The 72,089-nt window shown below is 41.0% G+C and overlaps 7 protein-coding genes across 8 annotated transcripts in view; 3 read left to right on the forward strand and 4 right to left on the reverse strand.

Moving 5' to 3' along the window:
- The first annotated feature begins 26,254 nt into the window (after positions 1-26,254).
- Positions 26,255-29,824, forward strand: msx3 (muscle segment homeobox 3). Its single transcript, XM_084076357.1, has 2 exons — positions 26,255-26,818; positions 27,757-29,824. The coding sequence occupies exons 1-2, from the start codon at positions 26,368-26,370 to the stop codon at positions 28,155-28,157; spliced, it is 852 nt and encodes a 283-aa protein (XP_083932483.1). The 5' UTR covers positions 26,255-26,367; the 3' UTR covers positions 28,158-29,824.
- Positions 29,825-29,880: 56 nt separating this feature from the next.
- Positions 29,881-36,339, reverse strand: znf511 (zinc finger protein 511). 2 transcript variants are annotated; one of them, XM_084076356.1, is made up of 6 exons: positions 36,113-36,339; positions 34,760-34,833; positions 33,638-33,839; positions 32,536-32,660; positions 31,809-32,054; positions 29,881-30,538 (listed from the first exon to the last, which is right to left on the reverse strand). In XM_084076356.1, exons 1-6 carry the CDS (start codon positions 36,314-36,316, stop codon positions 30,469-30,471), a joined length of 921 nt encoding a protein of 306 aa, XP_083932482.1. In that variant the 5' UTR covers positions 36,317-36,339; the 3' UTR covers positions 29,881-30,468. The 2 variants fall into 2 exon arrangements, with proteins under 2 accessions (XP_083932482.1, XP_083932481.1); XM_084076355.1 differs by having other exon boundaries at positions 31,809-32,057.
- Positions 36,340-39,657: 3,318 nt separating this feature from the next.
- LOC311058819 (eukaryotic initiation factor 4A-I-like) lies at positions 39,658-40,878 on the reverse strand (the record flags this gene model as incomplete). Its single annotated transcript, XM_084076330.1, has 1 exon — positions 39,658-40,878. One exon carries the CDS (start codon positions 40,876-40,878, stop codon positions 39,658-39,660), a length of 1,221 nt encoding a protein of 406 aa, XP_083932456.1.
- Positions 40,879-42,467: 1,589 nt separating this feature from the next.
- Positions 42,468-43,100, reverse strand: LOC311058645 (ras-related protein Rab-10-like; the record flags this gene model as incomplete). Its single annotated transcript, XM_084076108.1, has 1 exon — positions 42,468-43,100. One exon carries the CDS (start codon positions 43,098-43,100, stop codon positions 42,468-42,470), a length of 633 nt encoding a protein of 210 aa, XP_083932234.1.
- Positions 43,101-43,859: 759 nt separating this feature from the next.
- dnai2b (dynein, axonemal, intermediate chain 2b) lies at positions 43,860-52,063 on the reverse strand (the record flags this gene model as incomplete). The annotated part of the gene is made up of 11 exons (XM_084075610.1): positions 43,860-44,098; positions 44,652-44,798; positions 45,780-45,915; positions 46,182-46,405; positions 46,485-46,607; positions 47,538-47,677; positions 48,327-48,440; positions 49,085-49,227; positions 49,781-49,902; positions 50,863-51,024; positions 51,881-52,063. 11 exons carry the CDS (start codon positions 52,061-52,063, stop codon positions 43,868-43,870), a joined length of 1,725 nt encoding a protein of 574 aa, XP_083931736.1. The 3' UTR covers positions 43,860-43,867.
- A 1,695-nt stretch (positions 52,064-53,758) lies between these two features.
- LOC311058259 (transmembrane protein 41B-like) lies at positions 53,759-54,511 on the forward strand (the record flags this gene model as incomplete). Its single annotated transcript, XM_084075639.1, has 1 exon — positions 53,759-54,511. The coding sequence occupies exon 1, from the start codon at positions 53,789-53,791 to the stop codon at positions 54,509-54,511; it is 723 nt and encodes a 240-aa protein (XP_083931765.1). The 5' UTR covers positions 53,759-53,788.
- A 16,084-nt stretch (positions 54,512-70,595) lies between these two features.
- adam8a (ADAM metallopeptidase domain 8a) overlaps positions 70,596-72,089 on the forward strand; it is a gene marked incomplete at both ends in the record, with an annotated part of 10,980 nt that continues 9,486 nt past the window's right edge. Inside the window, 4 exons of the mRNA XM_084076109.1 lie at positions 70,596-70,655; positions 70,700-70,773; positions 70,892-70,970; positions 71,726-71,802. Of these exons, the coding sequence (XP_083932235.1) occupies positions 70,596-70,655; positions 70,700-70,773; positions 70,892-70,970; positions 71,726-71,802 (290 nt within the window). The remainder of the gene's footprint in view (positions 70,656-70,699; positions 70,774-70,891; positions 70,971-71,725; positions 71,803-72,089) is intronic.

Consider the following 72,089-nt stretch of genomic DNA (forward strand, 5'->3'; position numbering starts at 1 on the left):
AATATGCTTGTGGGATTGCTACTCAACTTGCACCCCAGGACTCGCCTAACCCCAGCTCACTTCATTGGTCTAGGATGGCTCAGGGTGGAAGAAAGAGTTTCCCACATTTTATTGTGTTTGATTTTCAAGATACTCAAAAGAATAATTCCCAAGTACTTGTCGAACTACTTCTCCAGAATAAAGGATGCTCATTGGTACTCCACCGGAGGAAGTTCCTCTGACCTTGTCCCCCCCTAAAGTCACTCAAGGGTAAGAAATTGAATGCATTGCATTCTACTATGGCTACGCAGCCTCTACACATGCAGTGGAATGCTATGCCAGCAGCCCTGAAATCTTTAAATTCCCCAGTAAAGTTTAAAGCTGAACTAAAATCATGGCTCCACTTAAATTCTAATTGGTCTTAACTAGATTTGTTCCCCAGCTGGCCTGCCCCCAGGGTTACAAACAGATCACTCCCTCGGTGAGTGTGTTATGTCTCTTGTGAGTGGCATCCTCCACGTATATTGGCCCCCCTCTCCCTTTGTTATGATTTGTGTAGTCTGTATATTTTAGTATTTATTCTTTGTTGTGTATTGATTGCACTGTTTGTTTATTTATTTGAGTGTTGAATGTTTTAAATGAACCACAATGGAAACAAGCTTCTGGCTTGTTTGTGTTTTTATCCATTTTGTCATTTTTAAATGGTTGCACTGTGTATTTTAAAATGTTAAGATATTCAATTCAAAGCCTCTCCTACATGTGATCAGTGTTAACAGTATCTCATTATAGCCTGTCTGCATCTATATACTCTCTTTAGAATGAACTTGGTGCAGTGACTGATGTCTCTATGTACAGTAGAATATTCATTTCCAGACTGATCTGAGCAATAACATGTCAGGGTGTGTGTGTGTGTGTGTGTGTGTGTGTGTGTGTGTGTGTGTGTGTGTGTGTGTGTGTGTGTGTGTGTGTGTGTGTGTGTGTGTGTGTGTGTGTGTGTGTGTGTGTGTGTGTGTGTGTGTATGTGTGCGCGCCGTGGTTCGGTGGCAAGGGAATTGCCCTTCTGAAGCAATCCAGGCTTTTTGCTGTCACTTGGTTTATCAAGTGAACACATTTAGATTGCATTGTGTATCTTCACTAGATAAATCAAGCTGGCGTTGAACTACTGTTCATGAGCATTCTGCATTCCGTTTTGCTGTGTATTGTGTATTCTGATTTGTTTTGTGAAAGACTGTTTTGTTTTGCACTTCCAGGCTCCGTACAACTGTAGTGGAAACATCCTGTTGAATGTCACTTTTGTCTCAAAGTTAAAATACACAGCTATAATCTATTCTAAACAAACACAATCTAATGTGGCATCAACTATGTTCCGACGTTCCAGCATCCAATGGTTGTTTTAGATCCAAGTCTTGGAAAAGCCAAAAGAAAACCATTGAGTCTTTGTTACTTTATGATGTTCCCTGGTCTTTCTGGTATTATAAAAGCCATCAGGTCTGACATTGGACCTTTTTCAATGTTTCAACTATGGTAGGCCAGTCATTATGTTGACATACTGTATGGATTATGAATGTATAGGATGCAACACACAGAGTCACACACACACACACACACACACACACACACACACACACACACACACACACACACACACACACACAATCACACTGTGTCAAAGCAGAACAGGGGCAGACAGACACACCACACACTTCCTGCTCTGTTCAGCGGATGGCTCCACTGCGTCTGCTGCTATCTGCGCTCTATATCAGATCCATATGTGTCAGTACACACACTGACCCTCATCTACCTCTGTTCACAAGTCAGTGAACAGTCTCCTGCCACTCTGCCCCACTATAGCTGCATGAGAAAAGCCCTGACATCTATGGGCCAGTCTATGTAATCACAAGAAACTGAGAGAGAACAGATTAACCCAGGAAAACCTGAAGCCGATTCTAAAAATGTCTTCTAAATCCTAACAGTTTTCTGAAAAACGTATGTTGCTATATCAGTGCAGTTCTCAAACCTTTTCATGTCGAGGACTCCCAAATGTATATGTATTTGCCCACCGACCCCCATCTCAAAATATTTGTTCCAGGGACCAGAGAAGCAAAGATTTGCAAAAATGTTCACAATAAAAAAAGAATTGCAGCTATACAAGCTCATAGTGTGGCAAGAAGTGACGCGCTATGAGCTTGTATATGTGCTATTTTTGAATAGCCAAAGTATAAAAAAACGCTAAAATCTAAAATGACACAGATGCTTTCCCAGTTTTATTGGGTTAAACTCATTACTAAATTAACATGTCCTCATTCTTATTGCCTGAAGATCAGTCAAATGCCTAGTGATTGTTATCAGACTGACAGAGAGGCAGTTAGAAACCATTATGGGAAATTCTGCTATGCCGCTATCCCAGAAACCACAACCCTGAGACAAGAGGCTCTGGAACTGCCAACCTGGGAAGTGAGGTTTGACGGATAAAGTGTGCTGAAGCCTTTACCACTCCCAGCCCTCTCCTGTGTCTTGTACATATCATTGAAAAGGCTTTCATCAGCAGCCCAGAGGCCCAGCAGTTACCCACACAGACTAACCACAGGAGTCTGCACCCCTGAAAGGCTGATGGTCCTTCAACCTTACAGGAAAACACACTTCGCTGTGGTTTAACCCTGCCTCTGGTTGGCAACGTGCTCCAGTTCAGTGACTGAGAGGCTTTCAGCTGGTCTGAATAATGTTTTGGTCATTCCATTAGAAGATGTATTAGTTACAGGAATGTAGGTGATGGAATGTTGGGAAATGGAATAAAGGACGACTGCAAACTTGGTTTGATATTTTTCAAACCAAGAGTAAATTTGCAATTGTTTTGCGACAACAATATGCACATTTCTTTTTTATTTACAGTATATGAACAAGGTTTACCTAGAGGTGTGCATAGTAGAGCTGCGTTGCTCATCACCAACCTTGACGTTTGACCACCAAATTGCACAATGCAATAAATTGAGTTATAGATGAGATTGAGTTAGAGATGTAATAAATGAAGGGTCATAACCCTGTGTTGTAATTTGCTGATCATACATACATAATGTTTCATACATACAGTACGGTACATACTGTTACATGTCAATCCATAACCCAGATTATTATTCAATTCTTTGGCTCTCGTTTAATGTCTAGGGGTCTTTTGGCGGTACGTATTTACAATGTAAACTGATTTACTGTATGATACAAACTCACTGACAGATAGAGGTCTCCATATATGGGCATAAAAGGGACAAGAACTGACAGATACAGAGATCTCAATATATGGGCATATCAGGCAGACGTAGGTGAGGGCTGCATAGCGGCCCGAACCTCGAGTACACACGCACGCACGCACGCACGCACAATCGGTAAAAAAAATGATAAATGGTGCATTTATATAGCACCTTTATATAGCACCTTTATCCACCTTTATATAGGGTTAGTACTAATACTTATATTCAATTACAAGTGTTATATATAATGTTTATAGTATAGTATTAGCTATAATAATCTATTAGTATTAGAAGATTGGGCTTAGAAAGAACAAAAACACACCCTTCAAACAGAAACACTCAAAGGCACGATCACCCCAAAGAAACAGAGCAAATCGCTCTGACCTCAGACCCTTAATATTGTCATTATTATGAGCTTTTATGAGCTTTACAGAGCCTTTAGATTGAGACATACACACATATTAGGATGCTGATAGCCCTGATGGACACATTATATTGAGCCCATGGGCCAATATAAACTTAACAGTGAATATTGGTATTGTTGGAGTGTGACTGTGCATTGTGTGGTTTTCAGGTATGGAAACAACTCTAGCTCGACAGCTTTTGGACTGTTTCTTAAGGGCCTCAAACCCCTCACATGAAACAAGAGCTTATTTAATTTTTTTTAATTTTAGCAGTGGATGATTGATTGAATGTTTCTGTGATGTTATGTGCAGTCTTCTCCCTGCACTTCTAGAAGCTATTTGAGGTTTGGTGAGGTCTGCCAAATGCATGAGCAAATCAGTGTGTGTGTGTGTGTGTGTGTGTGTGTGTGTGTGTGTGTGTGTGTGTGTGTGTGTGTGTGTGTGTGTGTGTGTGTGTGTGTGTGTGTGTGTGTGTGTGTGTGTGTGTGTGTAGTGTGCGTGTGCGTGTGCACACGTGCACATGCATGTGTGCAGATGACAACGTTTTTAGCACTGCAAAGAGGACAGTAAAGAACAGAACGAGTGGGAGTTGTCTGCAAGTAATGATGGATGGCAATAAACTGTGAAACTCACATCCACATCATGATGTTGCACAAAACGCATCATGTGTGCCAAGAATAAATTGCCTGTCTGTAACTATTTAAGTGCGGCATTAAGCCATGATTTATGCCCATAAATGTGGGACCGTATGAGGGAACATGCTCCAAATGTTGCAGCTTGCAGCAATTTGACTTATATGAGGGAAACCACCAGAATGAATATTTGACCAAGTTCCCATATTAAACTGGATGCTGTTGCCTTCATTCCCCCCAAAGTGCCAGTTACATGGTGGTTATGTGTGTATGTGTGTGAAGTGTGCTATGGCTTACTCTAACAGATAATATAGATTGATATGTTACTGTCACTGATGATGACAGAACCTTCTCAAAATTGTATCTTAAACGATCTAAACTCCTGGCAGTGCCTCAAAACCAACAACAGCTTTTACTCCTAAAAGGCAGCGAGGAATGCAGCCAGCATGTTAATACTAGACTTCAAGGTGCATCTTTATTTGACTTTTCTGCTGTGAACGAAACAAACATGAAAACCGAATATTCCGCGGCGTACAATCAGTGCGAGAGATCAGACTGTTACTCCACAGTAAACCCCTGTGTTTTTCACGCTCCAAAGGACAAACAGCTCTGGAGGATGTGTACACCGTGAAACAGAACTGTCACTAATATACACTAAAACACTCATCAGCAACACAACATCATCATCACCCCCAATTACTACGAGTAAATCCCATAAAAGTTGTTCCAGAGGAGAGGGCTATATTTGAGGCTAACCAGCTCTCTGTCTTACCGTCATATCCCCCACACTCATAACATTTAGGAAAGCTGAGGGTTTTCTAAATAACTAAAATTAACTCAATGGTGTACAATTAACTTAATTGATGCCTCACCGACACCCATTAAACATACATTAGACATCTTCAGAGTGGAGTTGAACCACATGAATTACAGGGCTGGTGGAGGGACCTCCATGGAAGAGTGGAGGTGCATGTGTGAGATGTTGTTTTGACGCTGGGCTGCTGAAAGGAGAGACTGTCATTGTTTTGAAGCTGACACATAAAGAATCAGCTTGCCGTCAGCCCCCCCAACCCTCCACCCTGGGGAGTTGGTTGCAATTCATTACACTGTATGTCTGATCATTGTGTAGCTAAGCATACACACATTTAGAACTCTTGCTGTTAAACCGCTCTGGCTCTTTCAGAACCAAACATAATTGATATTACTGTTATTTACACACCTGCCCATGTGTGGTTATAGTATATAAGTGAATAAGAATAAATACTCCAATATAGAAGGCTACATCAACGTATTCCCTAACCATGCCCACTCTACTCCACTCGCACAAACGCACACACGCACACGCACACACACACACACACACACACACACACACACACACACACACACACACACACACACACTGACCAGGCTAACATGAAGAAGACGAGGGTCTGGTGATGAGGCAGTCAGTCTGGGGCCCACACAGCCACCTGACTCACCTGGCTCCACTGCTAATGTCTGGGTCTGACTCTAGCAACAATAGCACCAGTGACAGGGGAGGGAGACTGGGAGACTGGGAGGGCTGCATGGTCACAGGAGAGACAGACAGAATTAAGAAGTGCCGCTCTGTCTCCGTTATGTAATGGAGAGACCGCATCCCTCTGAGGAGCTTGTCTCCCCGTGAGAGAGAGAGAGGAGACAGGAAGGAGACCTCACTCAAAAGGAATATGATTGGCTCATTGTCCTCTGAAACCAATCAGCGGAGCTGAGCTGAGCGTCAGAGAGATGAGAGAGATGTGCATTACCACTGTTTGCCATATGATCCCCCACACACAGCAACAACTCTGCTTTGTCGATGAATCAGCCCAGTACAAAGGAGCAGAGGAGGGGAATATAAACAACATTCATCATATGTAATCATGATAATTCACTCACAGTTTAGAATATTATCATTAGACACTCTTTCTCTCGCCATCTCTCTCTCTGTCTCTCTCTCTCACACACACACACACACACACACACACACACACACACACACACACACACACACACACACACACACACACACACACACACACACACACACACACACACACACACACACACACACACACACACACCTCTTTTTCAGTCACACACCCCTCATAATTTCAGTAAACATGTGGCTGCAGTTAAAGCAGGTTTAATAGCTATTTACTGTGTTCTGTACGCTTCTCATTAAACACATTTTCCACTCGGAGAGAGCTAATGTTTCGGAAAACTCTGTTAAATTAAAATGGCTATGATGCCAGCGCTTAGCACACGTGCACACTCATGTGCTTTGAATTGTGCAGAATTTTACATAATTCATTTGTATTAAGCAGCAACAGCAAATAAGTAAGTAAAGTGTTTAGTTGATTCCCGCATGTGCATTAATTCACAGATCACAGTTCATTTTATACAACTGATATTGTTTGTGTTCTGACTTGAAAGGATAAATGTATGATTTATATAAAAGTTAGCCTGCATCTTTAATAAAACCCGGGAGAGCATCTGTGTCATTTTAGATTTTAGTTGGCTATTCAAAAATAGCAGAGCTACAAGCACCCGCGCTGCGAGCTTGAACATCTGCTATTTTTGAAAATGTTATTTTTTTTTGCACAAACACAAATCTTCTCTTCTGGCGGTCCCTAGCACAAAACATTTTCAGATGGGGGGGTCTGCGGACAAATATATATAATTTTGGAGTCCTTGACACAAAAGCGTTTTGAGAGCTACTGATTTAGAAGGCATGTTGTAGAATCTGCCTCAGGTCATAATGGCATGACAGGCTCTCTGACAGAAGAGGGGGTACAGGGGTGCCATGGAGAACACATGGCCAGAGCTCCTTCATCCACCTCCTCTTCCGTGACAGCAGTGTTCTGACCACTGAATAGCTCCTCACTGGAGTCCACCACGGTCCTGTCTGCCAGCTGGAGTTCTGCTGACCTTTCACCTCCGAACCCTGATCCCGGGCACTGCAGAATTCATCACAGAACCTTCACATCAATGGACATCAATGGGGGGTGCGGGTGGGGGGCATCCTTTTAGTCCACTGTCGCCATAGAGACTAGGAGACTCGAGGTCAGAGCAGAGTGAGAACAGTGATTGGATGATCCGTACAGGTGGTGGAGACACAGGAAAGGGGGGGTTGTGTGTAGGAACGTTACGTGCAACAACCAAGACATCTTTATCTTTGTTACCGTCTATCAAGGCCAGTCCACATCAATGCAACTCCTTGCAACATGCAACTACTTGCTAATTAGAAATAGACCTTGTGAGGACCATTTTCCTGGACTCGTGGAAATGTTGCTTCCATGGTTAACGGTGCTGTAAGTGATATTTTTGTGTTCAAGTGTTAAGAATCAATTCAATTCAAAGGGCTTTATTGGCATGAGAAAACATACGTTTACATTGCCAAAGCAAAAAACACAATACAACAATGCAGCGATATAATCAAAACAAAAAAATGTACATTTGAATGTCAGAATCTTCAATAGATCAATTTCTATGTACCAAGATCACTGGGTGCAGGTATAGTGCAGGAATATACACAATGATTAGTCTTTAGGGTGGTTGTGTTCCGTTCGATATCCTTCTCCTATCACAGCAACTCACGAATCTTGCTGCTGTGTTTGCACATTGTTGTACTTCGCCCAGCAGATAAGAATCTCTATATTCGCATGGATTCCTAAAGAGTGTTTGTTCAATAACAGGGGTTTCCCCATCTCTCCAGCTCTTTCGTGAACAGAAAATACTCTGTACCAATTTCATCCAATCAGGATAAAATAAAGAATCAGGCAAAATTGGAGCTGTGAATAAATTAGCTTTGTGGAGTTCTCTCTCCTGATTGCATCAAAATTGTAGCCTGGTAAACCCTCCCTTCGGAAATCTCATTTGTAATTTATTTCAGGAGTGAGTCTGGCATGATTGCCCATTCGGCAATTTGGCTGTGGGTTGGAGTTGGGCGGGAGTAATACCGTTGACTGACAACCCCTTCAGCCAATCAGTAGTGTTCCCCTTCAGCCAGTGCATTTTTACCACCTCCAGACTAATGTGACGCAACGGGACTTTTGAGACGGCCATGCCCAAAATAAGTTGCCTTATTCGGATACATGCGTGTCACTGCCCGCCCCTCTCTGAATTTTAATTTTTAAATAGGCTCTGTCATGAAAAATAGAAGTTTGAGAGCGTTTTGCAGTTTAACACATCGGGTGCCAAACACGGTCTGAACCGTGTGTTTACATAGTGGCGGTTCCGCCGCTTCGGTGCCGAACACGGTCTGAACCGTGAGTTTAGTCATATTGTTTTTTTCGTTTTTCTCCGCGCGGGCGGGGCTAAAGCAGCTCTGGGAGCACCCATTGTAATCCTGCGAAGGAAGTGCCAGATCGCTCACCGGAAACAATTTTTTTTCCCCATCCGCTTCCTGTCTATTTCCTACTTTGAAACGCCTATATCTCCGAATCTGTTTCCTGTGGGGAAAACCGGTCATGCGCGATGCGCGATCCCCCCCCCGTTGTAACCCACGAGGGGAATGTTATGGTTCCAGGCTGTAGCCAGGCTCATGGGACAACATGAATCGATGCTTTTTTTTGCGTGGATTTGCTTGTAACGCACGTGGAAGCTTTAAACAGCAAAGCGCACACAGTCAATGGGGAGAATGCTGGCACCCACGGTAAGTTGTTATGAAAAAATGCTGGCACCCGATGTGTTAAAAGAGAGTAGAAAACACTGCGGTCAAAAAGGATGGCTGCTGTTCGTTTTTGGTCGGCTGCACTCAGGCTGCACTCGGTTCCATTCGGGCTCACTCAAACTCGCCACCTGATTGGCCAACTTTCGCTGTCAATCACAGAACGATGAGCGACGACGCAGATAGGCTCGTCCATTTGGTGAACGGGCTAGAAACGCCCAGACAAGCCTTCAGGCCAGACTCCTTCCTGAAATCAAATGCAAATGAGATTTCCGGAGGGAAGGGGGTTTACCGGGCTATCAAAATTGTAACCCACCTGAAAATGTATTTTCACTCGGAATATAGAGCTTTAACCTTTTAATAATATTTTCTTTTTAACCAAGAAAAATAACAAGGATTTTTAGAGCTACGGTTACAATTAGGAAAAGATTCAGGTTGGGGTCAGGGTTTAGCCCAGTCCACACCAAAGATTTGCAAAGCAACTCGTTGCAATCAGTTGCAGCGGTCTGAATTGACCTGTTGCAGGTCGGTGCAGTTTATGTCCTTCTGTTCCAAGTGGTTGCAGTTGCAACTTGCTGCGTTGCAAATCATTGGTGTGAACTGGGTTTTAGGATGACCCATTTGAAGTTAGGTTTATGGGTTAGGGTTAAAATGGCCAAAACAATATGGAAAATGCCCTTTATAACAAACAATATAGCCACTTGCTGTCCTCACAAGTACACAAGTATAGTAATACCAATGTGTGTGTGTGTGTGTGTGTGTGTGTGTGTGTGTGTGTGTGTGTGTGTGTGTGTGTGTGTGTGTGTGTGTGTGTGTTTTAGTTTGCGTGTCAGGGTCCCATCCATCCTGATGCTCCTGGGTTAAAGAGGGGATCCTGCTGCTCCCTGATGGAGAGCTGACTGCAACACAGAGATCCAGTTACAGGAGTCCTGCACTTTCATCCTTATGAAAGAAACATGTGGCTCTGCTCTGTGGAGTTCTGTCCACACAGACAAACTTCTCCATGGCCCTGATGGAGATCACAACCTTCAGCTCCCCCTGACCTTTACTCAACGCAGATAATAGGGCATTAGCCTACAGTATATACTGTATATCAGATCCATTGAGACATCACATCACTGATTATATACAGTATAAATACAGTATTATATACTGTATATCAGATCCATTGAGACATCACATCACTGATTATATACAGTATAAATACAGTATTATATACTGTATATCAGATCCATTGAGAAATCACATAACTGATTCTCATCTTTTTTTAAGGGTAATTAACCACATGAACTCAAACCCAATTATGGGCATGTTATAATACTGTAGGCAAATATTTGATGAACAATAAGCAAACATTTGGCGAAAATAGGTGAAAACTCAGCAAAAGTAGCAGATCTACAAGCTCACAACGAGTTGCGTTGTGACAAATTGTAATCTTGTAGATCAACTATTTTCCCTATATGACGTACAACGAAGTATATAGGGTTTAAGTGGTTTAGAACCTACTGTATGATGCAAACAAAAATAAGCCTATACATTTTCGTAGCAAGTACAGCTGAATAAGAGCCTTTCACGATTTCCATTTTTTTTTGTTAGTATTTTATGAATATTTCAGTGCTGAAAAAAAAAACCCAACCACATGAATTTGTCTTCCGTTTGTGCATCTTCATAGTTCAAATACCGTGGTTTGTGTGTTGTACTGTACAGTCATTGGATAATTACAGCCTCCATTCAGACAGAGCACGTAGAACCCAGCTGCTTCATTTAAAATGATTACTTAATCTTTGGTCGTCACCATTTATGCACAACTAATTGGAACACTGCTGTTCAGGGAGATCTCGTGTGTGGCCTAGCAATCTTTGCAATTTAAATTACTTTTATTTTCCATTACAGAAGGACAATTATTTTCTTCCTATTCAATCACCGTAGGCTAGCATCATTTTTGTTTTGTATTTTAGTAGTCATGTTTGTGAAACATGATGAATGTGGAAAGAGACCATGGTGCAGACCAAGGACCAGATGAGGGGATTATATCTCCATGCTGGCCTGGGAACCCATTGTGATCCTCAGTAGCTAATGTGGCCCTGGAAAGAGAAGATTGGGATTCTCTGATGGAACGGTTACCTCCGTGACACGATTCCAGATAAGCGGTAAAAGATGGGTGGATAGATAGATGGATGGAAAATTTAAAAACAGATCCACAGAAAAGATCCACAAAAAATAAAGCATGTCATGGTTAAAAATGACTTATTTTCTATCAATTACACACCCCATGAAGCCTTGAATTCATGGAGATTCTTTTTGTTTTTGTCGCATTCCTGAGCCAATCATTTGATGACCGGCGGAAAGATGCTCTGGTCTCCGTTAGGTGACTTCGCAAGTCTCCCACTGGTCATCAATTTATTGGCCTAGGAATGCGACAAAAACAAAACAATCTCCATGAATTCAAGGCTTCATGGGGTGTGCAATTGATACAAAATAAGATTTTTGGGGGTGAACTACTCCTTTAAGCTTTGGAATCCAAGACACTTCTGCGAGAATTGTAGCACACTGTCCCAAACAATCCTTATCAGTCTTTGTTCTAAAATACTGTAAACACGTATACTGTACTCAGAAAGAAAATGAGTGCTGATGTAACTGCTAGAAAAACTAAAAGCGAATCTTGATCTCTGGATCCACATGGGAACGGATGGGGTGGCTCCAATGTGGATCTCGGACTTCAATACGGCCAGCCTGTGACATATCTATGACATATGAATACAACATTTGGGCAAGGTTTCAGCTTGATCTGATTTTGATGTTAAATATTTGAAAAAGTATAAAAACATACGTAGACATCCTATAGTGTGTATAGTTTCAATGTACAGATTATTGATTTTTTGGGGGGGGATATTCTACTGTTAGACTGATGATTTCTTCTTCTTCTTGGTTTACTTATGATCCTAGATTACTATTTCTATGCATTTGATGTATAACCCTGTGTTGTCCTTGTTTACTGTATTAAGAATTAATCCAGATTAATGTATTCATTATAAATTGTATATGTGAGGGGAATGTGTGGAGGTAATTCTCTCTACACCACCTACTGCCAGTTTACTGGCACCTACTGGCACCTACAGACACAAAAATCGATCAACCTTCTTATAGACAGTTAGCCACCTGCAGAATAACACCATACAATCAATAGTACAACCTGCTGGAATACTCACTTTGTAAAGTGAGTATGTATGTCCTTAGTTACTCTTGGATTTATTTGTCTCTAAGATCTACAACAACCCATTAATATGCAAACTAATAGTATTCTTGTCATCCACAATATCATCCATTAGGTCAAGCTGATTCAAATATACTGCATATACGCTGTGTTATATACTGTTAATAATATCAAAAACATTTTCATAATTCATTAATTGTCTACCCCACCCCATACTATAAACTGTATTCAGAGCTTTTTTATTAAATCAAAGTACAAGCATCCTGTTAAATGTAATATATTAGTTCCTAACCCTCAAGGATGTGATGAACTTCATTTATGACAGATTACACATCTACAAATCAACATCCCTCTTCTGGAGCGAATAGCAGATCTACAAGCTTGCGTTGTGAACTTGTAGATCAGCTATTTACTGCGAAGACATTTGTTGTAGAGGGAAACACTAAGTATTTACGTTTAAGTGGTTCATGGAACATACCTGTAAAGAGTCTGGTGACTGAGTGAGGACTCTGCATCTTCAATTTCTTAATTTCCTTTAACAGATTAGACTTGAATTTGGGGTAAAATAAAGAGCAGACTACCTCCTCAAACGCTTCACTGCTCTCAGGTTTTGTTCTGTGGGACGTCTCACTCCAACCATCTCCAACTACATTCACAACACAGACAACACCCGAGCAGAAAGAGTGGTGGGGCCTATTATCATACCAGTGTGTTATTCACAGCTTCAGCCATAAGTCATATAGCCTATAAATATACTGCACACTATTTACCTTTATTTTCCAATAATAAGTCGTCAACATATGACTGAACTTACCTGAAAATTTTAATCTATTTGAATAACAATTGGATTTTGATTTGAATCTTTTCTCCAGTGACTATTCTTGGCTATACTTTTCAAATCAAGCCACACTTCAAAATGCATTAAAGCGAAACAATAAATGTAACTAGAAATTACTGTTCCTGAAGAAATAGCGTGGAATCGCTAAGATCCCACTATCCATTTATAGTACATATTGTGATGTCACGTGAAGCTTGACCAATGCACAATAATAATAGACATTACAGTCATTTAGCAGACGCTTTTATCCAAAGCGACTTACAATAAGTGCAATCAACAAAGGTAGGGAACGAAAGCTACTAATCACCAGAGGTTATAAGTGCATTTTCTGCAATAACAAGCAACCAAGAGCATACCTAGCGCTAAGGTAAAAGTGCAATATATCAGCTACCTATTTCCTTAAACAGATGAGACAAAATAGCTAAATTAAATGAGCAGGAGCTAAAACAAATAAGTGTATTGACTAAACAAGATCCAATAAACAATTCAACAATAAAACAAGCATTCGTACAACTAGTTAACAACAAGTAGGCCAGGCAAAGAGGAAGGGTAGTGTTTCCTGAAGAGGTGGGTTTTCAGCCTGCGGCGAAAGATGGGCAGTGACTCTGCTGTCCTGACATCAGTGGGAAGTTCATTCCACCAATGTCTGTCTGTCTGTCTGTCTGTCTGTCCACCAGGGGGTTCTGAAGTGGCTCAACTATGCAGACCTCTAGGTTGCCCTCTACACACTAAATCAGTGTAGTGAAAAAAGAATAACTGATCCTTTTGTTACCTTAAAGCAGCATTATTTAGTTTGGGGTATTAATGGCCACTTAATTTGGACACAAATGACATGGCAGCCAACGTCTTTGACTTCATTACCCAAGAGTCTCTGCAACCATGTCCAGCAAGGACGCGCTGTGATTGGCCAGTCTTCGCTTTGACTGGCAGTTCTGCCGTGGTGCCTTGGCAAATTCCAGAATGAAACTTATTATCTCCCCTTTACATAGTAATACAGGCAAGCCCCTAGCAGGTACCCCCCTTAGTCTATACATTTATGGAAGGATGACTGTTATTGTTTCAACGTGTAACTTTATAATTTTGTGAGACATAATATGCTATAGTCGTTAAAAAGGTACATAGTGCCGCTTTAAACACCTGTATACTCCATTTCCGGAATATTGTTCTATTTTTCCCGAATATTCACCTATTGTGACAACCAGAATACTAGGGAAGCTAGGGTTAATTAGGGTTTATTAGACAACATTTGATTGTGAGGAACGATGGAAGGGTTTCAGGCAGATCTGATATCACAATGTAATGTAATGGTACGTTACGTGTCTTAGCACAGTTACCCAGCAGGATTCCCGTGACACTCTATGCTATGAATATTTCCTTAAGCAGAAGTTAACTTGGCTTAACCCATTCCGATTCTAAAAATGTATTCTAAATCCTAACAGTTTTCTGAAAAACGTACAGTATGTAGCTATCAGTGAAGCTCAAACTTTTTCATGTCAAAATGATATATATATTTGGCCTCCGGCCATCTCAAAATATTTTGTTCCAGGGACCTCCAGAAGCAAAGATTTGAGTTAAAAATGTTCACTTTAAAAATATGTATATTATATAAGGTTTGCACAAAGATTCAAGATTTAAAAAAGAAATAGCAGGTCATAGTTTACAAGGTCATTCGCGGCACGAAGTGACGCGCTATGAGCTTGTATATCTGCATTTTTTTAATAGCTTAAAATCTAAAATGACACAGATGCTTTCCTGGTTTTAATGGGTTGAGATAAGTTGATTGAGTTACAGTTTGACGAGTTTATTTTTTTCATCTGCTTGTCTTTAGACATCACTGCCAACTAAGTAACATCTCAGCTCTTCACTTTTGATGTCTGCACCGCTTAGCATGACTAAAGAGATGGGATGATTATTTTGAAGAAAATCATACAAGATAAGTCAAGCGTGGTCAAACATGGTGTTCATTAAGGTACAAAGAAGAGGTCATTGCTTGAAGTCATGTGTACGCCTATTAAAGGTTATAAATGCTAGGGGTGTTTAAATGATGTGAGCAGTGTAAAAAGTCAGAGGTCTATTACTATTTGTGAGATAAACTAATAAAACAATGTTACCTGCTGTGTCCTGTCTACATAGCACAAGATTCATCTCACTAAATACAGCTACTATTACATTATTGGTTTACATTGTGCTCTGAACTTCTCCCTGAGGAGAGATCTTTGCCAGAATCGGGATTTTAATAATGTCACAAAATCACTCCCAGCTGGTCTAACTGCAGGAAATGCTTCCTTCTTAAAAAAAACAAAAAAAACAACAACTCCCAGAGCAAATAATACAAGCATGGAGTATTCATAAGCATGTCTGTCTTGTTGGTTTGTTTGGGTCTTTGAAGCATTTCTTTGTCAATGTCGTGGTCACAGCATGTATTACCAGTTAGCTCCTCTCTTTATGCACTAGTGAGCGTTCCCATCCCACCCCTAAACATCTTAAACTTTCAAAACAGGCTTTAAGAGGGAAACCTAATTCATGGTTTTGAGAAAATGTAACGCTCACCAGATCAACTGGCATTGAATCCTTAATGCTTGCAACGTACATAAGGTCAACCCACAGTCAGTCGCACAATCGCTGCAGGTCTGAGTGGATATTTAGTGGGTGTAATAGTGACTTGAGCAGGCTTTGGGCTTATGCTTGTGAAAGCAGTTTAGCAAAGAGGTAAACAGCCTCGGGCCAGCAATAACAGAGTGGAACTGATTACAGAGAGAGAGAGCGAGAGAGAGAGCGCGAGAGAGAGGGAGAAACAGAGAGGAGAGAGAGAGACAGCAAAGGAAAAACAAGATAGTGACAGATAGTATCTTAACCAACTTAATGAGACCAGACAGACACTCCACAGAGATGGCTATATATACAGTTTGTGTGTGTGTGTGTGTGTGTGTGTGTGTGTGTGTGTGTGTGTGTGTGTGTGTGTGTGTGTGTGTGTGTGTGTGTGTGTGTGTGTGTGTGTGTGTGCGCTGTTTCAAATTACAGCTTTGTGAAATGTGGAAAAATAATACACACTGCTAACATGCTAATATCATTATAATAAAGATAACAACAACAACAATAATAATAATAATAATACAAAGTGGTAATAAATACATGGAATACATGGGATACTGAAAGTGATGTCATGTTTTTACTTAATTTTCAACTTCTTCCTGTCCATTGTGACTCTTGTTTTAAGTTTGACCTTGATCCTGTTTGCAAATGCTGGGATTCTTGACAAGGAGATAACCCATTATCTCCAGACTTTATCTCTCATTATCTCCCTGTCTTACACCATAATTCCATTCCTGGCTCCTGATATATCAGTGAAAGCTGTTTCTAATAAAAGTGAAAAGGCCAAGTATGAAAAGGAGGTGAGAGAGAGCAGAGGAAGCTGCATTCTTTGCTCCCTGCATGAGAGAAGCTTTTCTGGGTAGATATGAGGTTCCAGCGATCTGGGAGGAGAGGCCGAGAGGGGGCACAGATAGGAGCTAAACATCACCCATGTCGCTCCGGGACATTACAAAAACATTTCGCTCTGTCAGTCTTCAAAGGGACAGCAATTACACTGGAGACACAGGATGACAGGACATCCTGGCATGCTAACGGCTAGGCTATGAGCACTAGAGGGAACGAGCCACACCTTCAAAACCTCAATGAACAGGAGAAACTCATCCTCTCCTCTCCTCTCCTCATCCCCTCGTCTTGACATGGCAATGAGCTACACTAAAGCAGAACCCCAATAGCTCATCTCCATCTCCTCTATGTGCAGAGACGGCAGCCATTGTGTGCCTGTTCCTCTCTCCCCAAGTCAGTTTCCTATTGAGGGTTTGAAAGGGCCATTGAGGGGCCCTGTTTTGGCCCTGCAGCTCACCTGCAGAGGGGAAACTATGGGTCCATTCTAAAGCGCAGCAGCTGCCAGGGCAGAGAGGCTGGCACCCAGTGGGAGAGAGAATAGCAGCCGCAGAGCCTTTCAATACGAAGCCACTTAGTAACAGAAGGCATGTGCCAAGCCTGCAAAACCACAATGAAGAGTCGTCCTTTGGTGTTCACTAAATATCATGGACGAATTACGCTCCCCACCACCCCCCCCCCCCCCCGCCACCCCAACTCCTCATTCTGCACCACCCCCCCCCCCCCCCCCCCTCCCATCTCCTTCTCTCTGCTTTCTAGCATCGCTGTTTACAGAATGATAACGCCGAGCAAAGAGAAACAACATGTAGAGGTGTCCAGAGCAGCTGAATGGGGGTGTGGAGGTATAGACTATAGAGTGAGTAAGTGAGGTAACAGAATGGTCAAAATAGGGAAATGTATAATCGGTAGATTTGAGGTTATCAGTTTGCGTGGTGTAGCGTGGGGAGCATTGCAGTAGAATAATTTCATGTAAAAGAATTGTCAGAATGAACCTCAGCCATGTCAGACGATTCTCCCCTTCTATAGAACAGGACCGAGTATGTATTGAACACTTGAGCATCAGATCAGGCTACAGTGCAGTCTGCTCTCATCACAAGGCTGTCGTAAGAATGTCAGTAGCTGCAGAACTAAGGGCGAAGATGTTACACAAAGACCCTTTCTGCCAGCCAGCTAGCTCCCACACTGACGCTAATTTACGATGCCCTCACAGCAATTTCCACAGTCAGAGAAGTTCAATTGTGTTTTCCAGCTCATTAAGCATTGACACAACAAAGCTTTCATCTACTCCTCCATCCCTTTATCCCCCCCATCTCACCATACACTCATCTTCCTTCCTTTGTCCTGCATGTCTTCAAACTAATCTAATCGAAAGAGATTAAGTGTTAAATATAAATGTGCCTCCTTACTCTGACAAATATCTTTCCCTCTCCCTATATATAATTTTGTTTCTGTGTGGATCTGTGGCCTGGTTTGTTTCAAACATGGTATGTAGTGTGAAGGGTCCCCCTCAGACAGCCATAGAGAGAATTTAATGCTTGTTTATTCAGTGGCCTCTGCTCGCCCCTCCTCTATCCTTCAGACCTTCATGAGAGAAAGTGGAATATTGTAATCTCAGAATAATCAGCTCCGCGTATTTGTTCAGGCTGTCACTATGTTGTGATCAAAGACTCACAGACAAACACATGAAAATGAAGGGTTGTTGTTGAACATAGTAAATGTAAATCACACATTATAAGGAGACAATATTTGCATTCACATATGCATTTAGGTCAAATTATGACAATTGCCTGAAAGTTAGAGAAGAGGTCTTGTGACTGAAAGGTCACACTGGTTCAAATTCCCCGACAGGCTGGGAAAATCTGGGAAGGGGAGAAATAAAGAGGAACCCTTCCAAGGTCCTGTCAAAATGCCCTGGAGCAAGGCATTTAATCTAAAACTTTTCAAGCTGCAGGCTGGGGAAGACGAAGATCAAACTTCATTGACACATTTAAATGACACACAGTCACCTTCTTGTTATTGAATGATTTGCAACAATAAATAAAATGAAAATGGGCCAGGTTAAAACAAGTTTATTTGAAACATGATGAACCTGAGAAATGTGAGGACAAAGTATATACTCAGACGTATTGATACAGTGAAACAAATTTAAAACACAAGTTCTTTGTTATGGTAAACTAAATGTTGTGAAATCCAGTGTGAATATTAAAGAACCATACCAGTGGTCTGGCATGTTTAGTCCTCTGACCTCAACTCATGGTATACAACCATTTTCCAAAGCCTACTATTGTTTGTTTGATTTTCAAGGAAATCATTGGATTCCGTTCATTTCAGTACAATATTAAAATAAACTTGTAGGGACTTGAAAATTGCTTGAAATAGGTAATCCATAAAGCATCAAATATGATTTTATTTTTTAAATCAAAGTTATGTTCTTGCTGCATTTTAATAAAGAAATATTACACAAGAGGGTGTGGTTTACTAGCTAACAAATCTGCCAGAGGGAAATCGTTGTATTTTAGTCTGGTCGTGCCAGTGCTTTACAATTCCAATTGCCAATGTTGGGGCAATTCACGATAATTCAAGATAAACTAGAAAAGTGCGCTCCTCTGAGTGTCACGCTTGAAGGAATCCAGAGGATTTTCCTTTTTAGTTGTAGGTAAAACGTGAAACAGCGCCCTGCCACCATGAGGCCGGAAATACATACAATAAACATATTTACTACTCCAGCAAGTAAGCCAACCCTTACAATTGTAACAGACGATTTCTAGATCCTGTTGAGTCAGCCAGCCAACTTGAACTAATATTTTCTAGAGATCGTGGGATTCCCCAAACTGAATAAATACCACACATATAAACACAATATTGCCGTGTTATATTAGACTTGTAACGAATTTCCCCATGGACAGATATAGCTACAAAGCCTGATGCACCATGGTGGAGTTGAACCCCTACACTCTGCGGTAGTGGGCAGGTACTTCACCACTGTGCCACCCGAGCGCCCTTATGTCCAGGAGCTTAAAATGTGTTTCTACCGTTGTTGCAATGAAAGAATAATATTTATAGGGATGAGGCATTTTTTATTTGAGTACGTCTAGGTATGCTGTCATGCTGACTTGATAACATTCATTCTCTCACAGCAGTTGACCAATCAGACTGCTTGGTCAGATCTACCTGTTCTGTAATACATTTTAGGATTGATGTAAGAGTCTTGCCCAAAAAAAAGTGCCTGGAGAAAAGGTAATTTCCAAATGAAAGTAGAATCAGAATGAGCTTTATTGTCACATCACAGGTGTTGTGGGGGAAAAGTAAATGAAGACAAAATCAAAAAATAAAGTTAATTGGTATGTATGGCCGAGGCTGTGAATAAACAATAATGTGTATTGATAATCCTTTAAATCTCTATTATGTCATTTGTTTTTGTGAATAAAATGTTATTTTGTCCAAACTGTATGGTAGAGTATGCTAATACGCTATAACTTGGTCTCCCTGCTCTTCTATTGAGACATAATAGATCCTGTGTCTAGGTTGGACCCGACCTCTGACACAATCCTGTTTCTGGTTTGACGTGAATTGTGACTGTAGTCAGTATATCATTAATATGTCACCCAAAATACACATCAATAGATCTGCATTTATTTTTGTACCAAATATTACATTTTATAATTATACTATCATTTAAATCAGTTTTGACCACATTGACCCCGGTCAACGAAGTATATAGGATTTATGTGGTTAATACTGTGATGAAACAGTAGAGAAAAACACAGATTCACTGAAATCAACATGCCAATTTCCTACAGTATCTTCTGTGGTTTAGGTGTACATATCCTGTATACACACAGAATTCTTTGATAGAAATCACAATATCCCACAGCTAATGCGAATGACTGCACAGCAAACAATGCTCACCACTGACGCATATTGTTCTGATTTGGTGGTTTGACCTCTTCTGCATTTAAGCTGAGACACCAAGGGGAAAATTGATGTTGTGGCTGAAATTTTTGTGAAAACTAATTCATTGCAAGTTTAGCCTCTGGGGGAAAGATATCCTAGACAGAGAAGAGAAAGAAACCAAATGAGAGTGCATGAGCATATTTTATAGTGTGTGGTAGCATTCTCTGGTCATTCACTTGACCACAAAATGGCTACAGTTTAGTTTATAGTTAAGTTAAGCCATGTCAGTTCCCTCTGTCCCCTTGAGAACCACAGGAATTCTGCTGTCACTATTTCTCCATGGTCTGCAGTCACTCTTATCCAGATGTAACGTTATGGCTTCTCGTGCTAAAAAGACAACATGCTGAGAGCTGTTCACCTGTCTGTCCATGTGAATGTATCCAATTGTAACTCTGAGAGCTACAAATGTAACCAAATGGACCCTTCCAAGACTATTTGTAAAGTCTCAGAGTTAAATTAACACTGAGGATTTAAGTGTGTGCGAGGCGAGCATGACACTTTGTATGTATGTGTGTCAGGTTTCTAGCTGAATTCTGCCTCTGATGTCTCCTGCTCCTCTGCTGTCAACACCTTCATGCAAACGCTGTTCACGTCTGCTATTAAAGCAAGAGGGACAATTAAGAGCCAGTGATATTTGTACATGGCAAGCAGCCTCTCTTGTCGGGGTCATTCTCTAACATTATCATCATCATTATCAAAGAGAGTGCACGCCTTCCATCTGAGTTCCCCTCGGCTGTCAGCGCTGTCACTGAGCTCACCCTAACCCCTGGCGCGCCTGAGGTCCAGAGAGGGGTGTCCGGTTCCCCTCGTCCCCCTTGAACCGCAACAATACAGCAACAATATCTCTGTGTTCACCTGTTAGCACCTGGTGCTGCAGGCTAGACTCGCTGCCGAGGCGCTGCCAACGGAACACTGTGCTCGTCTCTGTTAGACGCCATGTGGAACGCGCTTCCCTGTCATCATGGCCAATATCCAACATACAAACACATGGAGACATAATAAGCCACTCGCTGCTGCTCTGTCAACACTTTCTCCTTCCTCTCCCAAGTCATGTTAACATATAGAGGAGAAATGAGGCCACTTAACCAATCAGCAATCCATCAGGTAATTGCAAAAGCTTTAAAACATCATCTCCCCTGTTGTCAGTGACCCTAAAAAGAAAAAGGCATGAATTAAATATCATCCTTATAACAGATAATCACTTCACTACTTATTAATTATCCACAGCTTAGTATGCCAATGAATATTCAAGTAAAAGAGTCATTCAGGCTGTCATGCTTGTATTTAGTTTTTTAATTGCCCCAATTTGCTTGAAGATGCTGCATTGCCCCTGGTGGCTGTAGTAGGTAAGTGATCATCATTTAACCACTCAAGCCTTTACTCATTCATTGTATGACAAATAGCAAAAGTATTTGTTGTAACCCGACATGTTGTGAGCTTGTAGATCTGCTATTTCCGCTATATATATCTTTTTTTCATAAAATGGAAAAGTTGGAAAAATGTTGAAAAAATTACCCCAAATAGGGATGCCAGGGTTATGTGGTTAAATAAAACCTGCAGGATTTAATGTCAGCCTCAGAAATTACTCCTGGCATGTTTTACTTCACCACACGCTGGGACAGAAATGTTCTCCAGAATCAAACAGGAAATATGTGAAGCTCTGCACTGCCAGAGATTGGGATAATGAAATTGGGGGAAGGGATGGGCTTGGTTCAAGTGCAGATATGTGTGTGCGTGTTATTGTAGGGTGATATGAGTTGACTTCATAGTTGGGTTCAGCAGTGTTTAGTGTTGCTGCTGCACTTCTGCATGTGATCAGAGAGAAAACAGTTCATATGATGATGTGATGCACGCACGCTGGCTACACAGTTCAGACAGTGATACAGATTCTGCCATGATCAGTGGTGACTATCCATGCAAGTTGCGTGAGTTAAACTGTGTGTGCGTGTGCGTGTGCGTGTGTGTGTACACACGTGCACTTTGTGTGGATGTGTGTTTTGGTGAGCAATAATTAGAATGGATTAATAACTGATACATTATAACTAAATTGACTGCTTGAAATCAGTAACATAACCTGACCGATCCACTTAAGGTGGAAAATTGCTCTAGTTCTACTCTATGTCAAGGTCCTCACTCCTCACACCATGACCAACACATCCAATAAACAATCCCCTCATCATGTGATATCTTCCAGCATCAAAGAAAATGAGTAATACACACACAGCAACAGCCACAGAAAGAATGACCTACAAGAGTTACAGAGAAACGAGTTAACTCTGAAGGCAAATCCTGTTAATTTATGGCATGTATCGTGTTACGGTTATTGAAAAAACATATATTTTTGACCAAACAAGCTAGAAACTTGATTTAACTAACAACAAGTTAGTGCCATAGTTACTTTATCTGCCACCTAGACCAGCTCATGTGATTGTATGAAGGCCAGGGGTCCCTCGGCTAATGCTGCAGCTGCAGTCCAATTTGGATGGAATTGATAATCACGGATGATGACATGGGGATCTGTGTGCATATCTACCTGTAAATACTATGAAGGACTGTATATAACGATTTGACAGAAGAACCAACCATTTTGCAATAAATATTTCAAGGATATATATATTTCACTTTTTAATTCATGTCATTGTATCCCCATATATGAATATCAATAAAAGGGTTACCTGTTAACCCTGAAAAAAAAGGAGAAATAATTAACTAATGGCACACAAGGTTTGCAGGGGTACTTAACTGCTGTATACAAATACATATTTGAATAAATATGGTAATGTTTTTAATTTTTGAGGCATTGGCCATCTTTGAGCTGAACATAGAATTTGAATTCACCACCCTTCAATAACCCTAAAAACACATTATGCCATAAATTAAGAACTTTTAAAAAAAGTACATTTTCTAAAATTCTGCCTAGACTTAGGACTAAAGCCTCATTTATACTTTGTTGCAAGACGGCTTAAAGCTGCACCATGTAACTTTCCTCTTCTACCTGGTTTCCTGCGCAAGTGCTGGCATTTTTACCATTAAGCTAATAGAGCCTGCCTGCTTGCTCAGGGGATAAATTGAATGTTGACCTTCAGGTCAAATTTTTTGTCAGATCCTGTGTCTAGGTGAGACACGATCTAAATGTCTCAATAGAAGAGCAAGGAGACCAAATACAACCACCCCAATTGTATAAGTTATATTGTATTGTATATTGTAACATACTCTACCATACAGATTGGACAAAATTACATTTTATTCGTTAAAAACAACAAGTTGCAAAATGCCGCTTTAGCTCTGTCACTTTTGATGCAGAATGTGCTTATTTTGTCTTCCATTCAACGCATCCAACTAGCTTCAACAACTCATTTTCTCTGTGCGACGCTGTCGTACGACAACCTCTAAAATAGTGTTTAGATGGCTAAAACTACAGAGCCTTTATACTAAATGTTACTATACTGTAAATGGTAGGATAAAAATGTTAGAAATCTGACATCCATTGACATTTTGACGTGCCAAGTGTTGGCAGCGCCACTCAGAAACAGGACTATGTTGTGTTATGCTTCGCTAAGCGGGAAGCTCTTCCTTTTAAAGATGATACTGTTTTACCACAAGGCTTCCCGCTGTGCATTTCATAAATGTTTATCCCACACTGCTCCGTACCCTTCCCCAAATTTGCTTTGGGTGACTGAGAACCCTGCCAGTTCTCAGGAAAGAGAGGATACAAAAATAAAATGCACTGTACATAAAGCTTGCTTTGACATGCTTGGTTACCTTCTTAGACAATCTAATGCTACGGAAGGCCAGATAAATTCAACAAGATTCAGATAAAGGACAGGAAGAGACACAGACATACATTTGAACATGAAGCTGATCTGATCATCTGACTGAACAAATGACTGGGGGGTGGATGGATGGGGGGGGGGAGAGAGAGAGAGAGAGAGAGAGAGAGAGAGAGAGAGAGAGAGAGAGAGAGAGAGAGAGAGAGAGAGAGAGAGAGAGAGAGAGATAAACAGTGAAAAAAACTGTTCAGTCACATTTAGCTCCTCAATTTCCCAAACCAAAATACTCATTGTTGACTTCTCTGGCAATTATATGCTACCCAAGGAGCCAGGAAAGATCAATTATTCAATATATAACAATAGAGCTGAGACAAAACAGTGGTATAGCATTCCTGAATCCCTTTTCAAACAGAAGGCATTAGAGAGTGGTAATATTCTTAATGAGAAAGGCAACATGAAGAATGTAATATTGTCAGTAACTAAATTACAGTAATTTAAAGCTTGTATGGTTGCCCAACTATTCATCATCACTGTCACAGAGATAGAGACAGACAGAGAAAGGGTGAGAGGGGGGAGGCTGAGAGAGAGAGAGAGAGAGAGTGAGGGGGCCGAGGGGGAGAGGATGGGTGAGGGGGCTGAGAGAGAGAGAGAGAGAGAGAGAGAGAGAGAGAGAGAGAGAGAGAGAGAGAGAGAGAGAGAGAGGGGGGGGGGGGTCGAGGGGGAGAGGATGGGTGAGGGGGCTGAGAGAGAGAGAGAGAGAGAGAGAGAGAGAGAGAGAGAGAGAGAGAGAAAGAGAGAGCAGACAGACATAGCTTTGGAGGCGCCAGTCGCGGCAGGATCAAAGAAGAACAACCTCGGGGAACCAAACAGTTAACTCCACTTAACCAATTGTCCTACACGCAGTGTGTTGCTGCAGGCCCAGCAGTTCCCATACTGTCGACAAGACTCTCACGTTGTGGTCTCTTTGAAGACGATTCGACTTGATTAATGAGGCCGTACATAAACTATGCCAAAGAATTCCTTGATATAAACACACAGCCACTCCTCCGATTGCTCAGAAGACAGCCCTCTATTATTTTATTTGGGCGATTAACCTACTCGTTAACCACTTAAACCCCAGCAGATCGACACGCTCACAACGCAAACGCGCTACGTCGCATTTTGAGCATTGCGACTATTTTAAGCAAAAGCTTTCCCCACAATAACAGAAAACGGAAAATACACTAGTATTGAGCCCTGAGCGACTCCGGTTACCCATATGGGGGTTAAGTGGTTAAGGAAGACAACACAAAGGGAACGAGGACACAGCAACACAAATACCCATTAACACACTAGCATGCAATGTGAACTATCTCTCATGATGCCTCTATAGGAGTTGATGACATTTAGGAGGGTTTGATGAAATATTATGTGAAATCGCGGACGTTATCAATCAAAGACGAACACTTTCGGAAGCCTGACCTATCACAACACGTTTGAGTGAGCCACGTGGAGAGGCATAGCAACGTGATTGGCCGGGCGGCAAGATGATAGAGAAACTTGTGGAACTTCGTTGAAGGAGCAGGGTTGCCATGTCGGCTTATTATAAGCGACTTTGGGCTTGTTTTTCTGTAAAGTCGCTTGTAAATATTGTTGGTTAGAATGGGTAGTTGCGGGTTGCATTTTTTGGGGCTTGTTTCTAAAGTGTAGTTGCTCATTTTGTGCTCGTTTCCTAATGTTGTTTAAACCAGTGGTTCTGAAATATTTTCATGTCTGTCAAGGAAGCCTAAAAAGGACACCCAAATTAATATGTAGCCTATTTGTGCCAGCCTGCCAGGGACCCCCCATACAAGATTTGTGTTGATAAAAAGTTTCAAAGATATTTGAAAGTAGCAGATTTGAAAATAGCAGATCTACAAGCTCACAACACGTCACATCAAGATGCGTTGTGAGCTTGTAGATCAGCTATTCTCAAATAGCCAATGTAGACATTATACATATATACATGTAGGCTACATGGTTGCTTGTTTCTCTCGCAATACCTGGCAACACTGGTAGACCTACGTCCGTGCGTAAAACTGAGCTCACCGCGTAATTGCGCAGCCAGCATCGTCAAGAAAGAGTCGCAGCCAGCAACAGAACAAATTATTCTTGAGAGTGAAACACGAAACAAACAAACAGCCGGGGAGTCAGTGATTGACAAGCCCAGGCCAGCGGCAGACAGAGAACTTGTATGGCACCCCATTCGTGCATCATGATGAATCCTGCACCGGGATCACCCATCACCACCACCACTACTCCTGGGGAGACGTTACCAGGGGACCGCTGCCGAAAAATAGGAATCGATGCGCTCAAGAGGCTAGATCTGTCACCTGTTAGAAGATGTATGGACAAAAGTTTAAATCTGCCGTTCAGTGTGGAATCCTTAATATCAGACAAGACGCCGACGACCACCAGAACCCACTACTCTCCCCCAGAGGCTGGTTCAGGCGTCCAGTCAGACGGGACCGGGGCTGGGAGTCAGTCACCAGGGGACGTTTACGTCCAGTCAGATGAGGCTGAGAGTCTCCAGTCACCAGGGGACATTTACGCGCACAAGCGGCTCCAACGGAGTGGAGAAGCGGCCGACCTCAGTGACAAGGAACAGAGTCCCTGGTTTCACACTTCATACGCCTCCCCTCCAAGTGAGTTTGCTGTCATTCTCTCTCTCACGTTTACGTGTAGCTACTGTTGGGTTACATTCTACTAACTGAAGTGTAGCTATCCTCCTACTGTAGATTAAAGCAGTGGTTCCCAAACCTTTTAGCTCAAGTCCCAAAAGAGAAATTAGACGTTTGCCCCGGTACCTAAACTAGTGAAAATAGCAGATCTATAAGCTCACAAAGTGATGCTAAGCGCCGCGTTGTGAGCTTACAGATCGGCTGTTTTCACTACTTCTTCAACATTTGTTTTCTAATTTGTTTTCTTTTGAATGTATTTTTATTTATTCATGGGATTCTTTTGAAAACTCTTTTTTATTCATGAAAAATTATGCTTTTGTATTATATATAACAAAGGTTTGACATTCACTCGTGACTCATAAAAATGTGTCCACGACCCATAAATGGGTCCCGACCCACTGTTTGGGAAACAGTGTATTAAAGTATCCTGATCGTTCCTCGCTACCTGTTATCTAAAAGTGCCGCTTTCACTTTGGTGATACACAAGATGCCTTTCGTGTGTTTATCCCTGTATTATGTTAACCAATTTTGTGAAATCACTTGGTTGGAATCTAATATTATTATTTGGCTGTGAGTGACCTCCTGATCTGTCTTTCCAAATGAACTTAGAGGAGGGCGGAGTAGATCGTGACCCTTTTTGCTTTTTACTCGATTACCAAATAAATGCTTGCTCAATTATGACAAAAATGTAACCGGATCTGTCTGTGAACTGTTGGTCGTGTTTTTTTTTTATTCAATCTCAAATATGAAAGTCACAATTTCACTTTAACTGGAACAACCAACCCCGATTGTTCCCATCTATATGGCTCAGTTATTCCGCTATTCTAAACGTCACGGTAAACTATTCGTAAAAAAAATCAAACTCATAGCAACTGCTCAGAGACGTGTTTTCTCTATTACAGGACTCCCCAGCCCGACCTCGTGCCCTCTACGGAAACACAAGAACAACAGAAAACCCAGAACTCCCTTCACAACCTCTCAGCTGCTCTCTCTGGAGAGGAAGTTCCGTCAGAAACAGTACCTTTCCATCGCGGAGAGAGCGGAGTTCTCCAACTCCCTCAGCCTCACAGAGACCCAGGTCAAGATATGGTTTCAGAACCGCCGGGCCAAGGCCAAGAGACTACAGGAGGCCGAGCTGGAGAAATACAAGCTGGCGGCCAAGCCTCTGCTCCCGGCCTTCGCCTTCCCCTTCCCCCTGAGCCATCATCATCCGTCCCTGTACGGGGCCCTGCATGGACCAAGGCCTGGCTTACCGCTTCCAGGACTATTCGGTGGACCATATGGGATGTACTACTTGTCTTAACGTTGCCTTTTTTTTAAAGACTTGCTATAAACCAGTGGTTTCCAAGCAGTGGGTCAGGACCCAATTGCGGATCGCGGGTCCATTTGTCTGGGCCGCGAGTAAAATATCCCCTTATTTCTTTTTTTACATTTCCTACATTTTGTTTTTAATTATTTCAAAGATATCCCCCTCCCCCAAAAAAAATCTAATATTTTCATGAATTAAAAACAAATTCAGACATTTTTCAAAATACTTTCATAAGTAAATACCAAAAATCAAAGCAAAAAACATTAATTTGAAAAACAAATGTTTAGTAGTGAAAATAGCCGGTAGATCTGCTATTTTCACTAGATCCCGGGCAAATGTCTTAATTTCTTTTTTGGGTCTCGAGCTAAAAAGTTTGGGAACCACTGCTATAAACTATGCCGTTATGTCAATATGCTGCATATTAGTCAACAGGCCTATTCATTACAGACTCGTTTCCCTACGCATATCATACTCATGTCCATGAGATCGTTTTGCATAAAACCCTTTAATGTTGTGAGGCAGACTGTTTAGTGTAAGGAAATTATGTCCCAAGATTTATTTATTTTTTGATGCCCAGTAAAGGCTGACAGTAGGGTTTTAAAGAATATTTGGGTTATGAATGCTTTACTAAAGCTTTACAATTTGATGCTTATCAGATGAATGCAATTTCCAGGGCTAAATGGGCAAAAGGTATTCCAGAAAACATTCTTAATAGGCCTATGGTAATAAAAAAATGAATAGAATCTTTTTCTATCCCGCCTTAGAACCAAAATGATTTCAAAAAAGCATTTCAAGCTTGGAAATGTCCCCATACAGACCCTCACTCTGCAAGAACCATTTTATAGTGACATGTGAAAATTAAGGCTTTTGACATAAAATAAATGAGAAACTAACTTAGGCCTAAAATGTATTGAAGGTATATTTAAGGATATTCATATCTATAACTTTTATAATGCATTATGTTTGTGAGTGGGTACTCTGACATGCACTAGCCAATATTTATACGACTAAAATATATTGTTTTGAATGTATGTGATCTTTCTTAATTTGCTAAGTTTGCTTGGAGAGTCCAAGACCTTCACATTTTAAAAACCAGTCAATAGCCAAATTAGTTATTGCTGTGGCCTTTGCAGAAACTTCACTTTACAAATAGGAAATGGAAATGGTTTACAATGGTATAAAATGGCTTCAAATGACTTAACCCTATAATAGGTTACCATGAGCCATGCAGTAATTTAAGGCATAAACAGTTTATCGGTGAACCACTGTATTTTCAGGTGATGTTGATCTAACATAATTTTGAATTCACAAAGTCACAAATATGAATATATTTAAAGATTGTCGCTTTACAGAGATAGTTACCATGGTTTGAAAGTTTAGGAATTACTCTAAAGAAATTTCAAAACCTTGTGACACAAATGTTAAGTCCTCTTCCAAGCCTAAAACCAACAAGAGATATTCTACTAACCACAGTAGAATGTTGAATTGTGAGCAATGTATCATTATTGCTGGAAGTGTAAATAATAAACTATTTTTGCAAACTTTTAAAAAGATAACAGTGATGGATTACAGATATCTATATTTATAGTCATCAATGTACAGTGTATTCATTGGTGGTGAAAATGTTTTTTACAACTATTAAAATGATTCCAAACAGGATATCTTGTGTGGTAATATAAATTCCATGTATATATCCATTTTGTTAAAAACAGACCTATACAATTGTATTATTTATTCAAATTGTTTAAACTTAAAAAAAACTTTACAAGGGCTCATAATTGTAAAACACAAAGCAGAGTTTATACATTTTAAGCTAGTTATCAGGTTGTCAACATAAAACCACTGCCTGCATGCAAATATACACAAATGAAGGTTGAGAAAAGGAACCAGACATCGGGCCATTGCACTGGATGAAGATCAAGGCTCATGTAACAAGATTGTGTTCACCATTGTATCATCTGCTACGGAAAACACGGTTTCTAATATTCAGGAGTACTGTTGGTCCCGTCTGTTAACGGCCAGATTGTCACCATGTGGAGGAAAGGCGAAATGGGAGCCATGTTGTAGGAGACGATAAATTATAAACAACTTAAAGGTATTCTGTGATCGCCTGTATTGGCCGCCAGGTCCATGTCACTCAACATAGATCTGTATAACATCAACTGGTATATGAAAATGTGGGTCTTTGCTTATAAAAATGTATTCACAGTTAATGACACATTTTACATGAAATGTACTCAGTTACAACAAATCAATATACAAAGTTAATCATCTTTTGAGACAAGCTATAGTGATTTTCAGAGCTTTATTTTCTCCTTCCTCGCCCTCTGAACCCTCGGACAGAGCCTGGACCAAAGCATACAGTCTTCGGGACCCTGAAACAATACAATACGGCTGCTTTTTGAGAGAGTAGGGGAGTGAAATGCAGCAAATGTTCTGGCCAACCAGGAATCAAACCGGGGACTCGCTGTTGGGCATTAGAGCCCTATTGGGTCACCCAGTAATACACATTTCTAATTATACAACATGGTTGGCATTATTCTGTTTAGAACAGACTGAAGAGATACATTACAGATTAGCTATTTTCACCCTGTACTAAAAGGGGTAGTTCACCCCCAAAATGCCATTTTCATTTACTTACCCCATGAAGCCTAGAATTCATGGAGATCTTTGTTTTTGACTGGATCAGGAATGCAACAAAAAGAAAAAATGCAAGTCTTAATGGGGTGAGTAAATGATCGGAGATTCTGTCATTTTGGGGGTGAACTACCCCTTTCATGCATTCTGGAATATTTTCAGCCATTAGCAGACTGGGGTTCAATCCCTACAACTAACATAGAACCAATTTCACTGCTGAAGTTGAAGCAACATTGCAGTTGTAGCCTTTATGTGAAGTCATAGCACTGGGCTAAGTGATGCTACAGGCTAAATTATCCAAACAAACTCAAGGCCAACATTTGGTCTTGGTGCTAAAACCAAATTTCAGAGCTGAAATGCAGCTAATGCATATTCGATTGCCATGTCATGTGGAAACGTGCACAAATCTTGCATGGTGGCATAGTTGTTGTTGGCAATTTGACAGGAAGCTTCATAGTCTTTTTCTCTACAGTGCGAACACAGAACATCACTGTACCAGATAGCGTCACAACGTTGAGAAAGAGAGCTTAGAGTGAGAGAGCGTGCTTACTGGACGAGCGAGCATTAGTTTCAGCGAGAGAGTGTGCTGTGACGGTAAGCTGCCTGTACCTGTGGTAAACTGTTCAGAAACCAAATCACAGAGCAATATTGACATAACTCTGAGAAAGGTGGAACTGTTGGCATGGAGGCCAACTACGGCCAACTACGATGCAAGTAAAATTAGCTCAGTTTATAGGGAGAGGGTAGGTGAGAGAAACGAGAGAGGCACACAGAGGGGGCTCGCGAGTCACGACACACTGCAGCGCAGAGCGGTCTGTAATATGATTTAATAAGTGGCTGTGTCAAAAAGAACAAGCAATTAAGTTGATATTTCAAGATATGTCGTCTTGGACATGAGGAGATTTGAGGCTACACGGGGAAGTTAAGTAAAACCACCAACTCCACCCGGCATTGTAGTGAAAACATGGCTTATGAAAAGAAGCGCCGTAGACTTCACTGAATACTGACCTGTAGGAGTAGCGTGGTTTAAGCTGCTCGGTTGTAGTGGCTGCAGCATCACGACAAGACGATGAAACCTGTGTGTGTGTCTCCATGGTGGAAGAGCAAGGTGTGTGAAGAGCCTCCACTGTCTCTCCTTCCTGAGACGGATGAAGGTCCATGGCTTCCATCTCCTCACACACACCCTCCGACTCACCAACATCCTCCATCACATCCATAGTTGTGTCTCTCTGTGCCGTCTTCTCTTCTCTGGCTCTGCTGGTGAAGATATCAAGTCAATGCACTAATATTATGCACATGAGCATGCACGCACAGACTCATACACACACAAAATATAACCACATTCCAGTGATAACACATTTGTTTAGCTAGACATTATTTCTCTGAATAAAAATGCATTATTGTAATTGTATTTTAAAGTTAAGTTGTACTTTCATTATGCATTAAGGCCCAAAGTTCTTAAGAGTGCCACATGAATATATGAAACCATTGTGAACCTAGACATGTTATGGTCTGACTCTGAGGCTCAAACAGCTCACACACAAAATTATGGAGAAAAATAAATAAAAATATATATATTTTTTTTTGAGCCAAATAAATGTCTTGCTAGATTTTTGTCAGAGGACTAAAATTATGAAACATTAAGACTACTGACAAAATGTGGATCACAGTCCCTGCAACTATTTCCTCAAATGATGGTTTGTGATGCCATCTAGTGGACAAATGGAAGAGTCACCTTTTGTCTTTTTTGGCCTTGTCAAATCTGAAATCAGGAGGGTACTTGTGAATAGCAATCACGTGGTCTTTCCTCTGTTTACTGGTTCTGAACTTCTGTCCACAACCCTCCACCAGACACTGGTACTGGAAATAAAAGGCAGAGACAGAAAAACAAAAATTATATTATTATGTCTGCTAAAATATTCTGGTTGAGGGCATTTTCTCTGCTGTGATATAATGCTGCACTGGCAAAACAACGTGGAGAATGGTCAGAGTAGTCGAAACTAACTGCAATTGACTGTCAGTAATTGAACAAGCTACTTCTAAGCAACATTGTTTGCTCAAGGTTGAGTCAAATTACCTATAAAAATGAGAGGCGTACCAAACCATACTGGGTTTTGTATGTTTGGGCTGAATGAATTGGAAAGAACATATAATTGTGATTTTTCGAACCAATATTCTGATTGTTGACTGATGTCCGATTTTTACATCAAGTTTCAATTCTGTTTACTATTATAGTGTAACTACCACAAAATGTGATACTGTCAACATGAATTTATACTTAGTATAAAGGAACGTACAAATTATTACCGACAATAATCCCAAGTATGATTTCTTTCTGAACAATTAACAGATTTCCCTAATATTGTAGCTCAAACCTCCAGGTGATGGTATAATTATTAATAATAATTACGTTCAAAATGATTCCGTTTTGGATCTGAATTTCATTCATAATACAAGCTTTTCTGCAGGCACTTGACTATTGTCAGCAAGCCTTTTAAAATCAATCCACATGTGCATTAAAAGGCAAACATAATGTAACTTTAACAAAAGTAAAGGCGAACGTAAAGTTCACTGTGTTGGATTACCTAGTCAATAAATCAAGTCAATCGAGTTGATTTGCATACCATACTGAAATTAATGGAGACCAATGACTTCTTGGAAGGTTAAGAAAATGGAAAATTGTCAACAATAAAGTGTACAGTATAACTTCTAGACATGCATGGTCATTTTTAGTATACATTTAAACACTAGAATACCTTGTTTAGAATTGCAGTACATATTGTGATCTTGGTTATTTTTTTGTTTAACGTGTGGCTTGTTGAAATTGTTACAATTACCATATCTTGCCTTTCGGCGAGGATACTAAAAAGGGAGTCATGCCACTCCTGAATGTGAATGTCTAGCAGACGGGCAGATGGCAGGGAGCGGCGACAGGAGCAGCACACATGTCTGTGTAGAGAGTTGTAGTGGTGCTCATATTCCTCCACGCTGCTGAACACCTGACTGCACCCAGAGATGTGACAGCCAAACTCACACACACTGTTCAAAGCAGAATGGGAATAGGAAGGAGAGTGTTTCATAAATACATGATAAACATTACATGACAACTTGAGTCACATCACATGACAAACACTTTCCTGCCTCATGGTAGCGTTGATAAAGAGGACGGTCTGAATGGGAATAGGAAGGAGTGTGCCGATACACTAATTTCACCAAACGATACGATACGATATTTGGCTCACAACTTCGATACGATTTCGATACGATACGCACTTTTTTTTATTATGAAAATATATGGGGGAGAAAAAAAGGAAATGCAAACAAATAATTCTGTTTTTGCATTATTCAGATATGCAAACTTGTAGCTTTTCAGCTACAATAGCCGTTTTAAATCCAAATAGGGCAATAGTGTGACACCTGACCCGAAAAAAAACCAACATGTTGTCACCCTTTTCACCTCGGGGCTGTTTGCATAAAAAAAAAATCCCCAAAACGATACATATCGTCACGAAAACGTATCGCGATATATCGTGGGACGATATATCGGCACACCCCTAAAGGAGAGTGTTTCATAAATACATGATAAACATGAAAACTTGAGTCACATCACATGACAAACACTTTCCTGCCTCATGGTAGCGTTGATAAAGAGGACGGTCTGAATGAATGATCGTCGATGTCATTTAATTTTCAATGTCGGTGTTGGCGTGTTGGATAGCTTGCCACGTGCTAACTTGTAACGTGACAATAAACTGAAGTTGCAGTTTAGCAGAGTGATTGCTCTTGTCCAGAGCAGGTGATCCATTATAGTCCATCTTTCAGCACCATGGAGGTGGAGATCAATTACCCCTCTATCTATCTGAGCAGGCAACGAGTACAGACACAAATAAATAAGTATTGCATAGTGCATGAGGATTTGCAAAGCGTTATTGCATGCATGGTGTAGTGTTGTGTTATACCTGAGCTTTGGCTTGTCATCCGCCTCCAAAGTAGACAGGTTTTGTATATACAAGTGTCTGAGAACGTCTCCATCCTGTAAAGTTAATCACAATACACACATTCAGGGAGCAATAATGGAAGCAAATAGACCGTGTTTGTGACTGTGTTTGCACTATAGAGAAAACACCGTCGAGTGTGTACAAACGGAACCAAACAGACCTTTATGGGTCCATTTGGTTCCATTTGCACAATAATAACTGTTCAGTGCAAAAAAAAATCTGGTCAATAGAAAAATTCTATTGACCAGATCTGTAGAGGGCGCAGTGGAGTAACCAAAAACATATTTTCCTTCCGGTGAAATATTTTCTATTCTGGACAAAATGTGTATTGGTGGGGGCTCAGAGTGTTCCCACTAAGTAGAGTAGGCTTTCAACTGCATAAAAAGTCTTTGTTTTGGTGAGTAGCGAAAGTGTATTTTTATTTTTTTACTAAAAACTAGAGGCTGCGCAGCCTGCGCTACCGCGGGTGTGAGGGGGAAAGGATCAAAAGTCCCATAGCGTTAAGGAGAACTCCTTCTAACGCTAATTAGTCCATGAGCCAGACAAGATTTCATTATCGAAAGAGTGGGCAAAACCATACCTATATTAAATTGTTTATAGGGTTAATATAAGCAAATAAATATATGATAACCTTTCCACAGGAGCAGCTTTTTCATATACTATATCACACATTTTGTTATTTTCCCCATACGTACATGAAAGGTGAAAAAATGACAAAATTAAAAAAATAGTCATAATGAAACTTCCCCAGTTTCTCTAATTTGCATATTTAAATATTCAATTTCAGAAAACTTGGAATACGATACATCATTCAATTGGGGAAGTTTCATTTCTATTTTTCAAATTTTGTCATTTTTTTCACCTGTCATGTACGTATGGGTAAAATAACAAAATGTGTGATACATATGAAAAAGCTGCTCCTGTGGAAAGGTTATCATATATTTATTTACTTGACCCTATAAACAATTTCATATAGGTATGGTTTTGCCCACTCTTTCGATAATCATTGCTCAATTTTGGGGCTCTGGCTCATGGACTAAATGGACCAGAGCTATATAAGATATAAATATGCTGCTACACAGCATCAAAGTCATTAAAATCAACTCAACCTTTACCAGCTGTAACATGAGAGTGGTGAACACATGACAGTTACTATTACAATGCAAACACCAGTAACGAAATAGCCGCACTTAGACGCCAGCCAACAGCGTTACTTTACTCAAGTAACATTTTGAATACAGTTACCTTTACTTGTAACAGGGCATTTCTACATTGTGGTTTATAAGTAAAAATGTGAGTCTTCCACCACTTTACCTCAAATAACTCGTGGTCCTTGTTTACATGGATCCGTTGAGGTCTGAAGGTAAACGGCGTTGTTGGTGTGTTGTTATCACCTGAACAACTTTCACTTCGTCTGGATTCCTTTGAGTGCGTGTCAGTTGTTAGAATGCCTTCAGTACAACTCTTCGCCAAGTAGTCGCTATCTGTTAAAAGTCGTATTAATTCTGGCTCTAACATTGTGTCCACACACTTTCATACTGGTCAACGGCAGAGCTGTTGCCAGGTTTTGTGAGAGAAATAAGCAACCAGGTCTAGGAAAACAAGCCCAAAAGTAGCAACTAGGCCGCATTAGCACTTCAAATAGCCGATCTTCAAGCTCACAACGCGTCGCAGTGTGACGCGAATATTTGAGAAACACTGAATATTGAAAAAATGACAATAAAAAGCAAGCAAGCCTAATAAGCAACTACACTTCAGAAACCAGTCCAAAAAAAACGCAACCCGCTACCACCATTATTTACAAGCAACTTTACGGAAAAAGAAGCGGACATGGCAACACTACTACTGTGGCGCGGAGTTACTACGTCACTTCTGGGAGCCTAGTTCAGTGGTACTCAACCAGTGGTCCGGGGACCACCAGTGGCCCTTGAGGGGGTTCCAGGGGGTCCTCAGCCAAATGAATAGATAGGAACCAAATTGACCCTTATGTCTGTAACTCTGAGAGTGTACAAATGGAACCAAATGGACCCGTTAAATGAACACTAATGATGATGAACAGTGTAGATTGGGACCATAGAGTCAAAAATAAGATTGGGACCCCCAAGAAATCTAAATGGTTGAGTCCCTGCCTGGCATATCTTTTCAAGTGGGGGTCCGTGGGCTAATATGTGTCAATTTGGGGGTCCTTGACACGAAAAAGGTTGAAAACCACTGGCCTAGTTATTCTTTGGCTTTCTTTCTTTCTTTTTTATGTTGGCAATGAACGCTCTGGAACTTCCTATGTTCAATGAAGACTTGTTTTAAATGTAGCCTACCTTTGAATAACCTTTCGTCAACAGGCTGTTAGTGTCCCACCACACCTTCATACTGTCATGTAGGCATTATTATGACCGTAATACAGGCTTTCATTACCTCTACAACGCGTAGAGCAGTGGTTTTCAACCTTTTTCATGCCAAAGGACCCCTAACTTGATATACATTTGGCCGCAGACCCCCATTTGAAAATGTTTTGTGCCAGGGACCCCCAGAAGCAAAGATATCAGTTAATTTTCGCTTTAAAAAAATATGAATATTCAAAGATATGCACACTTTTTCAAGGTTTTCCAAAAAATAGCAGATCTACAAGCTCATAGCGCGGCACAGAGTGCCGCGCTATGAGCTATTTTTGAATAGCCAAAGCTGAGTGGTTAAAAATAATTGTGACGCTATTAACTAATTTTGCTGGGGACCCCCTGGTACTCCCTCAAGGACCACTGGTGGTCCCCGGACCACTGGTTGAAAACCCCTGGTGTAGAGCAGTGATGCTCAGACTGTGGTGTAGGGCAGTGGTTCCCAAACTGGGGGTCTGGACCCCCCCAGGGACCCCCCAAATAATATTTTGGGGGTTTCCAGACGATTAGCTTAATGTACAACATTGTTTTCTCACTCAACAGTAAACAAACCAACGTACAATTTAAGTGTATATACAGGGTATCGTATCTGCACATTTCTAAATTTACATTTAATTACTTTTAAGACCCTTTTAATACCAAATTGGCCAATTGTCAAATATTATGTAAGTAAGAGGCAAACATTGTGAAAATAGCCGATATACAAGCACACAACACGTGCGAGTGATCTTGTAGTTTGGCTATTTTACAATGGTTATCTGTGGAACCGAGTCAAACTAAATGTAATGCCTACAATTCCAAGTGCTTGTCAGGGTGGGGGGTCCCCAGTTCAAATATGATTAGCAATCATATATCAATCAATAGCAATCGATGACTTCTGTGGCTTTCCTCTCAGGTGTCACATCACAGTCATACAGGTGTAATGCAGTGGGCGAAATGATTTATTCCATCGTTTTGTAGTATTCTGTGAGGAGAGGATACAGGTAGAGTGAGAGCAAAGGGAAAGAGATATAAGGTTTACTTTATTTTACAAATAAAGATGTTAGATAGCATACGTGAAAGCAGATATTGATATCAAAGCATTATACATGATATTTAGCATGTTAGAATCTTATGCAGGTATGTACATGTATGAAACATTAACATCATATAAAGGTGAAAAAAAAAGTAGCAGCAGGTACAATGTTTCTTAAGGTGCCGTTTCAAGGACCAGTTTGTGCAGCATGGAAGGTTAAAAAAAAAACTCTACAAATTTTGCATGGTTAAAAACCACCTCAGGCAGGTCATTCCAAGGTCACAAACAACATTGGGGAGACTTGAGCACAAATATTTAACAGCAAACAGATGAGAACACTTAGTGCTTTACTGTGTACCCATCCTATATTAATTACTGTGCACCCATCCTATATTAATTAATATTACTTTGTGGGTGGGCAGTGGGCATCACAAATGAAACATGCCCATATACAGAGACCACATTTCTCTTGTTGCACAAAAGACTGCACACTTCTCAGAATGTTAATATTCATGTCTGGGCTGGGCTGATATTTATCCAGCATACAAAGTAGTGCCAGCTTCTACTTCTGTCACAGTGAATAATTTCTATAATTTGTTTGCTCAACAGTCAACAGACACATCTGACTCTACTAGAGTCTGCCTGTGTGTCTGTGTCTGGAGCTAATCTCATAAACCGCTGGACCAATCAGCACCAATTGTCTTGTGCACACTTGTCCGTAGGCCACAGAAGTACCTCCACTCACCCCCCCCCCCCCCCACATTTGATACTATTGTATTATTTGTATTATTATTTTTTTTAAGATGATGCCCCTGTGTGTGTAAGCACCCCAAGCACTCCTTGAAAAAAGATAAGGGAGCTTTTAGTTTACTGATGCCCAAAACAGATTCAAAGTGGTTACTTTTCCAAAACAAACCCCCAACACAAGAATTCAAATGACATGCAGTCTTTGAGCAGACACTCAATTCCTTCAGTCGACCCCACCTTTTCAACTCCAGTCCTTTTTCTTTTTTAAACATACATTTTAGAAAATAATTTGGTCTAAATTATATTGAGTGCCACCAGGCTCAAACATTGGTATGGCGACAAACAAGACCTTGTTTTGTTTTGGGGAATGACAAGATTTTTGTGGACTTGTCGGATTTTGGATGAAAGAAAAATACTCAACCCGGGCAGCGGCCTAAATGTGCTAAGGCAGGCGAGGCAGGCACAGAACAGTCCATCCTTGCCCGATAAAGATGACCAGATAACTTGTGTGAAATGCAATACTTGGAAACAAAACTAGGATCAGGGCGATCAGAACTACGGCCTTCCATTAGCAGGTCATGGGGGGATGCTGACCCTTGTCGAGGTTCGGGTGCAGGGTGGCAGAACTGGGATCAGTGAGAACTAAAGGGACACATTTGAGAAAGGGGGAACAGGGGTAGAACCAAATGGCGGGCAGAATCTTTTTTTTAGATGAGGTCGGCGACGTTCATGGGCATCTCCTCCACGGTGGTGTTGTAGAAGGTCTCGATGTCACGCAGTGTGCGCTTGTCGTCCTCTGTCACCATGTTGATGGCCACGCCCTTCCTGCCAAAGCGACCACCGCGGCCAATCCTGTGGATGTAGTTCTCCCTGTTGGTGGGCAGATCGTAGTTGATGACCAGGGACACCTGCTGTACGTCTATACCTCTGGCCAGAAGGTCAGTGGTGATGAGGACTCGACTGGAACCAGAGCGGAACTCCCTCATGATCACATCTCTCTCCTTCTGGTCCATGTCTCCGTGCAGGGCAGAGACAGTGAAGTCCCTGGCGTGCATTTTCTCGGTGAGCCAGTCCACCTTCCTCCTGGTGTTGATGAAGATGACAGCCTGGGTGATCGTCAGGGTCTCGTACAAGTCACACAGGGTGTCCAACTTCCACTCCTCCTTCTCCACATTGATGTAGAACTGGCGGATACCCTCCAGGGTTAACTCCTCTTTCTTCACCAGGATGCGGACGGGATCACGCATGAACTTGTTGGTGACCTCGAGGACGTCGGTGGGCATGGTGGCAGACAGCAGCACAACCTGTGTGTTGCTCTCTAGTTTCTGGAAAATCTCGTAGATCTGGTCTTTGAAGCCTCTGCTCAGCATCTCGTCAGCCTCGTCCAGCACAAACATCTTGATGTGTTTTGAGAGGAGGTGCTTGCGGTTTAGCATGTCAAAGACACGTCCGGGGGTTCCCACCACGACCTGTGGGGCCTCGGCCTGAAGCTTCGTCACATCGGCGCGGACGTTAGTCCCTCCGATGCAGGCATGGCAGCCGACACCCATGTAGTCCCCCAGGGCCAGGATCACCTTCTGGATCTGCTGAGCCAGCTCCCTGGTAGGGGCCAGTACCAGGGACTGTGTGCCCTTAAGCTCCACACTGATCTGCTGCAGGATGGAGATGGCAAAGGTAGCAGTCTTCCCCGTCCCAGACTGGGCCTGAGCAATCACATCATGACCTTTGATACAAGGGATAATGGCTCTCTGCTGGATAGCAGAGGGCTTCTCAAAACCATAGGCATAGATTCCCCTGAGAAGATTCTCATTCAGGTTCATCTCATCAAAACTGTCCACGATCTCGGTGCAGTTGCTTTCAATGATTCCATCTGGCTCCATGCCTTCAGGACCACTGCCTTTGTCTCTCTCATCATAGTTGGCCGACATTATTACCTAAAATATTTTAACTTCGACTTTATAACGAAGTCTGGCTGAAACCTTGCCCAAAGGAGCCATATACAGTACATCGTAGATATGCTATGGATGACTGACGTCACAGGCTGGCTGCCCATATATGTACAGATGGAGGGCCTTCAAGTATCTGATCTCTCTGTGTTTCGGGGACTGGGGTATCCAGAAGGTGCGCGTGCGTGCGTGCGTGCGTGTATGTGTCCGGAGATAATCTCGCAAACTGCTGGATGGATGTCTTATGCACACTGCCATTAGCCCTCAGTACTTCCACTATCCAGTTCTTCCACAATTCAGTTCTTCCACATATCTTTTGTACTTTGTGAATGTATTTCTTAAATCCTATAATGGAAGTTAATGGGGTTTAGATCAGGGCTGACACCTTGCCCAAATTTGGAGTCATACATCATACATACATCATAGATGACTGACATCAACATCAAGCCTGAGATCCACATTAGAGCCACACGGTTCCCATGTGAAGATCCACATAATTCGATTTATATCAGGAGCCCAGAGATTATTGTAGGAAGAATGTGAGTTCAGTAGTAGCAAAAACAATTTTGAAGAAAGTGCTAAATGGTGGACAATCTAGTTAACCGTAGAGTATGGGAGAGTTGCATCATGATGAACCGAGGAATCCAGGGAAAAATACATTTGCAGCTATAACATAAAAAGTGTACCTACAGTTCAAGAATTACTCACTAAACAAAAATGCTAGATAGCACTAAAAATAGTTATTTAGCTCATAATCATATGGGGACCCCGTTACAGGGTGGCTCAGGCCCTCTGCCTGAAGATCGGGGGTGTTGAATCTCAGGCATTACATTGCACCTTGTATAAAAATGCTACTGTATAAATGGTACTAAATAGAAACATTACAAGTGCCTAAACTAGGCTGAAGCACCAGTAGACAACCTTTAAAGAACTTTTAAAGAGCCAGGGATTGAACAGGTTCTCCGTACAGGGGTGATAGGACCCCTGTCTGTAAAGGCCAAAACATAAAGTGGGCTGGTATAGCGCCACCATGATTAAATGAATACTCTGTTTGTCTTCCTTGACCTCCTTGCAGCGTGCACAAACTATTTGCCGCTGATCAGTCTAGTAGTTTGTAGTCTTGCGTAGCCAGACAACTATTACACAATCTCCAAATGCTATATAGTGGAACAACTCCTCGCAAAATCTAAGACAGGAAGCTGTCATCTGTTCGTCATTTCGGTTCACAAATAAAAATTATCATTACATCTTTTTTTCAATTTTAATTTCTGCTAAGCAGCAAGCTATTTATGCGAAGATGATTTTGATTTATATTAGGATAAATTTGCGCGACTGCAAAGACGAAACGGAAGTGGGGTGGAGGCATCACATCCGCTTTACCGCTTGATCATTTTCAGCTCTTCCGTTCTCCAGACTGTATGACAGAAACATTTGAAAATTGTGGGAGGTAACAGTCTGGCTCGCGAGACTAAGTAGTTTGCAACCCACTCAGACACTCAGACAGGAGCGAAAACATAATCTTCGGCCTGGCGGAGATAATTGGACGTGGGGGTGTGTGTATGCAGTTTTGTTCAAGCGCAACACTTGCTCTTCTTCAGGGAATACTTGTTCTTCCATCGCGTGACTACACTCCCGCTGTTGAGGTTGACGTTAACATTTTTTTTGGGTTCTACATACATGTCGCTGTGGATGTCTTCTACTAACTCCAGGAAAGCCTTCTCAATGTTGATGTTCTCCTTAGCACTCGTCTCCATAAACGTAATGCCGTGCTCCCTTGCAGTCTGCTCCCCCTTGGCCTTTGGTACGACTCTCTTGTCCTCCTTGTCACACTTGTTGCCTAGCAGCATTATCCTAACATCGTCATTTGCATGCTCACGGATGCAGCGCAGCCATTTGCTGATATTTTCAAAGCTCTTGGCATTAGCTACGTCATAGACCAGCATGATGCCCATGGCTCCTCTGTAGTAGGAGGTGGTGATGGTGTGGAACCTCTCCTGGCCTGCTGTGTCCCATATCTGTAGCTTGATCCTCTTTCCCTGTGCCTCAATGGTTTTCATCCTGAAGTCTATTCCTATGGTGGAGATGTACGTTGCGTTGAAGGCATCGTCGGTGTAGCGGCACAGTAGGGATGTCTTTCCCACGGCCGATTCTCCAATCAGAAGCAGCTTGAACAGCAAGTCGTAAGTGGACGTCTTCCTTGACATTTTAGTTGAAACGCTTGTGTTCCCCCGGACAAAGAAAAATATATATCTTATAACCCTTAAGTTAAGTTATTAATTTAGTTAAGGTTAATCAGATCTCCTTTTTTGATGGGCTGTGAGGATCCAATTGATCGTTAGAATCTAGCTTAGTTTGGCTAGCTAGTTAGTTGGTTTAAATACTGACCTAAAGAAATACTGATGTGTCGTGACATCACAGGTTACGTGTTTCCATGTCACCAGCATAGCCACTCCCCTTCTCAGGCTAGGCATGACATATAGGCTTGACATGACACAGCGGGTATTGATCTCAGATATCTTTTGACAATATCTGATTCATTTTAAATTAGTTTGTTTATAGGCAGTGGTATGCTTATGGTTAGGCATGGTTAGGTTTCGTGGTGTTTCATTAATTTATTTTCATTAAGATTCTGTTAGTAGCCTACACTTAAGGTTAGCATTTGGTGTGGTTTAAGGTAAGGTTAGGAATAGGATTAAGAGCCGTCAGTCAGTCATTCTGTGATCAGCCAGTCTCCGGCACCGTTGGACCGATAGTGAAACTATGGACGCACACTCCCAGGAGGTTAAGGAAGAATCTCATCATCATAAGCAATAGGCCTGCAACAACACCACTCAAATGTTCAGAATACAAACAAATCATGTCAATGAATTATTTAATAATGTTATAGCAACAACTTTGAAACTGTACATGTGCATAAATACATATGAACATTTATATACTTAATAAGGTAATTACTTGGAGTCTTGGACAACTATATGTCTCCCCGGTGTTTCTCCTCTTCTTGTTTCTTCTTCTCCGATTCCACTGTCTCGAAGAACTCGGCCTCGACACGGGCAATCATCTCCTCTGGGCTCTCCTCTCCATCACCCTCCGGGTTGGTAGACTCCTCCTTGCTCTGCTCAGAGCGGCTGCGCTCCTTCATACGCATCTCGCGATGGCGCGCCTCCAAGATCTTCTCTCGCTTGGTCTCACGCTCGAACATCTGACCGAGAAAGACAGATTGTCACGCGGTCTCTCTCTCATGTTTACCTCACCATGCATGTGTATATTCATGCTGTCATGTCATGTATAAACAAAGGTTTGTATCTTTGAACTTGACAAACAACTTGGCAAACAAGCCTTCATGTGCGCTGCCTCTGTCAAATAACTTTGACAGATCTGAAGCTAAGAACTTGATCACCCTTAGGTCTTTTAAAAGTTTATTGTCCGATCTGATGGCACTGACGGACAGTGCACCTGATTCCCTACACCTGTTTCCCCTACTTGTTTGTTTTAAATGAATTTCTCAAGTGTGCTATTATTTTTCTTGCCTTATGACTGTGTTGCACTCTTAACTTATTTGCATTTTTTTATCCTGTTAAACTCCTATCCTGTTGCTACCTAAACAGTTCCATTGATTCTCCCTCAATGGAACTGTATAAATACATATCAAATACAAAATAAAATAAAATAAAGGTTTGTACGTTTTAACATTGGGCCTTGCTGTCAGAGTTGCTGATTTAGCAGTAATGAAACAGCTGGAGGTGGGTTCTTACTTCTGTGACCAGGCTCTTCTCGTTCTTCTGTAATGTGCAGAGGCCCGGGGAGATCTCCAGCAGGGTGGCAGTGCCCAGCTGGGAACCACAGGCCAGGAAGCGCCCATTGTCCTGCACCCGTTGGCTGAACAGAGCCTCGTCACATACCTGCGTACGACAACAAAGATATTAATGTCATTTATGGGCATATCGGTTGGATCGGCGGTGCTGGACAACTGGATATCCCTATATGTCTATATATGGACATATCGGTTGTCCAGAATCGCCTATCCGAAGGACTCGACAGCGGACACCACACTCCATTGAGCCCTTGCCGATGCGCGCGCTGAGTTTGAAGTCAGTCGGTGCCATACAGGTATATGCGCAATTTGCGCATGACTATATATATGGGCATAACGGTCGGATATGTGGCTCTGCACAACCGGATCTCCATATATGCCATAAACAAATCCGATAAACTTAATGGTTATGTCTGAGTCATAATGACGTGGTGGCGGTCCGCCGGCCGGGCCGCTCCCATTAGCCAATTTTAATAGGATTTACTGTTTTCTTTTTTCCCCCTTTTTTTTCAAGCTTTTCGACTAGATCAAAATTGGCTAACGGGAGGACCGGCCGACGGACGGGCAGACCACGTCATCACACTCATGTCACTATGACTCAGCCATAACCATATGTTCCCAAAGGCAGCTACGCCAAAATATGGAGTGTGTTGTGTAACCCATGTGTCGTCATGGCATCAAGCGCAAACAAATCAGTCAGATATGGGCAGATATGTGCCCCTTTTGTGCCCAGTCAGATATGGGGACAAAAGGGGGCATGCCCATATATGGGCATATATTGATGACATCAGGGATCTATATATATGGGCATAAAAGGGACATGGACAGACAGATACAGAGATCTCCATATATGGGCATATTGGTCGGATCGGCGGTGCGACGTATGTGTGAGTGCCACGTAGTGGCCCGAACTCTAGATGTGAGGGCCACATAGCAACCCGAACCTCTAGTGTCTAAAATAGGGTTTATTAATCGATTAATTTCTTAAATTATCGAATACCGATAATTTTGTATAATCGATTAAATCAATTAGTTCGATTAACTGTTGCAACCCTAGTAGGGAACATACTTTGAGTCGCAGCGTGGCATCGTTCTGCTTGAAGAGGATGTCCCACACGTCTAATGTTCCATCTGTCTTGACGGTGAAGAACACTGAGGGGCGAACTGGACTCCAGCAGGCGTCCATCAAGTACGATGTCTGGTACCTTCCAAGGATGAGTATTGATGATTTTAGTTTGACTTGTCTCAGGGGTCACATGTTCATCTCTGATACTTTGTGTGGTTGGATGTGGTTGTATGTTGTGGTGCAGTGTGTGTGTGTGTGTGTGTGTGTGTGTGTGTGTGTGTGTGTGTGTGTGTGCGTGCGTGTGCGTGTGTGCGTGTGTGCGTGTGTGCGTGTGTGCGTGTGTGCGTGTGTGTGTGTGTGTGTGTGTTTTGCACTTGGGATGCCATTTTGAATAATGTGGCTTACCCTGTGGACATGATGGAGGACTCCTTGATGTCTTCAGACCAGATGCGAGCTGTCCAGTCCCCCACTGTGAGGAAGTTTTTGGGGAAGAAGGGATTTCTTTGCAGGGCATAGATGGGGCCATGGTGACTGCCGTACGTGCACACAATCTTCTCTGCCGCTGTCTTGGCCTTGCGGTTACAAGACACCACAAGCCCTTGTTCTGTTCCCACCATGAACTTCGTAGGCTGAAGACACAGAAGAGGTTAGATTTGAAATACAAATATTTATGCCGCTCATTTACTACCTGAAGTAACCATGACTCACCATGGTGGGCTCAAACTCTAGGGACATAGCACCTAAGGCGTTCTCCGCGTTGCCTTTCTTGCTGAGGTCCAGCACCAGCCTCTCTGTAGGCTCGCTCATTTTACGGATGTCCCACCACAGCACCTATAGACACCAGTGGTGGAAAAAGTATTCACATTTGTTACTTAAGTAAAAGTATCAATACTGCAAAGTAGAAATACTCTGTTACAAATAAAAGTCCGGAATTAAAAATGTACTTGAGTAGTACAAAAGTATTGGTATCAATTGGCTATTTTCACATGGCCGAAATGTAATTGGGCTGAAGTGGGCATAATGTATGTTTTGTAATAACTAGACCATACCCGGTCGACACATCCGTGGGGGGATATGCGCACATGATCTGGCAACCCGGGAGGAAGTTCGTCCCATAGCTGGGCAGCCCCGTAACCATGGCGACATTCATTGACACAAAAGCGCTAATAAGAAGCTGAGATTTGATGAAATTGAAAAACGGGCTTGACAGTTAAGTTCAGATGGTAATGGTCAATGGCTGTGTGCAAAGTCAGAGCAATTGGTCCAGCCACTGAGGAGAACCGGGTAGCTTCACCTACTCACCTACGCTTCACTTACTCACCTACTCAAGACGGTTACTAGAATTATAGTAGGATAATCAAAACCTACAAAGTAACTAGTAACTAAAGTTTTCAAATAATTGTGCCTCTGAGATGCAATGGAGTAGAACTATTAAGTATAAAAGAATGGGAAAGACTCAGGTAAAGTAAAAGTACATGTGAAAAAACAACAGACGATCCAGGCGAAAAGATGAAACATTTCGCCCTGATGAAGACCTTCCAAGGTCGAAACATGTTGGCAGTTGCCTTTTAATAAATAAAGGCTGTTCCTCCTTTTTGCTCCTGAGTGCCTAAAACGTATTTTCACACATGTTTTGATCCGACCGTGAGTTATTTTTTTTTTTAGTTGGACCTAAGTACAGTACTTGAGTAAATATACGTAGTTACTTTACACCACTGGAGGTGACAGGTGCAATGAAAGGCCAACAGAGAATTGGCTGACCTGGCCGTCGCTGGACGCAGAGAAGGTATCACATCCTGTCTTTGATTGCAACCAGATGACTTTATAGACAGGATCCCGATGGCTGTGCTCTATTGTGGACATATCCACTGGCTGGCCACCTTTGCGAGTGTCCCAGTAGGCTGATAAATAGAAACGTGTCATACGGTTATACAGACGCACACAGGCACTTATATGGTAAATATGTACTAGGACAGTGGTTCTCAAACATTTTCATGTCAAGGACCCAAATTAGTATTTTGCTGCGAAGCCCCCATCTGAAAAGAGTTTGTGCCAAGGACAAACTCTGGAACAAACTGGAAGTTATTCCAAATTTGTCACAATCTTTCAAGATTTGTTAATTTCTTTCAAAAATGGCCGATCTACAAGCTCACAACGATTGTAGATCGGTTATTTTTGAATAGCCGAAATATAAAACACAATATAAAACCACACAAAGCGGTTAAACTGATATTGATGCTATATTAACTCATTTCGCTGGGGACCCCCTGGTCACCAGTGCAAAACATTATTTGAATTACAGTCAGTGACAGATGAAACTGGTTGAATGAATTAAAGTCATGCTGCCTTACATAATGCTAACCATGATATTTATAAGACTATCGTCTTACATTGACAGGGTAAAACATCAAGAAAGAGTAAATAAGTATGGGGGGGGGGGTTGACATGACAGACAGAGAGAGAGAGACAGAGAGAGAGAGAGAGAGAGAGAGAGAGAGAGAGAGAGAGAGAGAGAGAGAGAGAATGAAAGTGAGATGTTGTATAGCCCACCAATCTGTCCATTGTAGCTGCCCCCAACCAGGATGTGTGAGTCTTTGGGATTGTACTCCAGGCACACAAGAGGGGACACCGGTTTCACAGTCATCTCTGGCTTATTGGGGTTCTCTGGGAACACATGTTATATATACAGTAGGCCATGTCAGTGTTTGTCAAACTTGTCAGCTCAAGAAAAGAAAAGACAACAAAAAAAGATACATTTGAGTCTCCCTGCCGGGATCCAAACATGATTAATTAACCACTTAAACCATAAAATATCCGATCTATAAGCTCACAACACATTTGTTATTTTCACTATTTCTTAACATTTCTGAAATTCTGAGAAAATGATTTTTTAAGTTTAACATTTTCAGAAGGGGATCTCTGATAATACAATCAAAGAAAGAGGTCCCACACACTGTCTGGAACTTGCAAAAAATGTTGCTCTTTATTAGTCTCAGTAAGTCACCAACCTTTGAGGTGTGCATCGGCCTTCTTCTTAAAGTTTAAAATTGAAATAATAATAAAGGAAAATTGTGGGAAATAGGGTTCGATAAATAGGGGATATTTACTTGCGACGCGTAAAAATGGGTCCGCGACTCATTGTTTTGAAACCACTAGGCCATAAGTCAGCACTTCACATAACGGTTCTCTCTTCACTAATGAGATCTGAACATGAGCCCATAACAAGGCTGTAGATATACAGAGGTTGGACATTTGTTCAATGGTTGCTGTGTTAGCTCGACAGTCTCCAAATAGTCATTGTTACATACCAATGTCCCATATGTAGGAGTCAAAACTCATGTCTTTGGTGGCTTTCTGGAACTCCAGGCAGGAGTAGGCCACAGCCAGCTTCCGGCTGCCATCAGGTTGCCAGGACAGACAGGTGGCCGTTCGCTTGACTTCATTAGGGTCTCTGGAAAGGTACACGGTTAAAGAACCATACTGGCAACCATACATGTGATCTATTCACGTCTTTGGCCATATATCATAAGTAATCACAGACCATTTTCAGCTTTATTTTTCAGATTTTGTTTCTTAAAAGTGTTGTCCAAAGTTATTTTAACAAACCTACATGAATAACTGAATTGATGTTGGCCAAATGTCATTATAGGAGCTACACCTACGCCTATGGCATCATGTTGATGACCTGATGGCAGCCGGAAGCTGGCTGTGGCCTACTCCTGCCTATAGATTTAACTGAACAAGTTGGTGAGGAGGGCTAGCTCCGTAGTAGGAGTTAAACTGGACATCAGGTGTTTGTGTACGGGAGGATGAGGAGGAAGCTCTCTAAGATTAGCTAGCGGGGATGAAGAGCTCATTCAGCCACAGACTCACCCCACTAGAAATGTTAGAAAACCACTGGTCTATGTTGACATTTATAAATAGTATTTACATATAAAACATTGACTGTTGCTGCATATAGTAGTATTGCTGCTATTATTTGTTTTTGTGTCAGAGGAAATCACCTGAAAACGCTGACGGTCTTGGCCGAGGGCTGCTCCTGGGCCTCCTCTACCTCGTCCTCGTCCTCAAAGTATTGCTGGTAACTGTCTATTGCGTTGTTCTGTTTGATGCAGTGTTCCATGACCTGTGTGAGGGAAGGACACAACCACCTTAGAGCAGTGGTTCTTGAATGGTGTGCCGTGAGACAAGTGTGCCTTGGCATTTTGTGACAACCACACACATTATACAAGTGTAATATATACAATTATCTTTTCATTTATAACATCAGTACTTCGTGTGCACTCATTTCTCCATACAGGGTCAAATTCTATACCCTAAAAAGAAAATAGTTGAACCACTTTCAACCTGGTGTCCCTATTTTTGGCATGCCCCTATTTATTTATATTTTAGAATAATTTCACAACTTTTCAAAAACAGTGAAAATAGCAGATCTACAAGCTCACAACGTCATCACATTGCGATGAATTGTGAGCGTGAAGAACTTTAAGGCTATTTTCGCTTTGAATAACATCATTGAGATTTGGACTTACGAGTACTGGTGTGCCTTGGACACAAAAAGTTAGAAAACCACTGCCTTAGAGGAAAGAAGGGTTCTGTAACTCTAAACAGCTCCTCTCCTCACACAAGAAAAGAGGCATCCTTTATCAGCTTGAATAGTATTAGTGATACAGCTGTGGAAGTGACACTAGGACCTGCTGGGCTCACTGATTGAATGATGGATGTTTGGCCAGCCTATGATGTCAGTCAGCTATGACGTATCAAATTACCAAATTTTGGCAAGGTTTAAGCCTGATGTGAGCCCCATTGACTTTCCTCATATATATATGTTTTTAAACATGTAAAAACAATGCATGGACATACTTTGGGCAACTGGCAGTGTGCACGGGAAATTTGGCGCTGATAGGTAGCTCCGGACAAACAGACACACTCTTATAGACTAGCCTCCTACAGAGCCAAAAGCTGCTAATCAGGATCTCCTTGTAGCCTTGCTGGTTTCCTATCCAACCCGGTACAGTAGTTCATGAAATTGTATTTGCAAGCTGTCCCTCAGGTATAAGCATGAAAGATGAACTGGGACACTCACTCCTCCCAGCTGTAGAATGGTGTTGACATATTGCTCGTTCTTTTCAACTTTCTTCCTGAAGCGGATGGTCTGTTCAGCATCTTGAGCGTTGACATCTTTGGGCCAGCCACCCTCCATGTGGTTCATCCCACGGCTCACTGTTTCAATGTGCTTCGTGTTCACCTGTACAGAGAACAAGACGAGTCGGTGTTCACCGGGTTACAGATGGTGCTGTGAGCTTCCAGATGGCCTACCCGGCGTTGAACTGAAGTACATAAGGCCCCAAATGCTGTTGTCATTATAGGGTCACTATACATTTGCCCCTGTGAAATTTGTCCTCTGCATTTACCCATACTAACTATGAGGAGCAGTGCTGCCTTTATCTCATCATTGTACTCAGTTGAAAGAGTGTCCTCCTATACAAGTATTTCAGTAATTGGGTGGGTGATGGGCTCTCTTAGGGAAAAGTAATGGTGTACTTTATTATCCCCTTGGGGATAATTTTCCTCTGCATTTCGGGGACCTATTCCAGGTGAGAACCTTGTGAAGAAACTGATTAGACTGATTAGACAGGTTAGACTGGGTCTTTATGATAAAAATGGGGCCTGCCTTAAGTTAGCAGTTAGGAAAACAGTACTGTAGGTCAATGGTTCTCAAAGTGGGGTCCGGGGACACCAGGGGTCCTTGGGGGGGTTCCAGGATCACCAGAAAAAGTTGTTAATATAGCATCAAAATCAGTTTAACCATTTTAAACTATGTGTTGTAAGCATGGCTATTTATTTTCAAACAATCCTGAAGATTTTTTTTTACATTTTTGAAACATTTTACAACACAAATCTTGTATGAGGGTCCCTGGCACAAAATATTTTAAGATGGGGGTCCGACGGCCAAATACGTATTCATTTAGGGGTCCTTGACATAAAAATGTTTGAGAACCAACCACTGCTGTAAGTCTAGCAGATTATGCAGCCTACATAACACCTATTGGTGACCATACAAAATATGCTTCATAGCAGGACGGGACGTCCCATCTGCTTACCTCATGCCCAGACATCTCTTGTGAGCACTGTATGGCAACATCACAGGGGTCTCTCTCTATGAAGTTGGCAGCCAAAGACAGATCGGGGAGAATGTCCACATGCAGCTCAGAAGGCCGGTCAGAGAAGTTGCACTGTCGGCCAAACTCACTGCGATTCTTGGTGTACACGTAGACTATCTCCATGTTGTGACCTGCAAGTTGTGGGAAATTATCCAACGATGATCTGTTGGTTTTTGAGATTATCTGTGAGTTATCCAGAATTAAAAAGTTCTTCAATAATCATTCAGTGATGATAATAACCATAGCCTGTAAATGTAGGTCTGATAATGATGTAGCCTACCGTGCATGTTAAAATCATGCAGGCCTAGGTTACATTATTTCAGACCATTTTCAAAGCATACCTTAATTCTTTACTTTTTCACATTTTGGATTTTTTTTGGTGCCAATTTCACATTGAGGTGCCCAGACTATGCCAACTCTTCCTGTATCCATTCAACAGACACTAAATAAAGGCAAGAATTCAATTCCCGATTTGAAGGGATTTCCAGTGCTACAATAATGATAGTCTAATGAATTTAGTGTACATTTAGTGCAACAAAGTAAAACATTGCTCAACTGATGACCATGTTAAAAACAGCAAACAACAAAGCAAAATCAGAATGCAACATTATTAGTAATGTTGGGCAGCACTCTTGTTGTTAGGCATAGGCAACAGTTCCAAAACTTCAGATCATGTCATTAAGCTCAGTGGTGGAAGAAGTACTCAAATGTTTACTTAGTAAAAGTATCAATACTGCAATAAGTCTTGTATTCAGAATTTAATTAAGTAAAAGTAGCCTACAAAAGTATTAGCATCAAAATATAGGCTACTTAAAGTAGGTAAAGTAAAAGTATGCAGAAATCTTCCATTTCATGCTTTCAAAATGTATAAAATAATTTGAAAATAGCAGATCTACAAGCTCACAAGGCATTGCATCACATTGTGAGCTTGTAGATCACCTATTTTCAAATAGCCAAAGTCTAAGGCTGAAGTGCTTAATGCATGTTTTGTAATAATATATAAAATCTACAAAGTCACTAGTAACTAAAGTTGTCCAATAATTGTAGTGGAGTAAAAGTATAATATTTGCCTCTGAGATGTAGTGGAGTAGAAGTAAAAGTACTGAAAATTGGAAAAATCCCAGTGAAGTAACAATTCCTCAAAAGTGTACTGTAGCCTACTTGAGTAAATGTACTTTTACGAACATAATTCTGATCATTTTACCTACCTGACTGTCCCTTGGGGAATGGATGGCAATTCCGTAACGTTGTTGTTAAACTTCCGCAGCGAACACTAAACTATCGGTAGAGGTTTACTGTATCCTAGCAACGCGCTGAGTCTGGCTGGTTACACGGAAAGTGGTGGCCTATCGAACTATGTGACGGCAGTCGAGAGTCAAGAGGCATCTCTATGGCAACGGTTTCTGTTATGTGTCACGTCAGACCACATGCTTTGCAGCCCATATAAGTGATACGCCTACTCTCATAGATACGTAGCCTATATGCCTTAGGCTACATGTTGAATCATACTGCAGTCTCTATTTTAATGTAATAATATTGATTATTACATTAAGTCATCATCTAAACAACAAATGTCACACACCAGTCCTCCCCCTTCGTCCAAGAAAGGGCTAAAGTGTGAGAGATAGATACCAGAAAGGGTCCCAAATATGATAACTGCATAATACAATCTAACAACAGTACAGTATTTAACAATTTATACAGAATCAAAAGCTGGAGTAGCTGGAAAAAATGGCCAAGAAACCAAGAGAAAGAAGTCTGCTGTCTTCACCCGAGCCGCCAAAGAAGAAAAGTCCTGGTGAGCCTCAAGAATTGAAAGGGACGCAGTATGGAGGGGGCTCAGTGTGGATGTCTCTCCTCATTCTACTAGCTGTCTTTACCTGTTCTTCCTTGATTATGTATGTGGTCTACAGGAACTTCCCACAGCTAAGTGATGATGACATGGACAAGATTAAGATCCCCAAAGACATAGATGATGTCAAAGCACTGGGGACTGTCCTGTCCAAATACAACGACACGCATTACACCCGAGTGTTGATGGCCTACTTCACAACATATATCTTCCTTCTGACGTTTGCAATCCCTGGAACAGTCTGCCTCAGCATCCTGTCAGGATATCTATACCCATTCCCTCTGGCTCTCTTCTTAGTCTGCCTGTGCTCTGGACTGGGTTCCTCCTTCTGCTATATGCTTTCATACCTGGTGGGGAGACCCTTGGTCTACAAATATTTCACAGAGAGCGCTCAGAAGTGGTCTCAGCAGGTTGAGAAGCACAGAGACCATCTAATCAATTACATCATCTTCCTGAGGATAACGCCTCTTCTCCCCAACTCTTTCATCAATATCACCTCACCTGTGATCGGTGTGCCTCTGGGGGTCTTCTTCATTGGAACCTTATTTGGAGTTGCCCCACCATCCTTCGTGGCCATCAACGCAGGTACAGCACTATACAAAATGACCACAGCCCGCGAGGCAATGTCCTGGAACTCTGTGCTCATGTTGGCCGTACTCTCTGTGCTCTCCATACTGCCTGTCTGTTTCCAGAGAAAACTTCAGCAGAAATTAGAGTAGAACAGTGGTTCTCAAAGTGGGGTCCCCACCTAAATGGGCCATTTCAAACTGTCAATTTGAGTAAAACTGGTGCTGCTGAGCAGAAGCAGAGTGCAGGTTCATGATTGCTTCATTTGTCACTGTCCAACGCACCTGCATCTGAACTAAGTGGATGTGCGAATACTTTCTTTGCAAAATCTGGGGTCCTTGAAATTAAAAGGTTTGAGCACCATTAGAAACACCAGACTGCTCAACACCTCATCCTTCACTATCCTTGGCTCAGGAACAGTACTGTACATGCAGCTGTGTAACTCAAATCAACCTTCTCCGCATCCCCATGACCAAGCTCTGTACCATGGGCGACCAGGCCTTCTGCTCGGCTGCTCCACGACTCTGGAATGCCCTCCCTGACCACCTGAGAGCACCGCAATCTGTTTTAAAGAACTATTTTTAATAAAGCATTTTTTTAGCTACACTTGTTTTTCCCCTAGGCTTTATGCCCTCACGTAATTTTAATGTTTTTAAATTATTGTATAACTTTGTCATGTTTTATACAAATATTTTACCCTGGTTGTAGCACTTTGAGATTTGTTGTAAAAGTGTAAAGTGCAATATAAATTGAATTCATTATTATTATTGTTAAATTGGTTTGTCTAAACAAAACATCTGCTGGTCATACAGCACAATCTGTGACCACTGACAAAATGAGCACTCCTGCATCCAAAATAAATGTGGTCAAATCCTCGTCATGACTTTATGTCACAAAGACTGGCCCGTCCTTTATTGTTTTGGTTTTTACATGTAATTAGTTGCTAAAAGTGGCACATCTTTAAAATAGAAGAAAAATGTAAGCTGTGTATTAGCATTTTTGTGTAAACACTGAGATTCAGTTTGGACCTCTGTTGCTTAGCCTGGGATCAATACCTTTTTCGGGTGTGTGATCCGGTCGGGAGCGGAAGCAACCTATGCCTCACCCCAAAATAACCCCGTCATTTTAGGGCCTACCTAATAAAATCCTTGATGCGGCGTTGTTTAGGGACCAGTCGAAATTTACAGAAGGGGGTCCCTGGAGGAAAATAGGGGAGGGTCATGCCTTTCTAATTTTAATACAAGGAAGGGTCAGCTAATTTTACTTTGAATCCAAGGGAGGGTGATGCAATTTTGAATTGATAAAAAAGTCAGTTTTTTATACATTTTTAGTAGCCTACAGCAGAACAGTGGTCAATGACCCCTCTCTATTTCAAATGATACAAAGGATTCAAATCCAGTAACACCTTGGTCTATTTAGAATCAATGACGGTCGATAACAAGCCAATCAACGCACAGCAAGTGTGAATGACCCAGTCAAATCTATTCAGCGTCTTAACGATGGTGGTTGAACAATTAAGCAACAATTCAACAGGTGTTAGGCATATTAGAGAGATGCATTATCCCAATTTCCAACACAGAGATATCCTCTTTTAAGTGTGTTTTTGTTGCTCATAGAATTAAATACACCAGGTAGGTTACAATGACCAATTTATAACTGGATATTCATAATCATTTGAAGTAATTCTGTGCATGTGATTAATTTGGATCTATATGGACAGCCGTGCATAGATGCCAGCCTAGCTCCACAAGTAAAACCAGAATCATCAGGCCATAATTGATAGCCTAATTGTTAAGACTTAGACAGGGGCCATTTTCGAATTGCACAAGTACAAGCAAGCACATGCGATTGATATGGGCACATTTCCTACTAATGATGACTCAACCAGGTAAACCGGTACAGTTTCCCTTGAAATTCTAACTCCCATTTCTGTGGAAGTATTTAAGGGAGGTTTTAGTACATGAAGGTAAATACAGGATTTTATTTGATGTATGATGACGCATCAATGTTGTCAATTACTTGGAAGTCGGAGTACATCAAGGTAAATACAGGCTTTTATTTGATGTATGATGACGCATCAATGTTGTCAGTTACTTGGAAGTCGGATGTCTGACTCGGATGTCTGACTCGGATGTCCGACTTCCAAGTAACTGACAACATTGATGCGTCATCATACATCAAATAAAAGCCTGTATTTACCTTGATGTACTAAAACCTCCCTTACATACACACTATTGATTGATTGATTGATGTACTTTATTTAGTAAGACATGAGAACATCAGTACATGGAAGTACAAATAAAGCTTGTTCAAGATGAGATCCCCATGCACACAAATCATGATGACATATAAGAGACAGACAGATAATATACACACTACTATACAGAATGTCATACAATCAGCTTACAGGTTACTGGTATGAAGAGTGAAAAAATGGACAAGAGAAGAAAAAGAAATAGGGGGGGGGGGGGTAGGGGGGTAGGTTAAGACTTAGACAGGGGCCATTTTCGAATTGCAGCCTCCTAAAGGTGTATCTCTAGGACAGTTTTGAAAGTGAGTAGGGTTTTACACTCCTTTACTCCTTTTGGTAGGGCATTCCACATTTTTGATGAATAGCATGAGAACGAGTTCATTCCCGTTGCTGTGTGCGTGTGTAAAACTGTCATCCTTGAGTTGAATTTCCTTTCTGTTGTCACGCACGTTAACAGTATCCACCATCGATAAAATATAATACAAATCTTCACTTTCCTACATTACTAAATGCATGGTCAGCCCACAAGCTGCTGGAGGGTCCAATTTAACATAAACCACTGAAAAGACCAGTTCACGTAGATCTACACGAATGGCAGGGAATGTGTTAAAGGTAGAGTAAGTGATATTTTTTGTATTTTTTGTTTGTTTTTTGTTAAAAAGGTTAAAGCACTATTCTGACAGTAATCATACAGAGCGTTTGTTCGGTCACAGGGGTCTCTCCAGCTCTTTAGTAAACACAATATAGTACATTTCAGGTAGGTGACAAAATTTAAGCCAATCAGGAGAGAGCACTGAAAATGCGTTTCTGTTTAATAGAGCTGGAGAGACATGGGAGACTCCTTTTACTGAACAAACACTCTATAGCAATGAGTATATCAGAATATAGAGCTATTTAATATTTATTTGAACCAAAGTAAATCACTTACCCTACCTTTAACATTTATCACTGTATTAGTTTAATGGATTTACATCAATGTTGTGTTTTTATGCCATGATGTTTGTTAGTTAGTTTGTTAGTATACAGTGTAAACATCGTAACCACATCAGACATATCGTCCCTGTTCTAGAGAACATTTGCAGAAAATAGCCGATCTACAAAGCTCACTTTTGTCACAAAATGCATCACATAAGACGCATTGTGAGCTTGATTAGCTATTATATATATATATATATATATATATATATATATATATATGAACACACACATCTTACATCAATGTTGTGTTTTTATCCCATGATGTTTGTTAGTTAGTGCCTATATATAATGCCTATATTATGGTTATATTTTACTTAACGCAGACAGGACAGGATCACAGACATTAAATATGTTTTTATTTGATATTTTATTGTATTACTCATAGAACGCACTAAGACGTTATTAAAGACCTTATGACATAGTGTGTGTGTAGTCAGCATATTTTAGTATGTCATCTTTGATGAAGTTTAAACTGTTTCCAGATCAATTTGCACACAAACTTGTGTGTGTGTGTGTGTGTGTGTGTGTGTGTGTGTGTGTGTGTGTGTGTGTGTGTGTGTGTGTGTGTGAGAGTGTGTGAGAGAGAGAATGAATGATTTATTTATTTCCGTGTCTTGTCAAAAAAGACCCATCCCTTACGGGACACCAAAACATAAATAAACATATCAAATTCTCTTCATAGAAGACTGCACAAAGGAAAACGTTTGGTAAACACCCAAAACAGAAAGAAATAAATTAAATTATACATCATATGTATGTTATTTTTGCCCGTCTGTCCCAGGCCTCTTCCAAATACTCTGCAAGTGCAAATACCCTGTGCTCAAAAATCCATGTAAGTCTCTGTGCGTCATCCAACCAAATCAAGTCCGGGTTTCTACACCTCTTAAATCATTTTTGACGCAGGCCATGATACAAAGGGCAATAAAAAACAAAATGGAACTCGCTCTCAATATCTGCAATGTCACAATAAATACAAAACCCTTTCGTCTTCCACTACTCCTCTATACCTACCAGTCTCAAGGTGCAGGGGCAAGATCCCAGAACGGAGTTGGGCACATAGAGATCTTTGTCTTTTGGACAATGGAGCACAGACATTTTTCTCTAGCATAACAGCTTTTTATCATAACAAATGTTCTAAGTTTTGGTTTATACAATATATCCTGTGACCATTTGCTCTGATACAAACCATAAAGTGTCTCCTTCACCACAGAGATGTTTGCAATGCTGTTATTTTGAAAACTGTCAAGCAACCCAGCCCTCAGAAGTATATCCTCTACTGCACTTGCCCATGCACCTTTAATCGAGACATCCCAATTAAAGATTTTCTTGGCAACTCTATTCTCTGGCATTTTGATTAGTCTATTCCATAAAGCTACCATGCTGCCTTTCCATCTGATCTCAGATGCCTCCGATCCCATGTCTCCTGACTGTTATTGCCAATAATGCATTGATAGCATCCGAATCAGGTGGCCAATACAGGTGCAATTTATGTACTCCAAGAAAATACCAGATAGCCCTATTCTGGACCATTTGTCCTTTCATATTTGTGTTTGACCCCCATATCCCAGCCATATAGTCCATGACAGGGCAGACACAAGTGTGAAATAGTTTGGAGTAGGCAGTGTTACGACGCGGCCTAGGGGAGCCTAACGGTGCGTTTTAACAGCGGGCGATTAGGACAGTATTTTCCGGAAGTGCATTATATGTCTATGAGAGCCGGTAACTACTGGCGATAGGGCGAAGTGGGTGGGGGGGCGATGAAAGATGGATTTCTTTATCTTTTGGACGATGTCGCCCGGCGATCGCCCGAGTCGCCCGCTGCTAAAACGTACTGTAAGTCGTAACAAAAGGTGGACTCCCTCCTTCCCAGTCCCCAAACACAACCAGTCAACACCAGTTTAAAATCAAATATACAGTGATTTATTGTCTATTGTTAACAGACATAGGCAAATTACCTCAGGGTGGGTCCCTGAACTTAATATAAGAATCAAGAAAGAAAACACCTATGCTTACCTTTCACAACTACGCAAAAATCTTACCTACACTAAAGAAACACATAAAACTAGCAATAGAAACACAAAAGGCACCCACCCCTACTTTACCAAGGCTGAACACATAACACACTGGCAATCACAGACACAAATGACTGGTGTGGTTGAAGGCTGGCAAGAAGGAAAACATCTGAACTTTTGGAAACAGGAGGCTTTATAGTGAAGCCCAGGAAGACAGAAGCCAATCACCTGCGAGAATCCACCTACTAGTTACCCAATCACACTCAGTCACCACTCACACCAGCTGATACTCAAATCACTCACTCATTCACAAACACACCAATGAGGGGGAAAACATAGGAAAATACATAACACCCCCCCTAAGATCAAACATTTAAAACAATTAGTTTTTTTGTCACATCCCAGATCACCAAGCTGTTTAGTTTTTGCTATAATACCACCCAAAGCTCTGCTTGCAGATCCGGCCAACACAATCATATTCAAAATGTAAATGTTCATCCAAGTTAAGACCTAAGTATTTGTAATTCTCAACATACTGTAGTTTTTGTTCCCCTAAATAAAACTGAACATCACTCCTCTTTACTCTAGCTTGTCTAAAATGCATGATCTGAGTCTTATTATGATTAACTGTCAGTTTCCACTTTTTTTCCACAGTTTTCACTTACACCAATTCTCTGTACACATCAACATTTTCTGTAAATCATTTTCATTTTCTGCTACCACAATTATGTCATCTGCATACATCAAGATGTCTAGTTTGGTACTGCCGTCATGGTGTAAACCCAATCCAAGTTGTTTGATTTCTTTGGCCAGATTGTTGATGAATATTGCAAAAAATGTAGGGGAGAGACAATCGCCTTGCTTGACACCAGATGGCGTTGGGAACCACCCTGAACAGTAATCATTTACTCTAACACATGCCTGGGGGGCTTTATACAAAGATTGTATGGTACCAGTAAAACTTTCCGTGTATATCCTCTTCCAGAAGACGATAAGCAAGCATATCTCGATTGACAAAGTCAAAAGCCTTTTGGAAGTCGATATAACAGGCAAAGGATGACTTGTTTTGCATGATTCTGTTGTTAACTAGGCTACTGTAGTAATGGAAAATACATGATCAATGCAGGCTCTAGTCTTTCTAAAACCATTCTGTTCTTCTACTAAAAGGTTATTTTCTTCTAGGTAGGTCATAGGCCTGGAATTAAGAATCGAAGTATACACTTTATATACTGTGCTCAAAAGACTAATGCCTCGATAGTTTAAGGGTATTCTAGGGTTGTTTTTGGCGGATTTTGGTATTGGACTTACAATAGATTTATACCAAGCTGAAGGAATAGTCCCAGTTTCAAAACAAAACTCAAATAAAACATAAAGTGCCTCTGTGAACCAGGTACTTTTGAGTATTTCATTTGTTATTTCGTCAAAACCTGAGGCTTTGCCCACCTTCAGAGCAGCAATAGCTATTTTCACCTCCTCAATATTAATAACTTTGTTTAGAACATTTCCATGATTAAGAGTGATGTGAGGTGATTGATTTTCTATCTGGGATTTAAGTAAACAAATATTATCAGCAAATGCTGCATCAAAATAGTCTCCCTCTTGGTTCCGTGAAAACAAATCCCTAAAGCACCTTTCCCATTCATCTAAAACCTTTGGAATGTCAGTTACTAATTGACCTTCATCACCATACACCTCTAATGGTATTTTCTTCTACCTTTTTGGACCAAGTTTATTTATCTGATCCCAGAAACGTTGTGGATTGGCTGCGTGTGTTTCTTCCAAATGTAAAATATATCCTTTATTATACTGCCGTTTAAAATAACGTACCCTTTTATCAAACATATTTTGACTTGAAATTAACTCTATAATGTTCTCTCTGAATCTTATCTCCTTTATATTTCAAGTAAATATGTTCTGCTTTACGCATTGCCTTCCACAGACCATTTAACTCTTCATTCCAAAACGGTTTATTTGGCCTATGAATTTTATTTTGAAAGTTAGACCGACCCTCATGCCTTTGGCCATTCCCCAACTCCCCATACAAAAGTTCACAGATTCCGCTATACCAGTTGGCAAGTTCATGCTGTGTTTTTTGCATTGTCTGCATCTTATTGACCTGTTCTTTTAGACATTTTTCCATTTTAGATTAACAAAATGAATTTGGTACACATCTGCACAGTCTACGTTTAAATGTATTACTCACTTCTTTATTTGGAACATGGTTAATTTCATCAGTACTACGTTTAGTACAAACATTTTAGAGTCAAGTAGAAATTCTAAAAAGGCTTCGCCGTGTCGGTTCACACAGTCATCAATAGAGTGACGTAAGGGGATATTATCCACTTCATTTAAATAGGCTAGTCTGGTTGTCCACCGATTCGGCTATTGACATCTCCACAGACATACATAGCATCAAGGTGTGAAAATAAATAGGCTACATCTGGCTTAGTACTGTAAATGAGCAAAAAAAAGATGACGCGTCTCTTCCCCAATGAGACATTTCTGGTGGTAAATAACAAGAAAACACAACAAAATTATAATCTGAGGGTCTGTGCGTGAAGCGGATCCCTATAATTCCATCCACTGTTTTATCAACAATTTCAATCTCAAATATACTAAAAAGATTTGACAAATATCCCCACACCTCCTGACCCTCTTGGTGCTTTGACGTGTGTCCTTCTATTATGTCCATACCAAACATAACCCTCTAAACAAATAGTTTGCTCTCCAGATAAATGGGTTTCATTTAAAGAAATTAAATCAGGTGATAAAGATGTTAATACAGTGGATCGTAACCTACTGTTCAGTCCAGGCGTTAATGTTCCAGTGAGCCAGTGTTAAATTAATGTGTCCGGTAAGGGATGGTTAGATCATCATGTACGTTCTCGACTAGGCTGACCCGTCTCAGCAAACCCCGAACCCCCTGACTGTTTCTCTCTTCTCCGTATTTTTTTGATTTGATTTGATTTATTTGAAAAGCCATCACCACATGGTCACCGCAGTTCGAGGATAACACAAGAAAGTCCTGAGACTTATTTCCGTTGAGGTCCTCTTACAATTAACAATCAATACGTTAAAATACTTTACAACACATGTAACTAACGTAACACTACATAGACACAATTGACATACACAGTACAGACACAGTACACATTACACAACAATACAAAACACAAGTAACAGTCACAGTACATACATACAAACAATACAAGAACACAAGTAACATACACAGTACACAAACAAGTGCTACCTTATCTTTCCTAGTCTAAAGACCCTCTATAGGGGAACCTTTTCTAATAGACATGCTTTCGTTTTGTATTTAAAAGTCCTCAGATTTGTTGTCAGTTTGACACTGTTTTCGAGGTCATTCCACTGTGTGGCTCCTATGTAAGTAAATGATTCCCTGCCTACTTTACTTTTAAAAGCCGGAAGGCTCACGTCTGCTACACTGGCTCTGGTGAAAAAATGGTGTACTTCGCTTCTCTGAGTAAAACATGTCTTTAAAAATATGGGGACCTCGCCATATAATATCTTATGAACCATGGTCAATCTGGCCATGATTACCCTGGATTCTACTGGGAGCCAGTTGAGTTCTCTAAACTGGTTCCTACCTATATGGGATCTGGGTCCTAACCCTAGAATGACCCTGATCAGTCTATTCTGAGCTGACTGTAGCTTTGTTTTGAGGGATTTCAATAAGCCCTCGAACCAAGATGTACAAGCGAAATCAAAATGGCACATAATAAGAGAATTGGCTACTACCTGTTTTGTCTCCCTATCCAAGTACCTTGCTGTCCTTGCCAGAAATTTTGTCAGTCCGGAGACTTTGCTCAGCACCTTGCTGGCCATATTTCGGCCATCCAGGTTACCCTCCAAGATACAACCCAGGTATTTTACCGATGATTTAGCTTCAATGAAGTCAGAATTTAATTTGACCTTGAACTCTGGGCTCTTTCCTAATTTGATTTTAGAACCAAATAGGATAGATTCCGACTTCCCTGTGTGTAAAGATAACTTATTGTCTATAAGCCAGGAATTAACCTTTGTCAATTCCTCACTCAGGGAACTCTCCAGTGTTGATTGTTCCTTATGGGACATCAGCAGAGCAGAATCGTCGGCATACAAGAATAAATCACAGTTACAGGCGTCTGTCATATCATTCACGTATACCAAAAACAGTGCTGGGCCTAGAATGCTTCCCTGAGGAACACCACATTTCATGAAGCTTGAATCTGACAAAACACCATTTACCTCTACTCTCTGTTCGCGGTCCGTTAGGTATGATTGAAACCATTTGCATGTTGCCCTGTCTGCCCCCAGGGCCTCAAGCTTGTTGAGAAGTCTAATGTGGTTCACCGTGTCGAATGCTCTCCGTAAGTCCAGTAGTACCATTCCACACAGCTTCCCACGTGAGGGAAGCTGTGTGGACGTAGACGTCCATTTCCAGCCACAAAGAAGTCTGCCCCTCCCGGGAGCTCCTGGAGAAGCGTCTTGAAGTTTATTTCAATCAACCTGTCAGTATGCGATTTTGCCGATCGTATATACACCTTGGCAAATTCCAACTGCTCCCGTAGTTGCTGCTTTTTTCGTAGTATAGCGACCTTCTCGCCCACGGAGCTGAACTCGGCTTTCACCAGCCCCGGTCCTCTCCCACGGCCACGCATTCTCTCCACCGCAACAGGTACGGCCTCGCTGTCGAGGCCCTTCGAGACGAGCCGTAGCACCTTCAGCTGGAGATCTTCATTCTCGTCCTCTGGGAGACCCGAGATGACAAGCGACACGTCTGGATCAAACCGTGGATTTGATGCGATGGCAGGTCCTTCTATGTTTCTTTCCAGGGTGTCAGTTCTTGCCTCCAAACGCCCGATCTCCAGATCCATATGCGCGCGTATCTCTTTGCCTTGTTTGGCCAGCTCAGCCAGAACCTGGCCCTGGCTTTTCTGGATAGTTGACTCGAGCTGATCCACTTTGCTGTTGAGCTCTCTTCTGATGTTCCCATTCATCTCATCAATTTTTTGAGAAAGCTTTCTGAGCTCTTGTGCGACATTGTCTTTGTTGTCTTTATTGGACATGCCTGCGGTTGTTGTATCCACGTTCTTAACACCACTTCTTAACGTTCTAGCGGCGTCCATAGGTCGAATGCCTCACGGCACCGCAGTGGCCCTGCAGCCTTTTATATAGAGGGAAATCCAGATGGGCCAGATCTCCACTGATGAAACCTCTGGAACACAGACACCAGATTAGACAACCAGACAAGCCCAGGGTTGTGCTGACCTGTGACCTGTTTTCTCATAAAGAGTAATGATAAGGTTGTAGATCAGCAGTCCTACTCTGACACTTGATAAATAAGCCCCCTGAATTTATAGTTTCGAAGGATCCTTATTTGTTCATGTTCTGTTTGCATAAAGGAGTGGCAGGGTGTACAGGACGCTACTGTCACCTTGCATGATCTTTTATTCAAAATCATGCCAAGCTGTTTGTAGATTTCTTATCATCTTTCAACACCATTCAACCCCGGCTGTTTGTGGATGAACTCTGTAAACAACTTTGGTGTTGACTCTAGTTGTGTTGATTGGATCCTCTCCAATAGACACACATGTAGAGTAAGGTTTGCCATGTGAAGGAGGTGATGTGTTAAGAAGCACAACAGTCTGCATTTATATAACACTTTTCTCAAAAGCGCAATACTGTACCCTCACACGCACATTCACACAGCTCATTGGGAGTAATTAGGGATTCAGTCATTGTCTTGCTCAAGGACACTTTGGCAACTATCCCAGAGGGAGCCGGGAATTGAATGGGAACCTTTTGATACCCATATATATATGTATATATGTATATACAGTATACACACACACACACACACACACACACACACACACACACACACACACACACACACACACACACACACACACACACACACACACATTATTATGGCCGAGTTTCGTAAAAAGCGACAGCACGGTTCAGCCAGAACTGCGAAAAGTGGCAGAAGGAGAAGCGGAATAATGCGAATCTTAAAACGGAGCCCAGCTCAGTGCCTGAGCTCTGGCCCCGTAATAATGCCAATCTTAAAACAGAGCCCAGCTCAGTGCATGAGCTCTGGCCCCGTAACTATAATACCAGATACAGTATAATACCATGTAAACAATCTTACATAAGATGTAGGCCTATTTGAGAGTGCAGACTGGCATAACTGCTTTGACGCATGTCACATTAACAAGCGTCAACAAGCATCAGCTGACACACAACACCTCCCCTCTGCAGTGCTTTAAACCGAAAGTGACTGGAGTCTGTTTCATTTCTCTCCAAAATATCTTGAATATGATGGAAGATATGATAAATAATTACTGTGATTATGATAAGCTTTACATTTCCTATCATACACCATACAGTAAGAACTTTCACCGGCAAAAAAAATAAAGAAAATAAAAATACATTTAAAAATATTATGATACAGTATGACATCTTGACAATACCTATCGTCACATTTTAATACCACGATAGGCTATATCGTGGGACAATATATTGTGACACTCCTATAGGCGGGGAGGGTTAATCTTTTTTTTTTTAATCACTTGGGGAGGGTCATTGATTTTTTTTTTTTTTTGTCAAAGGGAGGGTCATGGCATTTTAGATCAGGGCACATACATTTTCTCCAGGGCCCAGGGGTACCCTTCTTTAAAAATTGACCTGTCCCTTAGCTTATTTTTGAAATAAAAAATGAGACTCCTAGTCTACCTTTGTAATCGATTCAGCATTTAAATTGGGGAACCAAAACAAACCGGCTCCACAGAACCAGAAGCAGCAAACTGTCTTAGTTATGCTCATGACCTCTGTTGTCATGGTTATGCCCCCCGCAGGCTATGGGCCTAAACCCTAACATTTAGCCCCCATCGGCTCCTGTGGAAACTAGTAGATCTATATTGTCCACAATTAACTCTCTTAATTGTCCCTTGGAATTAATCTGTATAGGTGATTTTAATTGGAATTGGCTTCCTCGATTCTCCTCAAATGAGAAAAAAATTATTTGACAACATAAACTTAACTCAACTTATCACTGAGCCGACCAGAGTTACTGAAACAACATCAACACTATTAGATTTAATATTTGTCTCACATCCAGATAGGATTGTTAAATCTGGGGTCCTCTCCGACTGTTTTAGTGACCATTCTGGAATATATTGTGTTTGGAAGATAAGTATTCCACGTCTTCCTCCAAAATATATAAATATGAGACAGTGTAGAAACATAAATACAGATAATTTTATTCAGGATGTGGTTGCAATAGACTGGAATAGGTTTCAGTTGATACCTTTTGTTGAGGATGCTTGGGAGTTTCTTTTAAGTGAACTTGGGAGAGTAATTGACAAACATGCCCCGTGGAAAAAAGTAAGAGTTAAAGGTAGACATTTACCATGGATCAATTCAGATCTGATAAGCCTCTTTAAACGCAGAGATATGGCTTGGGCAAAATATAGATCTACTAGGGACTCAGTTGATTGGGACTTCTACAAACAATTGCGAAATAGTTGTAAGACACAGACTAGAAATGCAAAGGCGAATTATCATAGAAATGGACTCTCTCAAGATTTCAATAATCCAAAACAATTTTGGAATAGGTTGAAGAATATTCTTAATCCAAGCAAAAATCCTGTTACTCAGATACGTGTAAATAATGAAGTTGTCCAAGACCCTGCTCTTATCTCTGATGTTTTTAATCGTTACTTTTCCTCTGTTGGTAATTCTTACTCTTTTGTTTCTCCTTACTTAAATAATCATGTTAGTAGTCCTATAAATGGCTCGTTTTCATTTAGACGTATACTACCTATAGAAATTTCACGAGTGATTTCAGAACTTAAAGTTGGATGTGCCACTGGTCCAGACGGACTAGAGGCCAAGTTCATTAAATTAGCTTCCCAAGTTCTTATTTTCCCGCTTGCAGATTTATTTAATTTGTCCCTATCAACTTGTCAACTCCCATCTATTTGGAAATGCGCAAAGGTTACGCCACTTTTTAAAGGTGGTGATCCATTGGAGGTTAATAATTATAGACCTATTTCTATTATTTGCTCAACGGCTAAAATATTTGAGAAGCTAATTTTTAATCAATTATCTAAATATATTACTGATCTCAATATTTTATCCCCATTTCAATCAGGTTTTCGTTCTAATTTTTCCACTACTACCGCTCTGGTGAAATTCTGTGATGATATATACTCCTCTATTGACAATAGTAAATTGTTAGGTTCTATTTTTATTGATTTAACTAAGGCTTTTGATTTAGTTGATCACTATCTTCTTTTGGATAAACTTTATGATTTTGGCCTTTCGCGACAGGCATTACTTTGGTTTAGTTCCTACCTTCATAATCGACGTCAGTGTGTTTCTTTTAATAAAGTTAAATCAGATTTCTTGGTAGTTGAAAAAGGTGTTCCGCAAGGATCGATATTAGGTCCTTTACTTTTTTCGATTTTCATTAATGATCTTCCTAAAATATGCACCAATTGTTCCATCCAGTTATATGCTGATGACACGGCTATTTATACATCCGATACCGATATATCTATAATTCAAAGTTCTTTGCAATCTGAATTTAATTTGGTTCAAAAATGGCTTTTAAATAATTGTCTCATATTAAATAAGAAGAAGTCGTACAGCATGTTGTTTGGTTCTAGGCACTTTCTCAAACGTACATCCTCGGAATTTACTATTTATTTTGCAGATGGATCACCACTCAAGACAGTGGAGACATTCAAATACTTAGGCCTTTGGTTAGACTCTGAATTATCCTTTAAACATCATATTGATTCTGTTAGGAGTAAAGTAAATAATAGTCTCAGATTAATGTATAGATCAAGAAATTGTTTTACTATTCAAATAAGAAAATACATTGTTCAGCAGCTTTTACTCCCTATCATTGATTATTGTGACATCATCTATCATAACACCTCAGAGACCCATCTTAATGCATTAAATGTAGTCCACAATAATATCTGTAGATTTGTACTTGGGTGTCCCTACAGTACACATCATTGTGTACTGTATGATACGCTAAATTGGCTATTGCCTCGTGATAGGAGACATTTTCATTGGCTGCTTTTTGTTTTCAAATGTATTTACTTTAATTATCCATCTTATTTAAAAGAGCTTTTACATCCACACAGTTCAATTTATCCATCAAGACACACTCAACAACCTTATTTTGTTACACCTGGTATACAAAAAGAAATTGGGAGACGTTCTTTTAAATTTAAAGCTCCTACTGACTGGAACAATTTACCAATTGCAATTAGATCAATTATTTCATTTCCTGTTTTCAAAATGTCCTTACTTGATTCACTTAAAACGAACTGTTCTTGCTTCTGATTTTTGTTTTTGATTGTATTTAGATCACTTTTTACTTTTATTTTCTCATTATTTACTTTCAGTTTTTAGATGACATGTGTTGTTGATGTAGTACGGTCTGGGATGGTGTGAGAGCCCTTATGTGTATGTCTCATGTGTATGTTTTGTCGTTAGTGATTGTTTTTTGTCATTGTTTGTATGTTGTGCCTGAGGACACCCTGGAAGACGAGATGATACATCTCAAGGGATTTATCCTCCAATAAATTTTCAAATCAAAAACTTCACAAACACTATACTTTAACCCTAACCCTAACCTCACAGAAATTATGCCTAAACCTAACCTCAAAACCCTGTCCACCTGGGTGACACTGGGAAAAGAGACTCCCTTACACAGACACACACCGCCACACACAGACAATGTCAGAACACACAGATGCCGCAAACTTATAAAGGACTTTCATTTAGCGTCCACCCACCGTTTTATGAGCGAGAGGGTGCTTTGGACATCATCTCCATAGCGCTAGCACGCAGATTGACACGTGCAATGTTCGAATCCAGGTTGTGTTATTGGGAGTCATACACCACGCCACACGCCAACAGGATTAAATCACTCTCCAAAACTTAAACCATGCATACTGAGCACATAACCCAAAGGTCTGCATATAGTTTGACTGTGCACACTGCACAGTATTGGACTAGTATTGTGTTTCGAGCTTCAAGGCTTTGAGCTCTGCGCTTCTATCATTTGACCAGCAGATGACGACAAAGGCCAATTGAGTTTACCAAAGATGGTGTAGAAAGTAGAAACACTTCTTAAGAGTGTTTCAAACTTTAAATGCCATCTAAAACAAGTGATGATTCATTAACTCAGACAAGTTTGAAAGAGACACAAATAAATTGATTATAATTATTGAAAGTGTTGTTATAAACTGTATTTTATAGACACTGTACTGTAGGCTATAAAACCCTACCACATGATATAATGCTCATCTCAGAAAATACATTAATACAATAAATAACTTATATACTAGAAGTAATCAAAGAAATATTAGCATTTACTTTTGGCTTACAGTCAGCATTACTTAGAAAATCGCTTTTTCTTCAAATTCTGACTTCTCATTGACACAGTCCATTATGACTCAGTCCAATATGTTAATGTGCAGGATATTACTCAGTGAGAGGGAGGAGTGCTCTGGGTCCTTGGTATTTCACTGAGACAGCAAGAGACGGCATTCATTCACAATGAGGTCGCGGACCGTTACAGATCACAGCAGCATGTTTTATTCTGGCTATTTTATTTGTCTCTATATTGCCTCTTGGGGTGAGTATAGTTTTCTTTTTTTTCTCCTTTCTATTTTCTTTGTAGTTATTTATTTATTTGTTTATTTATTTTTCTTTCTTTCTTTCTTTCTTTCTTTCTTTCACATGAAATATCATAACTTCAAGGAGTAACTGTGAGCAGTCTGAAGAAACTACCTCATGTGCTGGAATATGAAATTGTAACACCTCAGAAACATGGGAATATAACTGAAGATTCTTCACACCAGGTAAAATAAATGTTTTTCTTTCTCTTTTTTACTTGAGACATTTCATTACCGCATTGCTCATTATTTGTTGTTTTCATTACCACATTTTTCTAAACAGATGAAGTCACATTTGTTTCTCTCCTGCTGCTTTTCTCTGTGCCTGTGTGCCTGTGCGTGCGTGTGCGTGTGCGTGCATGTGTGTGTGTGTCTGTGTGTGTGTAGACATACCCTGACATAATCCGGTACTCTCTGACAATAGCAGGACAAAACTACACTCTTTACCTGGAAAAGAACAGGTGAGATGACTTTTAACGTCACAGGAAACCAGAACTGACTGAATTGGCAAAAGACCACCTCAACATGGTCTATTCTGCATGTACAGTACACTGTCCTGATCACATTTTACCATTTCAGGAATCTTGTTGGGGGAAGCTATTCTGTGACACATTATTCAGAGGATGGCACCGAAGTCACAAATACTTCCTATAATAAGGTACTGTAGTATTCTTTACATTGAGTCATTTTAACAAATTTTTAACAGTTAACATACTATTGACCACTGTATTGAGAATGACATGAATACTGCATAATGTGCCTCACAACAATACTGTATTTGTTTTTAACACACTATATTTTCCTAATCTAACCTAAGAAATAATATTATGACAAATAACAGTCATGTGTTCACCGCCTTAATCAAAAACAAAGCAATGGGCAAGAAATGTATTAAAAAGAAAGGAGAAAAGGTCACTGTTCAGGCTGTTTCAAGGTTCAACCGGCTGATTAGAAAGTATTTTAGTGCTCCATAGAATTCAGACCCTGAAACCTAAAGGGCAGCTCATGGGCTTGGCAGTGTAAAGAAAATACTCCATTCACAGATCCTGTGCCATCTACCCTTTGGGTTTCATCGGTTAGCCACGCTTGTTTTTCTATGACTGTATTAGGCAGGGCCTCGTGCCACTGGCGTGGTCTCATCCTCAGCTTAATATCACATCATCTGAGCTGTTCAAATAGGAGCAACTTTGGTTGTGTAAATGTAGGGTGAAATTCCATTGAGATAGCTGAAGTATTTTCAAAATACAAATGTAATATCCTCTATCTATCAAGACCGAGCGACGCCATTGTGAGCTTGTAGATCGGCTAAGAGATTTGGTATAGATGGAGAAAATGAGGGTCCATAGAGCCCAGGGGGTCTCCGGTCAATGAAGTATATACGGTTCAAGTGGTTAATGATTCATGTTGTTTCAGGGTCACTGCTTCTACCATGGACACATTCTGGAAGTGGAAGAGTCTTCAGCCAGTATAGGACTGTGCTCAGGAGTAAAGTAAGGGGAGCAGAATCTACATTGATTGCTAATTACTATGGGAGTATTATGTCACTAAACTGCATGCACAGTGAAATTAAATCCACAACATGTAATGGGAATTGTGTCTGAAATTGAGGAGGAATCACTAGAAGTGTTAAATCCACCAGTGTTTCCAGTCCAAATATGTACTGGCTAAACAGAGGAGCTAGCCCTGGCAGTCCATTACCTGTAACCCAAATTAAATCCATATGTTACAAGTCCAGGCTGATCTGCCTAACCTGTGTTGTGTTGCTGTAAAGTACATT

The sequence above is a fragment of the Gymnoscopelus microlampas genome, assembly GCF_963454915.1.
Source record: "Gymnoscopelus microlampas genome assembly, chromosome: 13".
NCBI lineage: Eukaryota > Metazoa > Chordata > Actinopteri > Myctophiformes > Myctophidae > Gymnoscopelus > Gymnoscopelus microlampas.

Excerpts from the sequence above, each read along its gene's own strand:
- znf511 (XM_084076355.1), bottom strand. The coding sequence starts at position 36,316 with ATGTTAGAGCCAGAATTAATACGACTTTTAACAGATAGCGACTACTTG. Across the intron at positions 34,834-36,112 it reads AGGACCACGAGTTATTTGAG|GATGGAGACGTTCTCAGACA; the intron begins GTAAAGTGGTGG and ends TTAACTTTACAG. Across the intron at positions 33,840-34,759 it reads GATGACAAGCCAAAGCTCAG|TGTGTGTGAGTTTGGCTGTC; the intron begins GTATAACACAAC and ends TGCTTTGAACAG.
- msx3 (XM_084076357.1), top strand. The coding sequence starts at position 26,368 with ATGGCACCCCATTCGTGCATCATGATGAATCCTGCACCGGGATCACCC. Across the intron at positions 26,819-27,756 it reads TTCATACGCCTCCCCTCCAA|GACTCCCCAGCCCGACCTCG; the intron begins GTGAGTTTGCTG and ends TCTCTATTACAG.